This window comes from Uranotaenia lowii, chromosome 1 (assembly GCF_029784155.1).
Source record: "Uranotaenia lowii strain MFRU-FL chromosome 1, ASM2978415v1, whole genome shotgun sequence".
Lineage (NCBI taxonomy): Eukaryota > Metazoa > Arthropoda > Insecta > Diptera > Culicidae > Uranotaenia > Uranotaenia lowii.
In genome coordinates, this window is record NC_073691.1 from 14,369,019 (window position 1) to 14,441,107 (window position 72,089).

The 72,089-nt window shown below is 34.6% G+C and overlaps 3 protein-coding genes and 1 pseudogene across 6 annotated transcripts in view; 1 reads left to right on the forward strand and 3 right to left on the reverse strand.

The window, feature by feature from the left end:
- Nucleotides 1-18,232: 18,232 nt before the first annotated feature.
- Nucleotides 18,233-54,912, reverse strand: LOC129738986 (fatty acid hydroxylase domain-containing protein 2-like). 4 transcript variants are annotated; one of them, XM_055730338.1, is made up of 4 exons: nt 54,305-54,912; nt 19,435-19,537; nt 18,737-19,367; nt 18,233-18,666 (listed from the first exon to the last, which is right to left on the reverse strand). In XM_055730338.1, the coding sequence occupies exons 1-4, from the start codon at nt 54,329-54,331 to the stop codon at nt 18,522-18,524; spliced, it is 906 nt and encodes a 301-aa protein (XP_055586313.1). In that variant the 5' UTR covers nt 54,332-54,912; the 3' UTR covers nt 18,233-18,521. The 4 variants fall into 4 exon arrangements, with proteins under 4 accessions (XP_055586313.1, XP_055586314.1, XP_055586312.1 ...); XM_055730339.1 differs by having other exon boundaries at nt 19,435-19,568; XM_055730337.1 differs by lacking the exon at nt 54,305-54,912 and adding an exon at nt 40,049-40,124.
- LOC129738987 (fatty acid hydroxylase domain-containing protein 2-like) lies at nt 28,158-29,312 on the reverse strand. Its single transcript, XM_055730342.1, has 3 exons — nt 29,180-29,312; nt 28,485-29,115; nt 28,158-28,299 (listed from the first exon to the last, which is right to left on the reverse strand). The coding sequence occupies exons 1-3, from the start codon at nt 29,277-29,279 to the stop codon at nt 28,158-28,160; spliced, it is 873 nt and encodes a 290-aa protein (XP_055586317.1). The 5' UTR covers nt 29,280-29,312.
- On the reverse strand, nt 35,907-36,410 carry LOC129739382 (signal peptidase complex subunit 3-like; annotated as a pseudogene).
- Nucleotides 54,913-71,842: 16,930 nt separating the features above from the next.
- LOC129757886 (UDP-glucosyltransferase 2-like) overlaps nt 71,843-72,089 on the forward strand; it is a 17,692-nt gene continuing 17,445 nt past the window's right edge. Inside the window, exon 1 of the mRNA XM_055755262.1 lies at nt 71,843-72,089. This exon is cut by the window's right edge and continues 831 nt beyond it. Coding sequence (XP_055611237.1) covers nt 71,843-72,089 — 247 coding nt within the window.

Here is a 72,089-nt window from a genome sequence, read left to right on the forward strand (position 1 = left end):
CTCAGAACATTTGCTCCAGTAAACGAAAATCGCCGAGTTCCGTAATTTTTTTTATTACCGACCCGATCAGGAGGGAAAAACAAAATTATATCAAAATGAGATATTTTGATACTTTTTTTTTGTATCTAAATGAGTTGTAATTCAGTACTCGTAGGATGTTAAAATATCTCAAATTATATCAAAAAATCTATACGATCATAGCTAAATTATATCAGTTTTTGATATGCTCCTATCAAGATTATATCTGGTTCAGATAGCATAGTTTGATATTGGACAGAACAAATTATATCAAAATTAAAACTTATCAAGATATGAGTGCTTCGAGAAAATTTTCTAGTGGAAGGTCAATGAACCACAGTATTTGATAAAACCATGCCCCATTTTTGGTTTCCCAAAAATTTGATTCAATTTTATGAATCTGTTGAGCGAAACTTGTTAATGTAAGGTTTGAGCCGTTGACTTCGATGTCCGTGTTTCAGAAAAAGTTGTACGTATATCAAAATAAGATATAATCATTTTGTTTTAGGACAATCCGAAAAAAATCTTGATCATTGAATATGAGCTCAACCCCATTCAAGTTTGTCAATCAGAATAAGATATAATTCAGTTTAGAGAAACTTTAAATCGAAAATTTAGAGTACTTAATTATAACTGAATCAGATGTAAATATCTTGGTAAGATACGTTTGAGTTATTATTTTGATATGCTCTCCTGATCGGGGAACCAGTTCTGTAATTTGGAAAAAAAATCGACAATTTTCAACCGCACTTCTTTAATTTATTCTTGAATTAACGAAGCTCGTTTACATCCGTAACTTTTCGGTGAAAAAACGCCGAGTGGAATGTGAAACAGATTCTAAACAACATAACTGTCAAAATTAAACTCTATTCCACCCCGATCAGGAGAGAAAAACAAAATTATATCAAGATGAGATATTTTGTTACTATTTTTTTTCTATCTAAATGAGTTATAATTCAGTACTCGTAGGATGTTAAAATATCTCAAATTATATCATAAAATCTATACGATCATAGCTAAATTATATCAATTTAAGATATGCTCCTTTCAAGATTATATCTCGTTCAGATAGCATAGTTTGATATTGGGCAGAACAAAACCTATCAAAATTATAATTTATCAAGCTATGAGTGCTTCGAGAAAAATTACTAGTGGAATGTCAATAAATCATATTATTTGCTTAAACCATGTTCCATTTTTGGTTTCCCAAAAATTGGATCCAATTTTATGGATCTGTTGAGCGAAATTCATTAATGTACGGTTTGGGCCGTTGACTTCGATGTCCGTGTTTCAGAAAAAGTTGTACATATATCAAAATAAGATATAATCATTTTATTTTGGGACAATCCGAAAAAATTCTTTATCATTGAAAATTATCTCAACCCCATTCAAGTCTGTCAATCAAAACAAGATATAATTCAGATTGGAGAAACTTAAAATCTAAATTTTTCAGTACGTAATTATAACTGAATCAGATGTAAATATCTTGGTGAGATACGTTTGAGTTATTATTTTGATATGCTCTCCTGATCGGGACCACTGAAACCTACGTTTTCAACAATTAATTTTTCACTGTTTTTAGTAATATTGACGTTATTAGGCAGGGGATTAAAAACAACCAGTTCTGTAATTTGGAAAACATCGACAATTTTCAACCGAACTTCTTTAATTTACTCTTGAATTAACGAAGCTCGATTACTTCCGTAACTTTTCGGTGAAAATACACCGAGTAGACTGTGAAACAGATTCTAGACAACATAATTGTCAAAATTTCACTCAGTGTTGTAAGAGAAGGGTGGAAGCTTTCTTCTCACTCTTTCTCTTTTTTTCTTAGTTGCTCACTTGAGAATTAAAACATTTTGAGTGACTTCAAGTGGTCTGATATGGGTTGATTTACGCGGAAATTGTGAAACCAAACAATGATAAGCTGCTGTTTTGTAATTTCATAGAAATATATTCAGATTCATTTTTAGAGGTGACGGATGCAACCTGGCTGGTAAAATTATCGGAATATCGGTAATATCGTTAAACATAACCGAACTACCGGTAAATTTACCGAAAAATTGAAAAATTTCGCTCATTTTTACCGAAATGCGGTACTTTTTACCGAAAGCTCGTTAATTTTTACCAACAAATCGGTAATTTATGCATAGACAATATTCACTGAAAACTGTAAAACTTTCAGTAATATTTACCGAAAACCATGAAATGTTCGATAGTTTGAGCCAATGCACAGCGCTGTGCGACTTCTCCTGAAATCACCGAACTTTTACGGCTTTCGATAGAAATTGTCAAAAAATTTACAGCTTTCGTTGAATATTACCGTCATTTCGATAATATTTTCACATGTTTATCTATGCAAAAATTACTTTTTTGTTGGTAAAAATTACCGAGCTTTCGGTGAAAATTAGCGAACTTTATCTATTTATTCGGTAACATTTACCGGTAGTTCGGTAATATTTCGACAATATTTATTGGTATTTCGGTAAACATTACAGCGATTTCGGTATGATCTACCGATTTTTCGGTGGATATTACCGAACTTTTATAGCTTTCCGCTAAATAAATCACGGTGTTTCGGTAATAATTTTAGGTTTTTCGGTAAATTTGTAAAATTTGTGAAATTTGTAAAATTTGTAAAATTTGTAAAATTTGTAAAATTTGTAAAATTTGTAAAATTTGTAAAATTTGTAAAATTTGTAAAATTTGTAAAATTTGTAAAATTTGTAAAATTGGCAAAATTTGTAAAATTTATAAAATTTGTAACATTTGTAAAATTTGTAAAATTTGTAAAATTAGTAAAATTTGTAAAATTTGTAAAATTTGTAAAATTTGTAAAATTTGAAAAATTTGTAAAATTTGTAAAATTTGTAAGATTTGATATTTTTCCACCCTCCACCTGAAATAGACTCACGCTCCTATGAAAACGTACAACTGACTCCAAGAAATGATTGATGCCAATCGGTAGCGCAAATATTGATTTGTTCATTGAACTTCATCCTGTAAAACGGAAAGAAAATAGAAGATAGATACTTACGATTTTTCAGCAGGCAGTGTTGGTAGCTCCAAGGAAAACAGTCTCTTCCGGGTTTTCTATTCCGAAAACTCGTCGATATTTATATATTTTTGTTTCTCAACTCACGCATCCACACACATTCCCAGTTGGGTAGTGGATCGCCTTCCTTTGCTTTGTCTTCTTCGTGGTTGGCTGCCGTTTTCAACTTTTCACAGAAATAACTTCCTTTCTTCCTTCCGAAGTTTTGCTCCAGCACAATCATTGGAACAAATCAAAACCACACTGGAAAATTTCCCCTTTTCCGCACCTTGGGGAGCCGTTTTGATGTTGTTGTTGTTGTCGGTTTTGACATTTAGCTAACGATAAATAGGCCATCATTTTGAATTGCTTCACTTAGCTTCACCTTTTTCTTCTTCCTTGTGTTTTCTCCCTATTTCGCTTGGTGGTTTCTGGTGTTGTTGGTGTTATTTTTTAAGGAGGTTAGGAAAAAAATTATGCCATAATGGCGGTTTCTTACCCGAACCACGAGTTTCCCCACAAGAAATTTTCACACCGTCACATAAATTTAGGCGAAATCAAGGTAAGCAGGAGGGAATTTGAATTTCCCTTTTCACTTTCCTTATCCTTTTTAAGGGGGTTTAGTTTCGCTCCCGAATTCGAATACCAAGGATCAATCCGGAATAGGACCCCCAGAATCACGCACTTAAGATAAATAACATTCCCCCCAAGCTCATCTCGAGCTAGGTGCCATCTGTTGGCAGGTGCCTCAAACCCACCCGATTTGCTTTTCCTAGGCTAAGACGCCTGAATGACTGCAATCCACATGGCGACTATGCGGTGTTCGAAAAGGCCGAAGGCGAAATTGGGTCACCTTTGTTGATGTTATTAAAATTCTGTAGCCGGAAGTGGAAAACGGAAACGAGCTCCTAGATCTAGCAGGACAGAGTTGTATTTAGAATTTTCCCATTAACAGCTGAATTCATATCGATTATCTGCAAAAAAAGAGAAAAAAGAGAAAATTGAAAAAATTGGAAATGAAAATTTTATTTTTTAAGTATACAAATCGAATTGGTGAAAATTTTGCTTCTATAGACATTCAAATTAAAAATCATATTTTTGAAAAATTTTCAAATACAGACAAATTTCGAATCTGAAATCTGAATCAAAAATCTGAATCTAAAATCTGAATCTGAAATCTGAATCTGAAATCTGAATCTGAAATCTGAATCTGAAATCTGAATCTGAAATCTGAATCTGAAATCTGAATCTGAAATCTGAATCTGAAATCTGAATCTGAAATCTGAATCTGAAATCTGAATCTGAAATCTGAATCTGAAATCTGAATCTGAAATCTGAATCTGAAATCTGAATCTGAAATCTGAATCTGAAATCTGAATCTGAAATCTGAATCTGAAATCTGAATCTGAAATCTGAATCTGAAATCTGAATCTGAAATCTGAATCTGAAATCTGAATCTGAAATCTGAATCTGAAATCTGAATCTGAAATCTGAATCTGAAATCTGAATCTGAAATCTGAATCTGAAATCTGAATCTGAAATCTGAATCTGAAATCTGAATCTGAAATCTGAATCTGAAATCTGAATCTGAAATCTGAATCTGAAATCTGAATCTGAAATCTGAATCTGAAATCTGAATCTGAAATCTGAATCTGAAATCTGAATCTGAAATCTGAATCTGAAATCTGAATCTGAAATCTGAATCTGAAATCTGAATCTGAAATCTGAATCTGAAATCTGAATCTGAAATCTGAATCTGAAATCTGAATATGAAATCTGAATCTGAAATCTGAATCTGAAATCTGAATCTGAAATCTGAATCTGAAATCTGAATCTGAAATCTGAATCTGAAATCTGAATCTGAAATCTGAATCTGAAATCTGAATCTGAAATCTGAATCTGAAATCTGAATCTGAAATCTGAATCTGAAATCTGAATCTGAAATCTGAATCTGAAATCTGAAATCTGAATCTGAAACCTGAATCTGAAATCTGAATCTGAAATCTAAATCTGAAATTTGAATCTGAAATCTGAATCTGAAATCTGAATCTGAAATCTGAATATGAATTCTGAATCTGAAATCCGAATCTGAAATCTGAATCTGAAATCTGAATCTGAAATCTGAATCTGAAATCTGAATCTGAAATCTGAATCTGAAATCTAAATTTGATTTCTACAATTGAACCTCGACTTCTGAACTGTTGATCTAAAATCAAAATATGGTTTGTTTATATTTCTGTTTTATGATTTTCAAGGAAATTACCTCTTGAGGGAACTGTAGAAATTTAGGAATTTGTTTTTCAAAAAACCGTCCCTAAGTTAAAAAGAATCAAAGAAAATAATCTACCTTCAGGGGCATCAGGTTGAAAATCTCATCTCGTGGAAGGGTCACTCACACAGAAACACATTCAGAAAGCACGCTCGGCTGGTTAGAATTGTGCTGGCAAGTCGCAATCTTTGTTGACGACGACCGGTCGTCGTCGGAAGGCTCGCACAATTTCTTCATTCATGAATATTTCAAAGATTTACAACACCCACCTCCGAGGGGTGACTCCGATTCTCCGGATTCAGTCAGTTGTCGAGGACCTGAATCAACTAGGTACGGCGAAAAGCGAGCCAAGAAGTGAACCGATGGGATTTTTTCTTGAAATTGCCCTCGTTCGCCATTGATGCCCACTTTCTGTACCAAAGACGAGGTTAAAAAGGAGAAAAAACGGAAAGAAGTAGTAGTAGTAGAAGATTGGCTTCTTCTTCTGAAGAAGAAAGTATTCACTTGAGCCCACGCATCTCCACACAGTAGGCTTTGCTTCGTTTTTCCTATGACTCTGTTTTCCAGATTCGTTTCATTCATTCAGCGTTCACTAAGAGTGGGCTTGCCTGCTTTGATGCGAGCCCTCTTTCCTTTTACATTTTAGCTGTGCTGCCCTCTTCTTGCCTAATCACAAACATACACACATACACTGTGGCTGGAGACAGACTGGTGCTGGAGCTCGGGCAGGTTGCCTACATCCAGGCGGGCGCACGTCTTCTGTTGCGTTCTCGAAGCGAGGCGTTGGAATTTCACTGCCCCCGGTCCATTTCTGTGCCTCGACGAACCCCTCTTTCTCTCACAGAGAAGCCCGAAAAAAGGGTGCTGGAAAACGGTGGTTGAAACACTGTTAATCCTGGTTTTGCTGCCCCGAAAAAAACTACACACTCATGGCAACACAATCTATTGACTAAAATCACTACACGAGAGAAAAAAAACGCTGCAACAAACAAGTGCAGCGATCCACAATACACAAAAAAAAACGGAATTTGTACACCTCAATTGGGGGTGAAAAAATAGTGGTACATACAAGAAGATGGTGATGGCGGGCGGAATGACAGGGCGAGTTTTCACCACCTTCCCTCCCTCCAGGAAAAACGCAACGCGACGCGACACGGGACCTAACGACGACGACGACGACGACCAAACCTGACGACCTGATGTCCGTTCCCGGTGGAAACTCACGACGGATTGAACGCGAAAATCCTCGGAAAACTCAATCGAGTAACCGTTGCCGTCGCGACGCCTGTCCCGACGATAACGAAGGTGACCAGACGCGTCCGTTCGTTCGTTCCTTCGGTCGGAACGAGCACGCTTCGGCGCGTCGGGGATTTGGGGCCAACCGAACGACCGGTTTTCCGTTTTTCTTTTCTCCCTACGGTTTTTCTGTGTACGGGCATTATTGGTATTGGTGTTGTTTTATTTCTGTGTTCTTATCGGTTCTTGCCTTGGTCTTCTCGGGAAATGTGCGTTAGCGTCGCCGTCATCGCATGGCTGTCATCAGAGGGACTTAGGGATGTCTACGTTTCACTTTCTTTCCATTGGAGATTGTTTTATTCAAAATAATCCCCCATGAAAAGAATATACACACATAGGACTCAGTGTAAAAAAGTATCTTGAGAGAGAAAAATTTGGAAAAACTTTCAATAAATGGAAAACCCTTCCGAAGGCGATAAAATAACTTATCGTTATCTAGTCAGCCGCTCAGGTTACTGATGACGGGGAACGGGGAAAATGGCGGGGAAGGTTACCTGAAAAGAAGAAGGGAGAATATACCTTCCTACGGATTTTGATTTAGCTATCGAGAAGTTGAGATTTTAAGAAATCGGATTGTGATATCTGGAAAATTCACCATTTTGACGATTTTATTTGTTGAGATGAGATGAAGAATGTACAGAATAAAAATAAAAGTTAAAAAATCAATAGAATATATATGTGGCCAGGCTTCGGACGGATCCTGAGGCGCGACTCAAAAGAGGCAGAGCAGTACCACTCATAGAGGAGGAACTCCCAAACTCCTGGCAGTCGAAAATAACTCTTTCTCGCTACTTCTATAGGTATACCGCCAGAATCGCTAAGAGCGCGAGTCACTCTTTGCTCCCTTAAGAGGCTCAGCGCTCCTCCCAAAGAGGCCTCCTTGGGATGAATCACTTTGCGCGTGACGATTCAGAATTGCGTTCAAGTAAAGCACATACAGACCCTGTTCATTTTTGGCAACATGCCCGAACATTTTGTGTTGCCAAAATCGAATGTTGCCAAAATTGAACGGTTTTTTTTCTGAAATTTTTCATCTCCTATTTTTACTTAAAACTCTTTTTATTATCATTAACGTTATTTTAAGTCAAATTCCGACCATTTGTAGAATTTTAATAAAAAAAATTTTCTCATATTTTTTATGCATTTTGCACTTTTTTGTTTTGTTTATATCTTTGTTTTCTTTTGTCATTTTTGATGTTTTTGTTGTTTTTCGTTATTTTTAAGTTGATTTTGTAATTTTAGGTCTTTTGGTTTGTATTAGTTTTTGATATTTTTTTAAATTTTTTATCTTTTTGTAATTTTTGAGTATTTTATAATTTTTTTGAAAATTTTTGTTTTTTTTTGTTTTTTCGAACGAGGTCTGTATTTGATTGCTTCAAGTAGCTCACAGCTGCTGGCTGGCTGATGGGGTGGCTGTGCGGCGATGTAAGCACTACAAATTTTAGACTATTTTTGAATCTTAACAACGTTTACATTGTTACTCTAATACCGTATTTGTTTTCTCCCCTCCTTCAGTGTTCCACCGTACCCGATAAAAACAAACACAAATCGTCGCCAGTGTATTGCTACCTCACTCACTCACACGCTCTCTCGCAACACTGACAAAATTTTCAGGGCAACACCGCCCGATGGCAGTGCAACACCAGGTCAAAACCAGTGCAACACTGTCCGAATAAACAAACAGTTTGACAGCACCTAGTGGTGCAAGGTGCGACACTAGTGCATCACTCGGCATAAACAAATATGGTATAAGTTTCATTCAATGTTCATGTAAAACGTTTGTCGCACCGACAACTGGAGCTTCATGCAACACTTTTCAACTTAAATGGCTTCTTAAAACTTAACATCCACAGACAATCATTCTGCTTATACATCAAAAGTTTTAAGGTTGATGGAACTGTCGTAACCTTCATTATACATTATAGTTTTATTAAAACACTTTTCACACTTTAAAATAATCCGACTGTTCGTTTAAAGATTAGTTAATAGACTGACCTTTAATCTCGCGATCTCTTTCGGTATTGAAGCTCAATCACGTTTGTTCTTCTCTTTTTTTTCACAAACGAGTTCATCAATTCATCCCGAAAGCAGAGAAAGCTCTCTTTACTTTCGCTTTTCCTCTTCTCAAACGTTCGTACACTGCTAAAATGGCAATGGCATTTAATTCCATGATTCTTCTTAGAGGAATTAATTTCAATTTTATCATTATATACTATTGATCTCTACAGGAACATCAAATTAACGTAGTCAGAAAAATTATTGGTTTCCCCAGTTATTTTTAAATTTACAAAGCATGCGGTTTTCATCCTAAAAAAGGGGTAAATTGCAACAAACTTTGTTTTTAATGAAAAATCAATTGCAGTAAATTTTGGTTTGGTTCGAAAAAAAAAATTGTCAAAAATTATTTTATAGAAATAGCATAAAGGTGCTGCATACATTTAGGGGTTAAAATTATTAAAAATCAACTAGCTTAAATCATAAATGTTAATTTTATGATAGTTGAATTGTTGAAACTATCAAATGCGTGATGCAAAACAATTATTTCAAAAATGATTTTAAAGAAAAAGGAAAAAGGTGCTGCATACAATTAGGGGTAAAAAAATACTAAAAATCAACTAGCTTAAGGGGGGGGGGGGGGGGGGGGGGTAGGGTCTAACGGGTATAAAAAAAACACAATTTTCACGATTTTTTTCTAGAGCTATCGTTCAAACAAATGTATTCAAATTTTTTGCATTATACAAAGCATTGTAAAAAGAACATTTAGTAATTTTTTCGTAGAAAAATATTGAAAAATGAGCCGGTGACGGAGCACTTTCGAGGATGCCTTTTAGAAAACAGGATTTGCGGTGGACACTGTATCTCAGCACAGAATCATCTGAAGCCAAAAAATCAGAGCAATATATTTTTAATAGATGTTTTTCTGGACCCCAACGTTTTTATTTACCTTGAAAAAATTTTTATGAAATTTTTGTGGCTGTTTGAAGTAAAAACTACGATTTTTCACGAAAAAATCCGCCATTTTTCACCTGTAAAATCTCCCCAAAGTAAAAAAAAACAAAAAAGAAAAACGTTGGGGTCTGGTTTTTTATGTGTAGAAAATATGTTCCAAATTTGAAAAGAATCGGATAAGTAGTTTTCAAATGACGATGTCCACGGACTTTAAAAATGTGCATTCGAGAAAAACGCGTTTGAAGTTTCTGCTCTTGCTTTCTTGCAGTATTAGATAGGAGGAGATAAAGGCCTATAACTTCTATAGTTTTACTTCAATTGACTTGAAAATATGACACAACATTCTTGAAATGTTTAACAATAAGAAAATAAAAAAATAAAAAAATCGATTTTTTGAAAGCGTTAGACCCTACCCCCCTTAAATCATAAAAGTTCATGTTATGATAGATAAAATTTTTGAAAATAACAAACGCGTGATGCAATACAATCATATCTCAGCATATTGAATCGAGATTTAGAAGGTCATTTGCATTTCGATGATTTTTTGCCCAGACTGGTAACTGAATTATAAAAATATTTATTTTAAAAACAATTTGGTGATAATATAATAAAAATACAGTGTAAGTATTGGAAAATAAAAACAGTATTAAGTTTTTAGATGATATCATTTAGCAAATCTGTCAAACTGGGTAAAGTTTTTTACAGCATCGAAAAATATAAAAAATTGTACATCTATTGTCAATTTTTCTAATTTTCTATGATAATCAAAAACTTTAAAAATCTATCTCACGATGTAAGAAACTTAGACGTCATCATTTTGTTATCATTAAATGTTAACTTTATTACATTAAATTTAAATAAATACCCTGCTGCTGCATGATGCCCCGTTTGACGGTTATTGATGCTACCCGAACTGTTTAGGCACCGGAACACTTTCGGAACTTATTTCAGAACGCGGCGATTTAACTTTTAAACTTAAAAAACACCAACTTTATTTCGGTTTGATTCGGGGGGTTTTATTAGGCGAGTAGTGTACACGACGGATGATTGGTTTGAACTGTCCAGTCAGCTGTGTTGTGTAAAAAGTGGAGAATATGGTAGAAAAGAATACAACAAAACTTCCCTAATTGCATACAATTCACACAACTTAATTTTATATATGTGTTAATTCTCATGTTTCTGAAAGCTTCTATTCGAGCAGTGAACAGAGCTTATTATCCATCCGAAAGTCTTTTTAGATCACTTTCGGATGGATCTGACATTTGCGATGTTTTTAGTTGTCCTACTACCACTAGTGAGCGGTGTGAAATGTGCGAGATTACACTCAAACACGAACAAAATATCTTAAATTTCTTTACAAACTTGAGGCTCGTTGCGCAATCCCTTCTTGTGCTATCGGACCCCAATTTTGCATGTTAAATTTTCATAACAATCTGCTTATTTGGGCCACTCTACTTGATAAACTAGTCAGCGAGAACACGTTCTAGCTCTTGCTATTCATATTAAATCATTTCCAAATGACACCGCCGGCGCAAACCAAAACAAACGAACACGGGCCAGTCAGATTTCCAGCACATAACGTTTGCCTCATAAGCGTTCTCCTAGGGAGCTACTCCCGTAGAGCGCTCATTTCTCTTTTCAGAGCAGAGTGAGAGGCAAAAAGAACTCCCTAGGAGCATTGCATCTTCGAGGCAGATGGTCACTCTTTCTCATTCCTTCTTGCCGCTGAAAGAGAGGGAGCAAATTTTAGCTCCGTGGGTGTTTGCTCTCAAATGAATCCGAAGCCTACATGTGGCAAAACTGAATAGAAGCTTCAAAGTTAAAAAAAATTACTTCAGTCATTGCTACATTCTTGGAAAGACGGACGTGTCTCGAGACGGTCACAAGAGACGGTCTCCTATTTTACTCAAGACACACCGAGACTCTCTCATTTTTCCAACAATAACAACAGACAACAGAATTCGTCTCAAAACTAAAGTCACAGTTCAAGTGCCTACTGTTGACTAGGCTTTAAAGCTTGATTCTTATTTATGATTAAGATTTATCGTCAATTCATGACACACGGAGAAAAAAGACCACAGCTGTTCTAATTATTTCAGCTGGTTATACAAATCATCAAAGCGTAGTTTATGAACATAATAGACTCAACTACAAACTAATGATCGACTTTACGCAATTAACTATGAATATAATTAATTCAACTGTAATGGTATAATTGATTAAACTGTAAATATAATAAATTCAACTACATCTGTATGATTGATTTTAGTTATTCAACTATAAATATAATAGATTAAACTGTAGATTTCTCTATACATTTCACTAAAGATATGATAGATTCTACTGTAGTGGTATTATTGATTCATCTGTAAACATGATAGATTCAATTACAAATGTATGATTGATTCTAGGTATTGAACTATAAATATAGTAAATTAAACTATATTTTTATGATTGATTGTGCACTTGAATAATTTCTAGTCGCAGAAGAATTATCCGAGTGATTGGTTAAGTTGTTTTCCGTAACGCATGGTTTTATCCTCAAGAAGCATTTTTCTTAGCATGCTTCCAACGATACTGCTCATTTGAAACGTATGGTACGTGTTGGTCCTCTTTTCTTCTGTTCCTGTGTTCCAGTTGTCTTAGCGTTCTTTGTTCCATGCAGGCCCAACCGGTTTATGTTTTCGATCATTTTGATGTTTTAATACATTTATGTGTCTTTGAATTACGGTTGAATTATTGAAAATCAACATTGAGTGCATAAAATATGAAAATTCTAAGTGGAAAACAGTTAATTAGAGCGCATTAATTATTCAAATCAATAGTTAAACGTAAATATTCACTTATTTAGCAAAAAAAAAAAAAACATGGCATATAAAAGACAATCCTAGTTTTTTTTTCAGTTGCATGTAATCAATATACGTGTTCAACTTTGTATGGAAGAACAAATTTTTGCATATGAAATCATCCATCCTGGAAATTCAAATCAAGCTTATTTGAGTTTGTCTTTGATTAGATATTGATTTTAGCTATTCTTAACCTTCATTTTTTGCCAACTTGAGAAGATGCAAACTGTGTGGTGCTAATATATGTTATATTGTTATAACACTCACAGAGCTGAAGAACTGGCATCACCTCTCTCCTGACAGCCTCAGTCAGTGATATCTATACCCCCGCCAGGAGCACACGTAGCAGATGGACATCCCGGACCCTGAGCTTAGCGCTGGTGATCAGGTGATTCCTCCGGACTAGACTCAAAACTGTGATTTCATAATTCTTTTCGTCATTTCAAAGCAATTTCAGATTTAGAAATAAAAAAGAGAGCTGTGTATGATCGAATAGATTTCAAAACCTGGCTCGCGAACGTTTTGGCATAATTTTTTATATAGAATGGACAAAATACTTTACATAACTCTTCATTAGGCGTAAGAAAAATTTACAGATAGGGAAAACGTATTTTAAGTTCTGAATGTGTATAAAAACATAAAAATACAGGTGGTTCACGATTCCGCACAAGCTATGATTTGCAAATTGGTTGCGTTTGTGTGACTTATTGATGTTTCATAAAAAATTCCTTTTCCACGTGAAAGATCATGACAAAACTAAGATCATTAGCGTATGAGCATATTTTTGATATGAACTTTAGGTTCCCCATCGATGCAATTAGCGGGTGTATTTTTAATTATGAAAGTAAATTTTTTAACTTTTTTTAGCTTGATAAATAAAAGAAGCATATGATGCGTATTTAAGTCAACAACATATAGAAACATATGCTCACGCAAAGCGACGACGATGACAGTTGGTTTGAGATTTTTATCTCAACACACATCTGAGATATAAAAAGTGGCCCACGTTTCCCCATGGCCCACGATACCCCACTCTCCCCTACTTGTGTGGATATTATTTGTAACTACCTAGATTAGGCAAAATAATAAATGATAGCCAAATCACCCTATCATATTTATAACTATATCAATCATATTATTATAGTTGAATCTATCATATTTATAATTAAATCAATCATATAGTTATAGTTGAATCTACTATAATTATTGTTGAATGTATGACATCAATTGTACATTATAGTTGAATCTATTATATTTATAGATGAATGCACAAAATCAATGATACAATAATATTTGAATGTATCTATAAATATAAAAATGAATTTCTGTCTGTCTGTCTGTTCCCTATAGACTCGAAAACTCCTGAAGCGATTCACGTGAAGCTTGGCAGGTGGAGGCTTCTGAGGCCTGTTACGGATGAATAAGCAACGGCTAGATCAGCCAAGGCAAGGTACTCTAAGAGTACGGAACTTCAGGGCCGGCTGGCTACTGGGTAACCAAGGACTTAACGGATAAAATACAACAAATCGGAAATTTCATGTTTCCACGTTATATTGAATGATGTTTTTATGTGGCGTGTTGTCTGTGTGTATAAGACAATGTTCTGTGCCTTGTGTGGCGTGTATTTGATTCACTAACCGTGGTGTGCTGCTGCTGTTGCTGCGTCGCGACGTCGTAGTTCCGGAAATCCAATACCGGAAGCAGGAGGACCATCGATTTAAGTGCGTATCGACGGGGAGCCGAAACGGGGTGCGTTGCTGGACTCGGTCGTTGCAGGCGTCTTTCTTCATAGGCTTTTAATAGGTCTGCCCACGAGAGTGCCCCGAATCCGGACAGACCGAGAAGGGAAGTTCTCCTTTATATTTAGAGGTCCTCAGACTCCGAGAACGTTGTTGATACTGATCCTTTACGAAAAGGCGTGAGACCACAAGGGATCTGCGGGCCGACCCGTGAGAAAGCCAACCGGCGTTATCGGGTGAATTCATTAAAGAACGACACAGACACTAAACGGAAACTATGACTTCACACACGGACGCCTGGTACAGAAGAAGCTCGAAAAACGGAAGCAAGCTTCCTTTTCGGCTTTTAAGTTTCATTTTCCAAATATTCCTCCTTTTCCTCTGATATGAACTGACAGCAGCTTGCAGAAATGTAGCCTACTGTGCACTATTGGGCATCTCCATGCAAACTGGTGGCCAAAAATATATCTCCGCAAATTGAAGTCCTAGAGGGTTCCTTTCTTAGGCAAAGTTGCTCAGAATGTCGAATACTATCAAACCCCTCCTCTCCAAGCCCAGGTCTGACGAAAAAGAAATTTGAAATGTTTTTGGCATTCTAAAAGCAGATGTTTCACTGTGTTGGATACCACACAAATGCATCAAATAAGTTACTCCTTTCCTTCCAGTGGCTCTAAATCGGATTTCTCTATTTAATTGCAAAATTTTAATAGTCGATTTAAAAATAGAATTTATTATGTTATGATTGAATCGCAACGATTTATCTCGAATGAACTAAACTAAACTGAGTACCCCTATTCGCTGATCAGTCTAACCAGACAACAAATAATGCGTTTATTTTTAGTTTACTGCCTTCCTTATCGCTTTCAATTTTCCAAAGGAATGCATCAGAGAGCAGCATATTTTCCCTATCTACTTTCTTCCACTTTCATTTGCTTTCTTTTACATGTTTCTTCCAGAACCCATCCAATCGACTTATCGGACGTTCCAAAACAAAATAACGATGAACGGTTGCTTCCGTTTTGCGGTGAGCTACCTACGCGCGCTTCAAGTTCATCCGTCTGTCCGTTTGTTAGTCAACCAACAACACCCCCTTTTTTGTGTTGATAAAGTCGACAAATTCGACGTTGGCGACCGTGGAAAGTCAAAAATAAGAAGACGCGTGCCATGTGGTGAATGATTCTACCTTCAGAGAGACAAAAGAAAAAAAAAAGGAAATCAAACTGACAGGTCCAACGGGCCAGACATGCCGCAGCCGCGGCCGCCCGCCGCTCGATTTGATGCGCACGCGTTATGTTTAGTGATGTCGGCAGAAGAACCAGCAGCTGATTTGTCGGCGTTATTCTGTTTTATTTTTTTTTCATAAATTATTTCAGTTGGTGATTACTTCGATAAAAGGGAGAAGATTTCGGTTCAATTTGACCGTGAAAATCCTTCGTTTGTTTTGATATTTGATCCTGATCCGGCTTTCCTTTTTCGAATCTATATAACACAATTGGTTTGGATTCTTATTTTAATCAATACATTATTAAACCGACATATAATGCAGAGCAAACGAGGGAATGTGTGCTTTTTGCCCCACAGTGCCATTGGATTAATGTACCAGAAATGTCGCTAACAAAAAATTACTTGCGAATCCGGCTCAAAGGACCAATTATTTCTTTTTGTAATCTGCTCTTCAATTTTTACGGTTTTTTGGGCTCATATCTTATATTTTTTCAGTTTCAAAAATTATATTTTTAAGATTTGGTTGTTTTTAGAGATATATATTGTGGTTGATCCAGAAGTGAATTTATTGATTGTGAATCATGTCATTTCAGTATGCCTCTGCTATCTAGAAAGCCTGTTTGAGATTAAGATTGAGATTATTTATTTTATTTTATTTACATGGTGTTCCGTCTCACGTCTCACGATATGTACTCGATAAGTGTCTTAGAAAATCAGTTATTTTGAACAAAACCCAAACTGGATGATAAAATGAAAAAAATTAAGTCAACCACTTTTTTGTTGATACAATCACAAATTGATTTCGATTTCGATTCGATTTCGATTCGATTTCGATTCGATTTCGATTCGATTTCGATTCGATTTCGATTCAATTTCGATTCGATTTCGATTCGATTTCGATTCGATTTCGATTCGATTTCGATTCGATTTCGATTCGATTTCGATTCGATTTCGATTCGATTTCGATTCGATTTCGATTCGATTTCGATTCGAGTTCGATTCGATTTCGATTCGATTTTGATTCGATTTCGATTCGATTTCGATACGATTTCGATTCGATTTCGATTCGATTTCGATACGATTTCAATTGGATTTCGATTCAATTTCGATTGGATTTCGATTCGATTTCGATTCGATTTCGATTCGATTTCGATTCGATTTCGATTCGATTTCGATTCGATTTCGATTCGATTTCGATTCGATTTCGATTCGATTCGATTCGATTTCGATTCGATTTCGATTCGATTCGATTCGATTTCGATTCGATTTCGATTCGATTTCGATTCGATTTCGATTCGATTTCGATTCGATTTCGATTCGATTTCGATTCGATTTCGATTCGATTTCGATTCGATTTCGATTCGATTTCGATTCGATTTCGATTCGATTTCGATTCGATTCGATTCGATTTCGATTCGATTTCGCTTCGATTTCGATTCGATTTCGATTCGATTTCGATTCGATTTCGATTCGATTTCGGTTCGATTTCGATTCGATTTCGATTCGATTTCGATTCGAATTCGAATCGATTTCGATTCGATTCGATTTCGATTCGATTTCAATTCGATTTCGATTCGATTTCGAGTCGATTTCGATTCGATTCGATTCGATTCAATATTCTAGATTTCTCTACTCTACTCAACTCTCTTTTCGCTGCTCCACTCAACTCTACTCTACTCTGCTCTTATCTACTCAACTCTACCCTACTCTACTCAACTCTACTCTACGCTACTCAACTCTACTCAACTCTACTCTACTCTACTCTACTCTACTCTACTCTGCAATACTCTACTCTACTCGGATCTAATCTACTCAACTCTTCTCTCCGCTTTTCTACTCTATTCTTATCTATTCTGCTCTACTCTTCTCTGTAATACTCTACTCTACTCGAATTTACTCTATTCGAATCTACTCAACTCTTCTCTTCTCTACTTTACTCTATTCTAATCTACTCTGCTCTACTCTGCTCTACTCTACTCAGCAATACTCTACTCTACTCGAATCTATTCTACTCAACTCTTCTCTTCGCTTCTCTACCCTTCCTTATCTACCCTGCTCTACGCTACTCTTCTCTACTCTACTCTACACTACTCCACCACTCCATCAATCAATCGAAAACGCCTACTGCAGAGGATAGTAATTTCCTATCGAAATACCGGTATCTGATCTTTTCTCATACCGTGGTTGAATTAAAGGGAATCTTTCGATTGCTTTGATTCAGTAGAACTAGTCAACCAAGTAGGCTCACAACACATAATAGAGGGGGGAAAAATTAAAAGTATCCTAGATTTATGTATTGGAAAGCTAATTTGGAGAATTTTTTAAAAAGAAAACGAAAGTTGATTTAGACCTTGTTGCAAAAAATTTAGTAGTTTCTGCTTATCAGAATTCACATTGAATAGTTAATTTAACTAGAAATTTCTAATTCTGAAATTCTAATTAACTTACATGGGTTGGAACTTCATTTTCAAAATATGTATTAGCCGTCATAAATTCTCCTAATTGAACAAGTCCAACGATAATAGGGATTAAGTTTGATCCGAAATCGGAAAAATGAAAGCATCTAAATTTCTTTATAAACAAACGGAAACTTTTTGGGTTAGAACAAAATTGGTATTAGGTAGATTGATATCATTGATCATTAATAACTAGAGACAGTGGGACTTCTTATTATGGAGTTATGGAGAAGGGAAAAAAAGATAATCGAACGTAAAAAAAATTCGAATGGATGAGAGAAACTGAACATATTTTTACGGAGGCTTGCGACTAAGAAATTACCTAGATGGATTTCGGTACGTTTCATGAAGAAAGATTAAAATGGTTTATTCTTTTTTTTATTTGGTGCCAACTTTCTTTTTCCAACCAGGCAAAAACATTAGATATGTAAGTAGCCACAAAGTAGGCGACGCCAACTTGGATTGTCTTTTTTCGATTTTTTTTATCTGAAAGTTTTGTTTATTTATTACCGTACAAGTTTTCCGCGAACGGCCGAAAACATGTCACAACATTTTAGTGTTTTATCACTTTGATAGGGTGTTTCAATGTTTTGTCAGTTTTCTGAAGAAAAAAAAAAAACAGGTAAACCATGCGATAGTTGTCAATCTTAAATTCTCTCTCTTCGGGTGTTTAATTTTCAGGGAACTGGATCACTCTTTATCGGGAATTAGTTCACGCGCTGTCTTTGTAGTCCACAGAATCTGATCCCGCTGATATTGTTTGGACTTCCGATACCCCTGGTCAGTGCCGTGAATCCAATCCATGATGCCGAAAGTTCCGTAACACTCCGTGAACCTAGAGAGTAAAAGTGAGTAGAAATTACTTAAAAGATAAGTTCGTAAAATGGGTAAATTCAGCTACTCACTTCGCATGATGATAATCGTGCCGTTCGGGGCTGAAGAAAAACGGCAAATGATAGCCGCAATGATCCCGGATGGTTTCGATGATCATCATCGGGTACCAGAGGGCAGCCGTGGCCGGATGGCTCCGCATCAGCATGATGCCCAAACTCGGCGGGATCATGTTGTTGAGGATGTGTTCCAGCGGGTGACAGTACATGGCTGCCAGGGCGAATGGCGCTGTAAATTCGTGGTGCTTCTTGTGAAAGTGCTTATAAAGTGGCTTCAAATGCATAAACCGATGGACGTAGTAGAACCCGAGCTCGATGCCAATGACACAGGCACAGATATCCCGCAGCACAATCCATCCACTGGGAAGTATCCTCATATCCGGGGCATCGGTCTTGTCAGCCAGATGGAATCCTATCCACGCCACCGAATAGCCCAAGAAGGTCTGGTTGAACAAAATCATTAGGACTACTTTCGCTAGATGACCCCTCTGGAGAGGTTCGTTTGTTCCCGGTTGAGTTTTGTACTTTCGGATGAAGTGCGGCCTTCCGGTCAGATCCATTATCACGAACAATGATCCCACCACCCAGTAGAAGGAATGCACCCAAGTGGGTAGCGCCCAAACGTACAGGAATTCCGGATCGTCACCTGTCAAATTTTACACGGTAAAAATGAGTATTTTTTACTACAGATTTTTCAAAACGGGCCGACTCACCAATGACATCCAGCAATGCGTTCCAGCGATCCTGGATGAAATATCCGGTTTCGTTTCCCAAGCCGACGCTCGTCATCTCCATTTTGTCCAAATTGAATTCGAACTATCCGAATAGTTGAAACAATAAACGATTACTGAGGTCCAGTGGATCAAAATTCGATCAAAAAATGGATCGATCAACGAAAAAGAAAAAAAAACACCCCAAAAATTAGAGGAGGGCATCACATTCAACAAAAACTTTTTGATAGGAGGCTTCTGTTTATGATTTGATTCATGCATGGATGAATTTTACTATCGGCGACGGCGATGTGCGGTTTTTTTCCCGCGGTTTATAGCCCGATGCAATTTCGGTTTATAATCAACCGTTTCGACGACCCATCCACAAACCCAAGGTGCTAAGTAGTTAGTGTAAGGCTTAGCCTTTCAAGACATCGTATCTGTATTATGGTTTTGGTGGTTTTTGGCGGTCAAAATCGATTAGTCTCGATTTTGCCAGGGGTTTTGTGAAATTACTCTGTTTTAGGGCGTTCGATCGGTGACATTGGATTGGTCAATCAAACCCATCATACCTGTTCCAGTCGAACTCATCAAACATTGCGATTGAGAGTGATAATCAAATTATGACTGCATTTCACGTACTCAAATTGGAGCAAAAATTTCTCACGTTTTATAATAGCGCAACACAGTTGCATTTAACTGATGCATTAGATGACAATATAGAATAGTTGCAATAAAAAAAAAGTTGTACAATGTACATAAGCACAAGCACTACTAATTATGGAAAATATCGAAGTTAAGAAGAAATTAGGAGCCAGAGATCAAAAGTGTTCGAGACTAACTTCAATCTCTGTTATTAAAAATTAATGATTACATTATCTTTATCCGAAGAAATGTACGCGGTTAACTTTATATTTGATAGGTTCAAATTAAATAATTTCATGCATGGGCGTCCTGGACGTATTTCGAGAAGCGTTTGAAAAAAATCATGGTGACCAGACGTTAAAAGTTTTAGTGAAAAACGTCATTGCTGGCGATCATGACATAATAGATAGTGGATTAGGTCCAATGCTTCTAAGCCGACGGTTATAAAATCGAATCTCTGTCTGTTTTTTTTCAAATAAAAGTCACATTATTCTTGAAAGTTAAGGGAAATACTCAATTATTTTCTTCATTAGAATGCAAGAGCATTCGAGATAACTTTTGAAAAGAAGTAAAAATTTGTTTAATTAAATATGTGCAAAAACTTAAGTCAATAACAAAAATATTGAAAACAAAGGTTTTAATTCACTGATAATTGTTTCCGAAAAATAGTCAAAGCAGGTTTCATTTTGTCTATTTTTTCAAATTCCGCAAAGTTTGGGAATTTAGACAAAATTAAAAAAAAAGACAGTTCTTTAAGCTTAAGTCAAATTGTTTTGCAATCTTCAACAAAGTTGTTAAATGAGTTTAAATCTGCCTTATTAAATACTCAATGGCCTTCGTGAATATGTCAGAAATAGTTGTAACCTTATCTGTACAAATTTTTGTAAGGAAAATGTAGAATTAGATATTTTTAAAGTGTTATATTTCTGAAACATAAAAACCTAGTCAAGATCTCAACACTTGATTGAATGAAGAATTATAAATACATTCAAGATCTGTTAATAGTTTTCATACGGGTTTATCAAGTTTACCAGTTATCAAAGACCGATTTTAGTCAAAATTGTTTTGATATCAAAATCAAACGCAATACTATTTTGTATCGGAATCTGAAACAAGTTCATATTTATTTATGTCAAGTCTTATAAAAAGGTCAGGTTACAATAGTGATTGATATATCGGATTATCCATCCGTATTATTGGCAACACTTTCCTAATGATTCCGTATCTGTTCAAATGGCAACAATTCCAGTGAACACTACGAATTCACTCTTCGTCGATTCTAGAACAATAGGTCGATTCACGCACTGCCATGGCCTCACTGTTTTTCACATTTCGCGATTCCTGTTTCGATTCCTTATTTTCCAATTATACACGCTGAGGAAGCATAGCAAACATTTGGGTCCTCATTTAATTCTCATTCACACGTTTTTAGCAAAAGTTCTCAGCTCAATTTTGGGATTTGGAAAATTAGATGTTTTAAGTACCAAATAATGAAAAATCAATCATTTTGTTTGTTAATCCAGCTGGATTAAATGGACTTAAAATTAAAAGTCAAACCACATTGACTGGACACTCGATTTTGATTTTTGGCGCTGCTAGAAATTAAACGAGAATGTCGATACCAGTAAAATTTTCATGCTCGAATTGCTGCCGCGCAATGTCGACGATAGGAGGCTTCTAGCCAAAAACTGAGAGGAATTTTGTTCTAAGTGTCATGTCAGTGTGATTAGTGGTTAAACTATCTGATGTTATTTTTATTCCTCGAAAATATCATATCATAAATATTTATAATAGTTCAGCCTTTTCTTTCGAAATGTTTACCGGAGAATTTTCCTATATTGGATATTTCTGTCCCTGATTAGTGTTGTCGAACAAGTATGAGAATTTGTTTACAGCTTCTGGTCAAAATAACACAAGAAATTTCCGGTCAATCGATTCAGCACATTCGAATTTTTTAGAAGTTTCCACACTTGGAGATTCGATGGGATTTTTTATTTCAAGTAGACGCTTTCCCAGAATATTCAATGCAAAGCGTTGAAGAGGGGTTTTGAAAACATGTTGAAACATTTTAATAAACAAACCCTCTTTTCGAATTTTTTACGAATTTTCAACTTTCTGTTCATTTTCAAAAAGATAAACAAGTTTCCAATCGCTAGTCCCTTTTCGTCGCGTGGGTCTTTGCCGATTTCCATCCGAAATTTGTTGTTCGTTGTTCGTTGCTTATGTTTTTTGTAGTCACAGGCTCGCAAGGCCCGCAGCTAACCCCACTATCTCGCAGGAGGACCGTCGTGATGTTGCTGTTTTGGGTCCCGAACACCACCAGGACGTTGTTGCACTCCGCACGCCGCCCCTAACATGGATAACAGACGCGTACGAAGCCCCCTAACTCATTCTGCATGCGACCAAAGCATCCACCGGGGTTGGGTACCCGATCTCCGCTAAGGTTGCTCGCACCCCAGCTAGTACCACGGGGAGGTAGAGAATCGGAGTTGCAGACAAGAGGTGATATGACCACTACCCGAAGGTTGGGTGTATGGGGTCTCGAGTTGCACATTGTCTACTTCACTAGCCCAAAAAGATAAACATGAGAAACCAATAAATGCGCTTAATTTAATTCACAAAATCGAACTTGGTTTTTTGTTATCATCAAACTGAGTTTTTAGTTGAATTTCTTAACCGTGCAGCTACACGGAAAATTTTGCCGCACCCCATTTCTCGTTCGTAAAATTTTGTAAACAGGACGTGCGAACTGTCACCACAAACGGAAGAATACGTCATCGTGAATCGACCAGAGGACTGAACCAGCTGTCAAATCGCATACAAACGCACCGTACCAAATTTTTGGTACCAGAACGTCAGTGTGGTTCCCGAAATTAAACACTTCACCCCATAACAGACTCGAAATAGGGTAACATTTTTGTTGCCAAACGCATCTGTTGTTGTCATACTGCAGATTTAGAATGAATTTTTACAAGGATTATGCTGAAAACTCTGCATTTTGTGCCCAACCATAATTTATTAATGTTACCAAAGATCCCTTTGATTGACATTCTTGAGCCGCAGATATCATTTTAAGGATTATTAAAAATTGCCTCTGGTTGAAATTTTTGCAATGAGGACGCCATGTTGCCGCTATACGTGTTTCACTCGTTTCATTTTTCTTCTTCCTGCGGGTTTCTTGACTGAAAACTTGGTACGGGAATTTTTGTTTTCTTCAGCCCCTTGGAATCGACCCATATTGGTCGACGTTCTTTCTCACTAGAATATTTCCTGAGACAGATTGTGGTACACGGTAAATTTAGATTATTCAGACACTGAATAATTTCGGTTCAGCGGTCGCACCATGTATGAAGGTGGAAACAACTTGAGTTGGAATCCATCAAAATTCTTAGTTGTTTTCATCTATTGCTTTCCTATTGACCTCCAAAGCCTGGAACTTAGCGAAGACGCATACGTTTTCGAACAAAATAGATGATAACAACTCAGAGAGTTCCAAAAACCATTGTTGATTGTTTGGATGCGATGGTCGGAAACAGTTGACGAAATAATCAAGGCGAGTACAACTTTTGATTACATTTTCTTCTAGAAGTTAAGTGGTTTCGAAAGAATAAATACAAAATCAAACAATTTTGTCTTTTCTTCCAGCAATCTCTACGGAAGGCATCATTCACAACTGTAAGTATAATTTTCTCATAATTTTGAAGTGTAAATCATTTTCACCTATGGTGTTTTCTTTTTTCTTGTCTTTTCAGATCAGCTCAAATAAGACAGAGTGTGCTGGAAGGTGAGTGTGCCAAGTGGGACAGCACGAAGTTCCTCCGGCTGGATGCGGTCAAATGGCCCGGTGGCACTAACTTTTTTTGTGGTAAAAATAAAACCAACCGAATAAAAATGCACGCATCCATCTTCTAAATACACCGTACAATCGTCTTTTTCTTTTTGAAATCAGAAATTCCGTTCAAAACCGCTTTGAAATTTCATACATTTTTGATTTTTTTTTCATTCAGTCGATCCATGAAAAAGCCTAATCCACCCTGAACAAAAACAACTCAGAATTCGCGAAACCCCCTACAATTCATTTCTGAGTTTTACCGTTCTAATCAAAATTTGAGTTTTCCCGGTTTTGGCTCATTTTGAATTATTTTCCTTCAAATCTGAGTCAACTTCGAAAGTTTACTTGAGCAAAATCTTCAAACTAGATTTATGTCTATATACCATGTCCTCATGTCAATGCAGGTAAACCCTTCTTCGTATTCTCCAACTCGTGTTTGTAGCCCAGACTACGATAATTCTTCTGTCCAGTTTGATTTGTCTATGCAGCAGGAAACTCGTGGAATTCCGGAACCGCATCGTCCACTTTTTATTCCAAGGATTTTCGAAGCTAAATATAGACACGTCGATGCAGATAAAATGTACTTTACCGATGGATCACTTATAGAGGAATCAACAGGATTTGGAGTATTCAACGAAATCTTTAGCGTATCTTACAGTCTCCAGTCACCATGTTCTGTGTACATCGCAGAGTTAGCTGCTATTCACTGTGCTCTGGATAATATCGCCACACGACCTGTTGAACACAACTATATAATAACTGATATTCACAGCTCTGTTGAAGCAATCGGCTCTATAAGAGCAGGAAAATTCACGCCGTACTTCCTCAAAAAGATTCGCTATATATTGACAACTTTACCAAGACGTTGCTTTTCCATCACCTTTGTTTGGGTCCCTAACATTGCTCGATAGTAGGCAATGAGAGGGCAGATTCCCTTGCAAAGGTGGGTGCGATGGAAGGCAACATTTATCAGCGTCAAATTGTATTCGACGAATTCTATTTCTTGGCTCGGAAAAACTCTCTTGTAAACTGGCAGCACAGATGGGACGAGGATGAGTTGGGTTGGTGGCTCCATTCGATTATCCCAAAGGTAAGCCTTAAACCCTGGTTTAACAGATTGGACCTGAGTCGAGATTTTATTCGTATATTTTCCCGTCTCATGTCCAATCAATATTCCTTGAATGCGGTACTCTATCGTATAAACATTACTGGCAGCAATTTATGTGGTTGCGGCATAGGTTACCACGACATCGAGCATATTGTTTGGTCGTGTGAGGACCACCTTGTCGCCAGAGCTAATTTCATAGATTCCCTTCGGGCCCGAGGAAAGCCACCCAACGTTCCAGTGAGAGATGTGTTAGCTGTGATGGACTTGGACTATATGTTCGAAATATATCTTTTCCTTAAAACTATTGATCTTCATCTATAATTCTTTTTATTTTCATATTTCCCTATCTATATTCTTTTTTCTTCCAAAAGTGAACTAGATATAAGCACACAATTGTAATCAAACAACACGAGTTTGGCTCCTTAAAGCCTAAAGGTATGAGCCGTTTCAAATAAAGAATTTACAAAAAAAAACAATCTGAGTCAAGGAGAGTTAGAGGGTAGGGTAAACACCTCAACCATTCCAAACACCTCAGTGACAGAGCCATAGCTCTAATGGGATCGCCAATACCTAACTACGTAGTCTGCTATTCATTAACGGGGGGAGGTCTAGTGATTCAATAACGTTCGGTGGGTGATGTTGCAAAAAGTCCGGCCCGTTCCAGATCCAGTGAGAAAAACAATCGGTTCCCTGAGATTTTTGTTTTGTTTATTGTGAGATTGGGATCGACTAAAATTTATAATAAATCGCTTACCTGTCCCCGTCTCCACCAAATTCGATGCTTTTCCGATTTGCAGGGACCGATTTTTCGGAAAACTGGACTCAGTTTCGTAGAAGAAAAAATTTCTTAACAGGCGTCAAGTTGCACCACTTTCAAAATGGCGATACACACAATTATTAATAATTTTTCGGTTTATACTCGAAAACTATCAAAATGGTTGAAATTGTCGATGGAAAAATTCTTAAAAAATAACCGTATAAGTAGTTTTTAGGCAAAAGGCTCAAAAAACTTATTTTTGAAGCAAAACTGGTTATAAAAAAATGAGCGTGTAGCCCAAAGTTAACCTCTTGAAAGAGAACTCACAAAAAGTGAGGTGGAAGTAGGCGATGCCTTGATGGCAGCACTCGCGTTTTTTCGTCGTCCGCGGGAATTTGTTTATATATCGCTATAAATAATGAAAATTTTTGAAAAATCTCATTTCAAAGCTATCATCACATAGTTTGAAGATGTTTAGTACCAAATTCTGAACCTGGTTTATAAATTTATTTTTCGGCATATCGGTGAATAGTAGTTCTGAAAATTGATAAAGGTGGATAGAGAAGTGAGAAGAAAATTTTACAGATGTTGAAAAGAGATTTTCTTCTCACTTCTCTATCCATCTTTATCAATTTTCAGAACTACTATTCACCGATATGCCGAAAAATAAATTTACAAAATTAATTAACGGTGGTTAACTTATCTTAAGAACCTGGTTTATGAATCTGGTTTCTAAACCCTAATCCTGATTTCAAACTTTTTCTCAATCTGAATTCTGTCTCAGTATGTTGATTTTAATAAATTTACATAAATTATACTCCAAAACGGTTAAAAAACGACGTTCAATAATTCTTCTAATCAGTGCCTTCCCGATGTGTTTTTCTGTACGGCTGCGCTCTTTGGTCGACACCCGGCTCTCTGAATGGAAAGCTGCTGTTATTGTTGACTTGCCCAAAGTCGCCATTTGCTGTTTTGAAAAGCTTTAAAAAAGGAGGAATAAAAAAAGATCCAGAAAATACTCATTTTTAATATCATATCATCATAACAATGTTGCGGTGGCGGGACCAACAAACGGCAAACCGGGCACAAAACAACGGAACGGTGCGACTGACTTTTGCCATCGAAATGTTTCAAACTGTTTCAGTTCGAAAGTCGCATTTCTCGACACTCACTAGTGGTCGAGGGGTTAGCATTCCGAACTCACGTGTAGGAGGGCGCGGGATCAAATCTCTTTTTGTCAAATTTTCGATATCCTCCGTTATTAGCGCAGACTGCTGCTGAGCAACTTTTTTTTGGAGCCAACATTTGTAAGCATGATATGTACTATTAGACTGAGTCGATTTGGGGTTATTTTTGAATTTCTCAAACCCTGGGGTCTAAAAAGCTTCGTCTTGGTCCAAAACTCATCCATGATTTTTTGTAGAATTTTTAAGTAACGTTTACATGAGTAAATTTGAACTTTTAGGTTTGTACGGGAAAATTGACTATTTTGTACTGAAAAATCAACATTATTTTTGTTTCTTCGGTGGAACCCAGCCAGCTGACAGTTTTTGTGCCAATTTATAAAATTCCAAAGGGAAATTTTCCGCTTAACAACTTTGTCGAAGACTTTAACTTCGAATATTATTAAACAAAAAAGTTATTAGCTGGTTAACAGAGGTATGTTTTTTTCGCATTGATAAACAATAAATTCATGTGTATCGTGTAAAATGTGTATCGTCTACAATCGTGCATCGAGCCAAAAAACGAGCTGGACTATCGACTTACAAGAAGGTAGTGACTCCAAATCGCGATGATAAACAAAATACGATGGCCCCAGCGCGATAACGGAGGTTGTACACGACGATGCAGACGAACTGCGTGGTAATGGACGACGAAACCTACGTCAAAGCCGACTACCAGCAGCTTCCGGGACAGGAGTTTTATACGGCAAAAGGAAGGGGAAAGGTAGCAGATATTTTCAAACACATGAAACTGTCAAAGTTCGCGAAGAAATATCTGGTTTGGCAAGCCATCTGTACTTGTGGCCTGAAAAGCAGCATTTTCATAGCTTCCGGGACTGTCAACCAAGAAAATTACGTGAAAAAGTGTTTGAATAAACGTCTGCTGCCTTTCCTGAAGATCGCATCACCCTTTACATACTCACACAGCGCTCAGTACATTATTCGACAATATCCTTTTCCACCTCCTAGGAACAGTAGAGTCTGATTTGTGGGCGTAAATATCAGTTTTCTTTTTCACATCAACTTGAAGAATCGAGAACAAAAATCTAGTAAAATTGAAATTTATTCTGGTTGAAGAAAATTCATACAAAAGATCACGTTTCCAAATATATTCTATCACGAATTTAATACTTTTCTTATTTAAAAGAAAAAACAATAGACTCATTTATCCGGAACGAGCTCCCGTGCCGATTTGGTCGTCCAGAGCACATGGTGCCGCTGATGCTGTTTGCTCTTGCGATACTGCCGATCCGTAGCATGCAGCCAATCCATGATCCCATAAATACCGTAACATTCGGTGAATCTGGACGGAAATAGGAATGTAATCGATTAATTTCAGCATTCCGGATTGATCGTAGCTATTCAGAGTGTATCGAACGTTTGGCCGACTACACGTCTAATTCGAAGTATCTATTTAGTACTAGTTATCAGCCTGATAGAGGAAACAATTGATACACTCTGGATCGAATCCAAGAGTTCAACACTCACTTGGCATGGTGATAATCGTGAAACTCCGGACTGAAGAAGAACGGCAAATGGTAGCCGCAGTGATCGCGGAGCGTGTTCATCACCATAACCGGATACCAGAGGGCAGCCGTAAAGACGTGGCTTTTCATCAGCACGATTCCGACGCTTGGAACGATCACATTGAACAGGACGTACTCCGGTGGGGTACAGTGGAGGGCCTCCAAGGCAAAAGGGGCCGTCCACTCGTGATGCCGCTTGTGGATGTGCCGGTAGATTGGTCCAAGGTGCACGATCCGATGGGCATAGTAGAATACCGGTTCGATCAGAATTATGCAAACGATCAAGTCCCGCAACACCACGAAGCCACTCGGAAGGATCCGGATGTTTTCCAAACTACTGGTATCGATCAGGCGGAATCCGATGAAAGCCGCCGGAATTCCCATACAGAACTGGTTGAACAAAACCGAAAACACAACGCTGGACAGCGCCTTCGTGGGAAGTGGTTCGTTCCTTCCGGGTTGCGTCTTGTACTTCCGGAGAAAGGCCGGCTTTCCGGTAACATCCATCAGCACAAACAGAGACCCAATGCTCCAATACAGGGCGTAGTTCCACAACGGCAAAGCCCAAACGTACAGGAACTGGGGATCGTCACCTGGAAAAGTTGTTTCCAATCAATGCCACACGCCTAAAGTTATGCAAACGGCAACACGACTAACCTATCACATCCAAAAGCGAGTTCCAGCCGTCCTGAATTGGATGATAATCTTTGCTCAAGGTGGTACGATTTTCATCTTCACAGAAGCCCTCGAAATCCATGGCCAATGGAAACCTTGTCCTTTTGAGTGCGATTGATCCGGCTAGTGAAGGGCTACTAACCCCCGAAATTTTAGAGATCTTCTTTTTCCCTGAGCGGCACCAGCACCAGAAATCCGAGTCGTGGGATCTTCGTGAAGAGACAAAAAAAAAACAAAACGTCTGAAGCGACAAAGAACCAAGGTTAGTCGCTTTTATGCACCGGCACAGGTCTTTCATCACAAACATCATGATTGGAGGCTTCTTTTCTATTATCATCATAAACAATTCGTTCAGTGGGTTGTAATCTGATTGTGACACATCATAAATCCGAACCAACCCAACCCAACCCTGAAGGAAGGTGCTAAGTGAAGTTAATTTTCTATTTTTTATTTCAATCCGGATATTATGAGTTACAACCTGCTTATGCAGTCGGATGCATAATATGTGGCATACGTGTATGCAAATTTGCTCCGGGGACAAGAAATCGTCTTGAATTGATTTTTTTTTACAACCACGGCACGGCGACGGAGTTTTAAAAGGAAGGATGTCTGGTTGTAAATCAAGGTTTTATTCATAAATCGAGATTCGAAATTTCTATTCCGAGAACTGACATTTGAAGTCAAAAAATTATCGTAATTTCGATTCAATGAAAAGTTTTGAGTAATTTTGAAGGTCAAGCTTCAGTAAATAGAAAATGTTATCAAAAATAGCCTTGATTTGGAAAAAGAGTGATTCATAGTGTGCCTTAAAGATGTCGCTCAAAAATTTATGTTGATTTACTTCATCATTGGGCGCTTTCTAATCTTTTACATCAATAGGTAGCTTCACTGTAAATTTCATCAATTCCCAACCATGCATGCAAAAATTACACTAGTTTACAAAATTTAAAAAAAAATCGTGAACTTGATTAACTGATCAACATTTTTAATGTAAAATCGGGCGCTGAATCCGAAAATGAAATTCAAAAAATTCTCAGTAGAACCGTTTTTCAGTTATGCTTCAAATATGAAATTTCAAAAAAATTAAAAAAAATCTTGTATTTAGATTAAAATATCTCGGACGGAATAACAGTAATTTGAAATTCCTCTTTTGCATATTGAAGGTGAATAAGTTTTCTACCGATCATCTGAACACTGTTTTTGCGTTCGACCAATAGTATTGCTGATATTAGTGACTTTATAAAAATAAAAATTATAAAAAAACGCATTTTTTTAGAGAAAATTTTGTTTCAACGAAAGTATTAGACTCGATGGTAGCATTTAAAAAATCTGAATTTCTTTTGCGCTTAATTGTTAATTTAAAACAAAGATTTCAAGTGGTTATTTATCAAAATCGGTTGAAAACTGAAGAAGTTATGGCTACTCTGCCCGAACTGAAATTTTTGGAGTTTTTAATAATTTAACGAACCGCAGTACACTTATCATAGTATAGGAAGAATGAAACATGATAAATCTCAATCGCTCCAAGTCAAAATTATTTATTAGCTTACCAGAAGGTCACATGCCAAGTTTCAGGAAGATCTGACCATTGGGAGGGGTTGCTTGAGTCTCAAACGTGAATAAAATTTTGAGGTATTTTGCCAGGAAGGAACGAAAAATACTGGTTTTTCATCAATAACTTTTTTCATCACTAGATGATTATTTTTTAAGGTTGATTTTCTTAAAGCCTAAGTTGAGACAAATATTTCACCCGAAGACTGTAACTTGATTGGATTTGAAACAGAAAAGTTATTGCGGTTCAAAGATTGTATTTTGGTCGAAAATTTTCGTATAAAACGCAATGCGTAAAAAGTACTCATTGCGTGTTGGACAAAATTTGCGGCCTATGAACCGCAATAACTTTTCTGTTTCAAATCCAATCGAGTTACAGTCTTCGGATGAAATATTTGTCTCAACTTAGGCTTTAAGAAAATCAACCATAAAAAACAATCAGCTAGTGATGAAAAAAGTTATTGATGAAAAACCAGTATTTTTCGTTCCTTCCGGGCAAAATACCTCAAAATTTTATTCACGTTTGAGACTCAAGCAACCCCTCCCAATGGTCAGATCTTCCTGAAACTTGGCATGTGACCTTCTGGTAAGCTAATAAATAATTTTGACTTGGAGCGATTGAGATTTATCATGTTTCATTCTTCCTATACTATGATAAGTGTACTGCGGTTCGTTAAATTATTAAAAACTCCAAAAATTTCAGTTCGGGCAGAGTAGCCATAACTTCTTCAGTTTTCAACCGATTTTGATAAATAACCACTTGAAATCTTTGTTTTAAATTAACAATTAAGCGCAAAAGAAATTCAGATTTTTTAAATGCTACCATCGAGTCTAAAACTTTCGTTGAAACAAAATTTTCTCTAAAAAAATGCGTTTTTTATAATTTTTTTTCTCATAAAGTCATTAATATCAACAATACTGTTGGTCAAACGCAAAATCAGTGTTCAGATGATCGGTAGAAAACTTATTCACCTTCAATATGCAAAAGAGGGATTTCAAATTACTGTTATGCCGTCCGAGATATTAAAATCTAAGTACATGAACTTTTTTATTTTTTTCGAAATTTCATATTTGGAGCATAACTCAGAAACGGTTCTACTGAGATTTTTTTGAATTTCGTTTTCGGACCTTCAGTTTACTGAGTTCAAAAATGCTGTAAACTAGTGTTATTAACAAAACAAGTATTGCATTTTTTTTCGAATACATACACTATTTACGGAATTATTTTCTCAGCTTCAATACCACAATTGGAAGGAGTTATCACGTGGAATCCCCATATTTTTCACGAAAAGTTGCAGGTCATGTCATAGAATAATCGAACAATCCATTTGGATCATCGCTGGACAAACCGATTTTGGGATCCGATTCGGCGTGCGGCATCATGGCGGCACTCCTGGAAAAAGGTGATATGAAATGTTGCCGCTAGGGTTTTAACATAACTTTCTTTGTCCATCAGAAAACCATCTGTCAAATTGCGTAAAAATCGATAGCACAGATTGCGATCTATGGAACTGCTCACTATTTGCTATTTACTTGGTGTCAGGCAATACTTTTTGGCTGCCGAAAAAGGATTTACTGCGTAGTTAAGGGATCTGCATTCAGTTATACCCAATAACCAAAGACTTTTTACCATATCAAGGGTTCCACTCCGTTGCTTCGTTTGAACTTTGTTAGCATCCTAGAGTGGCTCCTTATACTTCTAAACCATTTGAGCCAAAAAAAATTCAGAAACACCCAACAGTTCATGAGTTATCAAGTCGACAATGAAGATTTCTGAGGCGATTGTGCAAAATTATTTTTACCATGTCTTTTATGTCTTTTTGCATCGTGAATATCTCAAACACACGTTAACTTACAAATATGAAAAAATAGGCAAGATATTCCTTTTCATAACCAACACAACGCTGCTTATATTTTGCATATCCGAGCTCTAGTAACCTATTTATCATCAAAATGAAGTGCCCGGATACTAAATGATCATAGCTTTAGAAGATTGGGTTAGGATAAGGTTGCCAGAATTTTTCCAGCACGTAGAAGGGCCGGATGAATCCAGGCAATTTTATCTAAAAACCTGGCAAAATCCTGGGCATTTGATTCCGAAATTTCGACTAAAAATCCTGACAATATCCGAGCAAATTTTGTCAAAACCCGGGAATTACTCAACACAAATCAAGGAGAAAGCAAATTTTATTTTTCATCAGCAGTTTCTAAATCGTATTTTAGGCTTCCAAAAAACATTTCATGATTATTTTAGTAAAACTTGCTCAAAAATTTCGTTTTGGATGCATAAATCAAAGTTTTTGCAACACAATTTGTTTTTTTTTACTGTTTTGTCAAATAAAGTGAATAAATCCGAGCAAAATCCGGGCATTTTTCAGTGAATACTTTTGTCAAATTTTGTGTTAAATATCCGGGCAAACCCGGATAAAACCGAGCCATCAGGCAACCTTAGGTTAGGACAGTGGTCGGCAACCTTTTGAGTCGGAACAGCCAAAAACTTCAAATTGTCATAATTTCAGAGTTGGAAAGAGCCACATTTAAGATTTATTGTTTTTGTTTTTAATTTTAAAAAATCGTAATATATGGATGATCAGTAAACATTAGTTATGCGAAAATAGCTTTCAACACTTTGAGGTACCACTCCATGGCCTTTTTACCGTAAAGGCAAGATGCCAAATCCGGAAAAAAAAGTACGGAAAAACCGTGTTTCTTGAGGAAAGGCAGCAGACACTCTTTCACGTAAATTTCTTGGTTGACAGTCCCGGAAGCTATGAAAATGCTTCTATTCAAGCCACAGATACAGATGGCTTGCCAAACCAGATATTTCTTCGCGAACTTTGGCAGTTTCATGTGCTTGAAAATATCTGCAACCTTTCCCCTTCTTTTTGCCGTATAATACTCCTGCCCCGGAAGCTGCTTGTAGTCGGCTTTGACGTAGGTTTCGTCGTCCATTACCACGCAGTCAAACTTCGTCAGCATCGTCGTGTACAGCCTCCGGGATCGCGCTTTGGCCGTCGTATTTTGTTTATCATCGCGATTTGGAGTCACTACCTTCTTGTAAGTCGATAGTCCGGCTCGTTTTTTGGCTCGATGCACGGTTGTAGACGATACACCCAGCTTATTTGCGGCATCTCGGAGAGAGAGGTTAGGGTTTCGCTTGAAACTACCGGCAACTCTCTTTGTCGTCTCAGTGGCTTCCGGTTTTCGATTTCCCCCCGATCCAGACTTCCTGGCTGTCTAAAATCGTTCCCCATGCACATACAATTACATTTGTAACGGTTGATTTGGCAACTTTTGGAGATTTTGCCAGCTTTACGTGCGAGTAGCTCGGATTTTCGCGATGCGCGAGCAAAATTTTGATACGCTGCTCTTCTGCCTTGGACGGCATTTTGACAACTGAAGAGTGAATTCCAAAATCAAAATAGGAGGAACATTCTACACACACACACCCTCAAAATGAGGGGTGTTCAGGTTTTTTGAATGCAAAATTGAAATAAATACGTCAAGTTGATATTGACCAAATTTTGACCGTATCACCCTTTAAAGTGAAAGATATAAACATATTTACATAAGCAGAATATTTAAAATTATATTTCGATCGCCGATGGGATATATTCTCGCTTAAGTTTATGGCATATCGGCAAATTCTAATTCTAATTACAGGCAGAAATGAAAAATGATACGTGGAAAGGTCAAAGCAAGAGCGCTTTGGGTGAAGATACGAATACATGGTGAAAATGTGAGCTAAGTGTCGTAACCTGGTGATTTCGTTTAAGTAACAATTGCTTAGCCAATTCAAGATAAATCTCTTTGTTTGATTTAATGGCAGCAGTGAAAACTGCTGTACCATTATCGCAACGTTCTGCTTCGTCCTGGTGTCCGAACAAGGTGACCTCGACCAGCTTGCGGGCGACCACCGTCTTCAAAGCTGTCGGTTTTGGTTCGATTTTCGAACCGCTGCTTCGACCCGGCGCTTCCTTCTTCTTGGTTGTGGTGATGGTGGTTGGATTATCCCTTTTGGCAGAGGGACCCGGGGCTTCCTTCATCGTCTGCGTCTCCATATTTATTCAATTTATCACTGGTTATAAACAACCGTCACAAGAATATCTTCCAAGGTGTGCTCTGACATGAACTATCGAAGAGATGTCCGTGATAGTGAACACCATCTCAGAGCCCCTTCGAAACCAACCAACTTTTGAAGAATTTTATACCCGAAATCAAACTTTTCTTCAAAATCACACTTAAATCAATGTTTGTTTTGTGATGAATTGTTCGTTTAGGTAAATCCTATATTAACAGGGTTGTAAATTACTAACATTTACATAGTTATTCAAGCAAACGAAAGAGATATAGCCATAAATCTGTGTGATTTTAGTGGGTTTTCGAATGACTTCTACTTCATAGTCTTATTGTGCTATGTTTAATTTCAGTTTTATTTTCTTCATTATTAATCGCCTATCTCTACACTAAGGGCTTTGTGTTATCGACAGCTTTAAACTATTTGTGTGATTCTTAGCCCAGCTGTTGTTTAAATTTTCGATTTTCCAAAAATCCCGAAGGGGGGAATAAAAAAAATTCAAAGTATTTTATTAAAAAAAAAAAAGGTTAATCAAAGATATTGTATTCTATCAAGATACCCGGCTGAATAGTTTTTCGAACAAGTAGTCTGGGACATCATCTCTTTGTTTACGGTGCTGCCACCAGCGAAAAAGTCTTCAAGCTTTCAACTTGCATTCAAGCTTGCAAACACATAGGTTTAACATTTGACCGACAAAACAACCAAGGTGTGTGTATATATAAAAGGTGACATCGTATGTCGAATTCCCGAATCATGTTGGTTTTACAACTGTGGACTTAATGGAGTTTGTTTGAAAATAGATCTCTTTAGTTTAAGGCCGATATTCATAGAATCACAGATTCAAAAAGGCATACAGTAAGACAAGCGGCTATCAGAGCAAAACAAACCAATTTAGAAATATTATCATGTTTTTAAAGCAGTCATTGGTCATAGCATAGTCCGCAGAATTTGTGGGACTAAAATTAACTAAAATAAAAATTCATATTGAAAGGTTCTGTTACTTCAAATTTCGTTTTATTTCGAACATTTTCTACTTTCAATTAAACATGCATGTGCTTTGTAATATTTTTTTTAAGTTATTTAGACCGGCGTCGGCTTGTAGGTTTCCGAGAACTTGAATGAATGATGTTCGTGAGCAAAAACATTCGGAAGCAGTACTGCATTTGGAACGATGTTCTAGGAAAGGGTCGTCGTCGCGTTCTGGTGGCCCCTGAAAAACAAAATCAATTTTTCAGATTGAAATCTAAAAATCTTTTAAAAGTTCAAAACTCACTTCAAACCATTGCCATCGTCCCAGAAGTAGTGCTTGGTGATCATGTTCTTGAAGTCCAGCAGAGCGTATTCGCCTTGCAGGATGATTTTGTCCCACAGGTCCACCTGATTGAGCTCGTTCTGTTCCGTCTGGTATTCGACTGTCAGATACAGGAATTGCTGCTTCACACTCCTGTTGAACAATGTATTCAGATCGGCATTGAGATCGAACGTCAGGAACGTCGCGCTGAAGTCCGGAACGTTGCTGCCAGATTTAATCGAAACTCGAATCACTCCCACACGAAGAAACGAATCACAACACAAAGCTTTCATCGATTGTGGTGTAAACAAAAACTCCAAGCATGCTGTTAAAATTTTCGAACTTATGGTTAAAGTCTTAATCGTCAATATTATTTTGGCGCTAGTGTTTTGTCCCCAAAATTTCTCAGAAGCCGATAGTACCTGGATTAATGCTTGTTTACAAATATATTGCATGCAAGGTTTTGTCCAACTTGTTCCAATTTATTGCGAATTTGGATTATAACTTTTATTATAATTCCAAGTGACAAACGAAGGATTTCAAATTTGTTTTGGCCTAACTCTTATTCAAAAATGAAAAAAAAGTCCGTAACTGAAACCTCCTTCAAAATTTGTGTTATTTTACAAGTTGAAAATTTGGAATTTCAAAAAATAGGTAATTCTGGGAAAATCGGGCATTTTTCCTCGATATCCGGGCAACCGCACCGGACCTGACATCTTCCATTTTTTCTTTGAAAATCTGGTCAAGCCTGGTTAAAACTGGGCAATCTGGAAAGCTATTGAGGTAACTATTCAAATAAATAGGATAGGATTGAGGTGGTTTTTCCAATATTTTGTAAATATTTTTCGAAATGTTTGATGAATTCTAATATGTTTTTGGAAATTTCAACTGATTTATTTCAATAAGATTCAAAACAGGGATTGCGAGTACTTAAACTATAAAATTTGAAAAGGGTTACGTTGTTTGATAACAAAAAAATGATACACTTTGATTTTCTTGTTAGAATCAGCTCAACTGTTGTGTTCGATTGATTCAAAGATATACATACGTTTTGGAAATAAATAATTTTATTTAAGCTTTTGTTGTTTTAAAACAAAAGTTATTCTTTGCATTTACGGTTGATGGCAAATTTAATCTTTATCTCTGCTTCAAAATAAGTAGGCGATGAACGATTGACAGCGGACGTGTTTTTTTTCACGGAACTCACAATTTTGATAATTTTAGTTTTTTATGTGACAGCGTCTTAAGAAATTGATAGAAGTGACATCAATCGGTGACCGGATGTTCCCAGCGCAAGGAAATATTGCTCGCATAAAGATAGATTTTTATAGAGACAAGTGCAAACTATGCCTGTACAGAGTTCGAAGTATATCACCGTCGGGAGCAATCGTGTTTTTTTCTATTCCCGTCGCGCGTTGGCGTTGTTTCGTATGGTGATAGTCGGAAATATAATAAAAATTTCATCTGTGTTTGGTGATAAGTGGAAAATGCAAAATGTAAAGGAAAGCTAGATTTTGTTTAAGTTAATAAGTACAGATTTACACATTTTGCTCGGTTCGCGATTCGAAACAAAAGCAAAAAAAAATGTTTCATTTGTTTGAAAAAATCGTCGCTTTAAAAATTGTTGTTATTGATGTTGGAAGAAAAGGGGGAAAATACGTGAGAAACTAATGAAACCTGAGAAAATGTGACCCCTGATTGATTAGTGCAAAGCGAACCGGACTGGTGCTGGCGGAATATGTGTTAACGCCCACTTTGAAATGCATTGTAACATACGAGGGAAGGGGGCGAAAGCAGCAAGAGGGCAGAATATCGGTGAGAGCGTTCCATTTGTTTTCTTCTTAGTAGTTTTTCTCTATCCTCCAACAAAATAATTTCATACTCGTAGATCGTAGCAATCCCAATCTTTATAGTTGTAGGTACATATATTCAAAATTCATCTGCTTCTTCTAGAAAAGAAATTCTAAAATTGTCGTTCTCTTCATAAAAATGTCTTTTCTTCTTGGCTGATTCCGAAAAAGTAAAGAGAAAGAAACAATGACAAATGTAAGAGAAGAAAAAAGTATAGTTCACCTATTCACCACTAGACGTCTTTGACGTTTGTTGTCGGTGAGACTTTTCAAAACGACTTATTGTTGGCACCGTCTTTCTCCCATGTTAGTTTGTTTCCCGATATTGAGCATGGTAATTAGATTAGAATTATATTTGTAATACTGAAAACTATTTATAACAGCAATATTCAATATTGCTAAATAAAATACTTCAAATCTTGCTCACAACCGTGCATGCAATTAAATGTGAAAAAAAACATATAGTTGAGTATTGAAGGCATAATTGGACATTTTGAAAAATGAAGCTAGAAAGTTACGTGTTTGTAAACAATCGGATGTGTTGATATGATGAAATAGGTTATAGTTGTACATTCGAAAATGTCATACTTATTGATTTAGATTAATAAGGTTTAATCGATTACCTGAGCCAAGATATCGCAATGTTGTTAGAACTTGTAAATGTACCGGAATTGTTATGGTTCTTTCATCCTTTAACGAGATATCGTTCAATGGTAGATCCAATAAGTAATAAACTTCTCAGCCAAACATTTAGGCATTCGAAAGAGTTTTTCGAAATTTCCATCCGAAATATCAAATGGATTACTAATATCTCTCAAATAACGACGATGCCGAAGTAGTTCGATTTTTTCTTGGCGTTTATACCATTTATTTTTTGCATAATAATATGATACAATCATTTGCTCCATTATTTTCAAGTTTTAATTGGTATTAACGTTTAATTTAACAGAAATCCTCACTGAAAAGAAATATCTTTTTGAATTTCGGAAGCAAAAATGCCGAAGAAATTAAAAATCTCGTTTTCTATTTCAAACGTCAAAAAAAGTCTTCTTTGAATTGACCGGAATGTCAATCTAAGGAAATTTCGCAACGAAAAAAATCCGAAGAGATTGAAAATCATGTTTTCTTTTTTGAACGTCAAAAAATGTCTTCTTTAAATTCACCGGAATTCCAAGATAAGAAAATTTTAAAAATGTCTTCAATAATTTCTTTTCTTTCAAGACATTTTTTGCCCGGAATTCGGCTGCAGGTTTCCTTTCGGTCATTTCTTTTAGTGGTTAATCGCAGCAATCGCTGACTTTTTAAATTTGCTACCGGTCGGAGGGATTTTGTTTTGGCAAGTCCCGTTATGAGTTTTCGTGGTTTTCGAGGTTTCGTGTACAGGTGCCGTGTGCGTGTGTGTTGCCGAATATTTTTCTGTTCTTTGAATCGTTGTAGGGTTCGTACAGTGGATTAATTGATAATTTCGATTGATTTAGTGTTAGAACACTCTAATGTTCCGAGGAGCAGAAGAGTGTTCAGTGGCGTGTGGGTGCATGTTGTGCCTCACGGATTCTCCAGCCAATCAATGGCATTTTTTTCTTCTATTATTGATAACGTTACGGTGTACCCATCCCATTTAAATGCATTTTTCCAAATTAGTTATTGTGGTATGTGAACGGCCCCTAACGTATTTTTTCTCCAACCAACATTTGGTTAAATGCATTTTTTTTTCAAATACTTCATCTAGATTGTCCCAGTTAGTTTTCAAGGTCTCACGTTTTTCTCAAAATATTCTGCTTTTAAGAAAAGATGGATTTGGCCGGTAAACAGAATTGAGGTTAAAGCTGCGGTAAGAATTAAGCTGTATATTGGTAAGATAAGGTAAAACGTAAGATTTGGGATGCATAAAAAGGTAAGATTGCATAATTCAATGATTGTTGTTTTATTGTATAAAAATATTAGAACAACCAATCACTTGACAACTGGGCAGGTATCTAAACGTATGCGTAATACCTGTCTTAGATTATTAACATTAAAAATGTCATTAATCTTATAACGGTTGCGTAAGTGATTGACTTGTTCATCCAAATGATACTTACATTCACACATATCTCATTCATTCCATAACAGTTCACACGAAGCCATGGGGTTGGGCATGTGGTGATTTGCATTGAAGATCTGCCGAACTAGTTATCTAAAGAATGCAATTCAGCGCATGTGTTGACGAAACTGCGGTGAATCCGTGCATCCATGGTGGATTATCTACATACATACATACACAAGTGCAAACTATGCCTGTACGAGGGACAGATTTAATGTGCGATAATTAATATTGTTTTTTTAACGCCATCTGTGAAGAATGGCTATTTTTTTTTTTCAAAAGTGAGCAGATTCCACATCTGCGTGGATCGAGGCAGAAAATGGTGAATGAGCGAGTGGTGTCTTTGGAAAGAAGTAGAAAGGCTGTCAGGAAGAAACTCATAATTCGTTCTATTATAACGAAGAGAGCAGCTAAAATTATGAAATTTCAGCGATTTATGATTTATGAAATGGAAAATCATCCCGGATTACATGTAACGGGAAAATTGTTGTCGCTTGCTAAGTTTTCGATGAACTTTCTCTAGAATAAACAGGAGAAGGTATGTTTTCTTTTACATGGAAGAATAAATTACTTTTTTTCTTTTTTTCTCAGGGCTTTTAAACCAAGTAGATTCATTCATCCCGAAAGAGGGAATTACTTTCATTGTACAGTCAAGGAAAGTAGAGTGGATATGCGGTTTTGATTCAGTGAAGAAATTAGTGGAAAGATTTCAAAGTGGAGACGTTCTGCCGAATTAGCATGGTACATCCCAGGGAGTGTTTGGATGGCGGATGAAGGTCTCGGTAAATGACGATTTACATATTTACGATCTATTAGCTATAAAATTTAAAACATTTTAACTCTATTGAAGGGGGTTCGTGGGGGTTTGGATAGGTCTTCAAACGAACGAAAGACTTATGAACAATGGATTGTGGAATGAAGCAAGCCGGAGTATCTCGGCAAATATGGAATCATATGGATACTACGGTTCTTTTTCAAAATTCCAAATTTGTTTCGAACAGTTGGAAGAGAGTTTGGTGAGTCAAACCTATCCCAAACCAGTGGTAACGGACCCCTTGGTAGCACTGCAAATATCCGAGATGTCACTGAAGGGGCCTAACGTGCTGACAGCATTGAACGCACTCGTATAGATGACAGTTCTCAAATTGAGACGGTGAAAGAGGGAGAAAAGAAAGCTGCAATTTAAGCGGGAAGGCTAGAAGCAATAACGTAGACAAAAGTAAACAAACAATAATAATTCTAAAAAGTTGAGTTCTAGTGGTGTTCGAATCATAGCTTGATTCTAAGTAAGGCTCTATTAGAAAAGATCTACTTCAAATTTACGTGTTTAGGTGAGATTTGAGTGTGAGAAGCAATTTAGTTTGAAATTTAACTTAAAGTTACTTAATCTAGGTAAATAACTTAACCAAATTAGTAAGCTAGTGCCGGTGGAGTTGCTTATGCAAGCTAAGTACTAAGTTATCCGGAAGTGCGCAACTGTACCATTTGGAGTAAGCATCATCGAGCAGGTGAGAAAGTAGTTGAGAACCTTTAGAATTTATTGTGAAATTGTACAATTAATTAAAGGTGAAGCGTCATAGCGAGTGCAAAGGCTGGAATCTAGACAGGAGGAAAGAAAGAGAAAGGTCACTAAACGTAAGCTGAAAGAGATATCCTAATATTTTCAAATTACCATCATTAGAATTGTTATCGTAGGATTTTAAAACGTACCACAAACTTCGAACGGATTAAAGGAGCGTTTACGAATTCGGAACCAAATCTTTCTCTGTTACCAGCGATCCGCGAGTAACGAAAATCAATACGAGATATTAACCAAACAGTAGCGCTACAAAGTACTCCATACAAGAGTTTAGAGAATTTGGGGAGCTTTTAGGAACAGGCATATAATTAAAAGGGAATTAGCTCCTAATGTTATTTTTTAATAATTATAATTATTGGGCAAAATTTTGTCATGAAAAGGTACTTGCAAGACACGCCGACGGAAATACATTCGATTTTTTTAAAACAAAATTTCGAAAAATGTGCAAACAGCTCTCACATAAGAGCAGACATTCCAGAAGTGCATTTTTCATAAATGAAATACCATTCTTTAATAAATCTATAAATAATCTAAATCATTTTAAATCTTCTTCCAGTACGAAAAAACAACTCAAACACTCCATTGATTCCAGAAAATACCATCAAATTTGTTACTTTGGCTAACAGAAAACAGGATAAAATTCCCGTTTTTTCAACCAGGTTTTTTCCTTGTCAGAATGCTTTCCAAAACAGAACTTTTGTAAATTTTGCTTACAAATATCTCCAACAATTTTTTTGAATGACAGTTTTTGTGAAAATATCACATTTTCATTCAAAAACTTTTAAAATACTTAGGTGTGTTTTCAATCGCAAGAAAAACACCAGTTTTTGAAACTCAATTTCTCGCTTGGTAGCTATCGATATTATTTCAAAAAATATTGAAAACACTAGAAGAAGACCTAAAAGTTGATTCTACTTACTTTTTAAAAGATCTCTGAAGTAAAAAGCCGTAGTAAAATGAGTTTTAAATTCATCGAAAATTTACACCATTTTTTTCACCTTTTTTCCTAACTACAAAACGTCAAACATTTACCTGGCATCGCGGATTGTTGGTGAGTTAAACATGGGCAATATTTGAACGTGTGATCGAGACCTCCCCGTACCGACTCGGGTCAGAAGACCTATCAGCGATTGGTGGCTTCTCATACATACTCCTCTATGCTGGTGCTCCAAAAACAAAAACAAAAAGCAAAATATTGTAAAATTAGGCTTCAAAATATGCTTTTTCGCCATTTCGTCCTTGTTCCTACAGCGAATGCGATTTTAAAATTCTCTTCTGGACCTATGAACATCCGTGTGCTTTACATCAAAACGTTGAATAGAGGGTCATTAAGACTTGTTTTGGAACTTGAAAGTATCAATAAGAACTTTAATTTACGGCTGTGTGGTGTTCATAAACCTCCATAAATGACTGAAGTCATTTTTAAGACTACTTGGAACATGAAGATTGCCCACGTTTTCCTTGGACCCAAAATACCTAAATCTCCCATAGCACTGACGCTGTCCATAATGACCTGAGGTTTGAAAGATTATATAATCCATTGATCGAGAGTAAACTTTTTCGGTTCCAAAGTGCTAATACTGGTAAAGAGATTTTATTCGTCGCCATGAAATTGCTATCCAACACACAATCAAATGAAACATCGTTCACTTATCCGGAACCACTTCCCGTGCCGATTTAGTGCTCCACAAGAACCGGTGCCTCAGATACTGTTTGCTTTTTCGGTACTGCCGGTCGGTTCCGTGTAGCCTATCCAGGTATCCGAACGTTCCGAAACATTCCGTAAACCTACGAAAACATCAGATTTTAGTGACTGGGAAAGTTTTTGGAACTGCAGAGGATGAACTCACTTGGCGTGATGATAATCGTGAAATTCCGAACTCGGAAAAAACGGGAAGTGGTACCCGCAGTGATCCCGGATCGTGTTGATGATCACCAGCGGAAACCAGAGGGCCGCAGTCGCCAGATGGCTCTTCATAAGGTGAATTCCGATAATTGGTGGGATCATATTGCTGAAGATATGCTCTAGTGGGTGGCAGTACATAGCTGCCCAGGCAAAGGGAGCCGTCCACTCGTGGTGTTTCTTGTGAATGTGTCTGTACAGGGGTTTCAAATGAAGAATCCGATGGACGTAGTAGAACCCGATCTCGGCAAAGAACAACGAGATGGCCAAATCACGCACTACTACGAAGGAACTGGGAAGCACTCGAACATCCGGAAGATTATTTTTGCCAGCGGTGTGATACCCGATGTAGGTCAAAGGAATCCCGATCACGGTTTGATTGAACAAAATGGTCTTCATGACCTTCCAAAGACCATCCCATTTGAGGGGCTCGTTCATACCCGGTTGAGTTTTGTACTTCCTCAAAAACCTCGGCCTATTGGTTATATCCATCAGCACGAAAAAGGCTCCGAAAACCCAGAAGAACCCATTGACCCAGGTCGTTAAAGCCCAAACGTACAGAAACTCCGGATCATCACCAATCGTGTCCAGAAGAGTGTTCCATCGATCCTGAACTACACTGCCGGAAGTGTTCCAAATCACGTAGTCGCCTAACGCGTCCATCGTTGCAGAACCTCAGCCAAACAGCGTTTGAACTCGACTGATTAAACTTAGGTAACATTTTCCGCCAGATATCTAACGGTGAAAACCGCGAAGATCCCGTCAAACAAGCCAAAGTTAGATAAGTGTTTTGGATAAGCTCTGAGTTAACAAATTTCACTCGCGCGCCCTACATTTATCATTTTTTCCAAGTCTCCTATCAATGTCTTCTGGAGTCGTATCGATCCCCGGTGACACCCAGAGCTTCACCAAGTTTGAGTTGGAGAAACTAAAATTTTTATAGACAAACTTGATTTTCGTCTAAAAACTATGGGTGTAGAACTGGATACGCGATAAGATAGCAACGGCTGTCTGTCAGTGCCTGGTTGCTGATATCGGTTAAGCCGCCCGGAACGCATGGAGCTTATCCGTGAACATCAATTACGGAGGTAACTGGGGTACATATAAGGAATGCCCTTCGATGTAGCATGTGGAATTCTATTTTTGTCGTTCAAGTCGACCAGACCCGGAATTTCCCACATCATTCCCATATTGTTTCTAAATATCATCAAAATGCTGTGCATTTTTCCAGACAAAAATCTTTCGGTTTTGGCATGAAAAAGGTGCGCTCTAGGCAAATTGTGCGCTCTAGGCAAATTGATACCGTATATTTCAGAACTTAGAAAATTTTGTGAAATTTGACAATTTTGTCATTTTAAGGATTTTTGGCGATTTTGACAGTTTTGACAATTTTCACAATTTTGACAATTTTCACAATTTAGACATTTTGACAGTTTTTTACAATATTGAATTTTTTTTTAATTTTTGATATTTTTGTTATTTTTGCCATTTTTGTCATTTTTGTCATTTTTGTCATTTTTGTCATTTTTGTCATTTTTGACATTATTGTCATTTTTGTCATTTTTGTCATTTTTGTCATTTTGGTCATTTTGGTCATTTTGGTCATTTTGGTCATTTTTGTCATTTTTGTCATTTTTGTCATTTTTGTCATTTTTGTCATTTTTGTCATTTTTGTCATTTTTGTCATTTTTGTCATTTTTGTCATTTTTGTCATTTTTGTCATTTTTGTCATTTTTGTCATTTTTGTCATTTTTGTCATTTTTGTCATTTTTGTCATTTTTGTCATTTTTGTCATTTTTGTCATTTTTGTCATTTTTGTCATTTTTGTCATTTTTGTCATTTTTGTCATTTTTGTCATTTTTGTCATTTTTGTCATTTTTGTCATTTTTGTCATTTTTGTCCTTTTTGTCATTTTTGTCATTTTTGTCATTTTTGTCATTTTTGTCATTTTTGTCATTTTTGTCATTTTTGTCATTTTTGTCATTTTTGTCATTTTTGTCATTTTTGTCATTTTTGTCATTTTTGTCATTTTTGTCATTTTTGTCATTTTTGTCATTTTTGTCATTTTTGTCATTTTTGTCATTTTTGTCATTTTTGTCATTTTTGTCATTTTGGTCATTTTTGTCATTTTTGTCATTTTTGTCATTTTTGTCATTTTTGTCATTTTTGTCATTTTTGTCATTTTTGTCATTTTTGTCATTTTTGTCATTTTTGTCATTTTTGTCATTTTTGTCATTTTTGTCATTTTTGTCATTTTTGTCATTTTTGTCATTTTTGTCATTTTTGTCATTTTTGTCATTTTTGTCATTTTTGTCATTTTTGTCATTTTTGTCATTTTTGTCATTTTTGTCATTTTTGTCATTTTTGTCATTTTTGTCATTTTTGTCATTTTTGTCATTTTTGTCATTTTTGTCATTTTTGTCATTTTTGTCATTTTTGTCATTTTTGTCATTTTTGTCATTTTTGTCATTTTTGTCATTTTTGTCATTTTTGTCATTTTTGTCATTTTTGTCATTTTTGTCATTTTTGTCATTTTTGTCATTTTTGTCATTTTTGTCATTTTTGTCATTTTTGTCATTTTTGTCATTTTTGTCATTTTTGTCATTTTTGTCATTTTTGTCATTTTTGTCATTTTTGTCATTTTTGACATTTTTGTCATTTTTGTCATTTTTGTCATTTTTGTCATTTTTGTCATTTTTGTCATTTTTGTCATTTTTGTCATTTTTGTCATTTTTGTCATTTTTGTCATTTTTGTCATTTTTGTCATTTTTGTCATTTTTGTCATTTTTGTCATTTTTGTCATTTTTGTCATTTTTGTCATTTTTGTCATTTTTGTCATTTTTATCATTTATGTCATTTTCGTCATTTATGTCATTTTCGTCATTTTTGTCCTTTTTGAAATTTTCGACATTGTTGACAATTTTGACATTTTTGAAATTTTTAACATTTTCGATATTTTTAACGTTTTAGATATTTTTAACATTTTTGACATTTTTAACATTTTTGACATTTTTGACATTTTTGACAACCTTGACAATTTTGACAATTTTGACATTATTAAAATTTTTGACAATTTTAAAAATTTTAAAAATTTTGAAAATTTCGACAGTTTTGATAATTTTGATAATTTTGACTATTTTGACAAGTTTGACAATTTTGACAATTTTGACAATTTTGTCAATTTAAACAATATGACAAATTTGACAATTTTGACAGTTTTGACAATTTTGACAATTTTTACAATTTTGACAATTTTAACAATTTTGGCAATTTTGACAGTTTTGACAATTTTGACAATTTTGTCAATTTGGACCATTTTGCAATTTTGACAATTTTGACAATTTTGACAATTTTGACAATTTTGACAATTTTGACAAACTTGACAATTTTGACAATTTTGACAATATTAAAATTTTTGACAATTTTGACAATTTTGACAATTTTGCCTAATTTTACGATTATGACAATTTTGACAATTTTGACAGTTTTGACAATTTGGACCATTTTGCAATTTTGACAATTTTGACAATTTTGACAATTTTGACAATTTTGCCAAATTTTACGATTTTGACAATTTTGACAATTTTGACAATTTTGACAATTTTGACAATTTTGACAATTTTGACAATTTTGACAGTTTTGACAATTTTGACAATTTTGACAATTTTGACAATTTTGACAATTTTGACAATTTTGACAATTTTGACAATTTTGACAATTTTGACAATTTTGACAATTTTGACAATTTTGACAATTTTGACAATTTTGACAATTTTGACAATCTTGACAATCTTGACAATTTTGACAATTTTGACAATTTTGACAATTTTGACAATTTTGACAATTTTGACAATTTTGACAATTTTGACAATTTTGACAATTTTGACAATTTTGACAATTTTGACAATTTTGACAATTTTGACAATTTTGACAATTTTGACAATTTTGACAATTTTGACAATTTTGACAATTTTGACAATTTTGACAATTTTGACAATTTTGACAATTTTGACAATTTTGATAATTTTGACAATTTTGACAATTTTGACAATTTTGACAATTTTGACAATTTTGACAATTTTGACAATTTTGACAATTTTGACAATTTTTAAAATTTTGACAATTTTGACAATTTTGACAATTTAGACCGTTTTGACAATTTTGACAGTATTGACAATTTTGACAGTTTTGACAGTTTTGACAGTTCGGACAATTTCGACAATTTTGACAATTTTGACCATTTTGCAATTTTGACAATTTTGTCAATTTTGACAATTTTGACAATTTTGACAATTTTGAAAATTTTGACAATTTTGACAATTTGGGCAATTTTGACAATTTTAACAATTTCGACAATTTTAATAATTTTGACAATTTGGAAAATTTTGACAATTTTGTCAATTTTGTCAATTTTGTCAATTTTGACAATTTTGACAATTTTGACAATTTTGACAATTTTGACAATTTTGACAATTTTGACAATTTTGACAATTTTGACTATTTTGACAATTTTGACAATTTTGACAATTTCGACAATTTTGACAATTTTGACAATTTTGACAATTTTGACAATTTTGACAATTTTGACAATTTTGACAATTTTGACAATTTTGACAATTTTGACAATTTTGACAATTTTGACAATTTTGACAATTTTGACAATTTTGACAATTTTGACAATTTTGACAATTTTGACAATTTTGACAATTTTGACAATTTTGACAATTTTGACAATTTTGACAATTTTGACAATTTTGACAATTTTGACAATTTGGACAATTTTAACAATTTTGACAATTCCGACAATTTGGACAATTTTGACAATTTTGATAATTTTGACAATTTTGACAATTTTGACAATTTTGACAATTTTGACAATTTTGACAATTTTGACAATTTTGACAATTATTACAATTTTGACATTTTCGACATTATAAACAATTTTTGCAATTTCGACAATTTTGGCAATTTCGACAATTTTGACAAAATTGACAATTTTGACAAATCTGACAATTTTTACTGTTTTGACAGTTTTGACAGTTTTGACAATTTTGACAATTTTGACAATTTTGACAATTTTGACAATTTTGACAATTTTGACAATTTTGACAATTTTGACAATTTTGACAATTTTGACAATTTTGACAATTTTGACAATTTTGACAATTTTGACAATTTTGACAATTTTGACAATTTTGACAATTTTGACAATTTTGACAATTTTGACAATTTTGACAATTTTGACAATTTAGAAATTTCCGACAATTTTAACAATTTTGACAATTTTGACAATTTTGACAATTTTAACAATTTAGAAATTTTCGACAATTTTAACAATTCTGACAATTTTGACAATTTTGACAATTTTGACAATTGTGACATTTTGGACTATTTTGACAGTTTTGACCGTTTTAACCGACTGTTTTGAAAATTTTGTTAATTTCGAAAATTTTGACAATTTTGACAGTTTTGACAATTTTGACAATTTTGACAATTTTGACAATTTTGACAGTTTTGACAATTTTGACAATTTTGACAATTTTGACAATTTTGACAATTTTGACAATTTTGACAATTTTGACAATTTTGACAATTTTGACAATTTTGACAATTTTGACAATTTTGACAATTTTGACAATTTTGACAATTTTGACAATTTTGACAATTTTGACAATTTTGACAATTTTGACAATTTTGACAATTTTGACAATTTTGACAATTTTGACAATTTTGACAATTTTGACAATTTTGACAATTTTGACAATTTTGACAATTTTGACAATTTTGACAATTTTGACAATTTTGACAATTTTGACAATTTTGACAATTTTGACAATTTTGGCAATTTTGACAATTTTCGACAATTTTGACAATTTTGACAATTTTGCTAATTATGACAATTTTGACAATTTTGACAAGTTTGGCAATTTTCACAATTTCGAAAAATTTGGGCATTTTTGACAATTTTAGACAATTTTGACAATTTGGAAAATTTTGACAATTTCGACAAATTCAAAATTCAAAATTCAAAATTCAAAATTCAAAATTCAAAATTCAAAATTCAAAATTCAAAATTCAAAATTCAAAATTCAAAATTCAAAATTCAAAATTCAAAATTCAAAATTCAAAATTCAAAATTCAAAATTCAAAATTCAAAATTCAAAATTCAAAATTCAAAATTTAAAATTTAATATTCAAAATTCAAAATTCAAAATTCAAAATTCAAAATTCAAAATTCAAAATTCAAAATTCAAACTACAAAATTCAAAATTCAAAATTCAAAATTCAAAATTCAAAATTCAAAATTCAAAATTCAAAATTCAAAATTCAAAATTCAAACTTCAAAATTCAAAATTCAAAATTCAAAATTCAAAATTCAAAATTCAAAATTCAAAATTCAAAATTCAAAATTCAAAATTCAAAATTCAAAATTCAAAATTCAAAATTCAAAATTCAAAATTCAAAATTCAAAATTCAAAATTCTAAATTCAAAATTCTAAATTCAAAATTCAAAATTCTAAATTCAAAATTCTAAACTCAAAATTCTAAATTCAAAATTCAAAATTCAAAATTCAAAACTCAAAATTCAAAATTCAACTTAAATTATCTGCTTTTTTTCAGTATTTGTCACACTCCAAACTGTTTTTTTAAAAGAAACCCTACATTTGGTTAACTTTAACCTGTTTGTTCGAGTTATAGATTCTGTAAATCTTTCCCTGAATTCCCTCTACAGGTAGACATGCTATTCCTGACTGAAAACTATACAGGGTGACAATAAAGAGCCAGTACTTTTTTCAAAAATACTTCAACAATATCGAACTTTACAATTTTTTTCAAATCGGATCAATCAAATAGTAATTACATTTATTGGATTCATTGGTATCTTAGCTATCAGGCTGAACCGAAAAAAAAAATACAAAAATGGCTCTAATGACATTTTTCCAGTAAGTGGATCATGCCTTCGACGCTCCTCGCTTCTACAACTCTTCACAGTGTTTTCTTCACCAACGCCATATTTTTCACAACTGAGCCACTTTACTTCCAGAAATTGCTCAAGGAGGGTCAGCAGAAACATTTTACAGCCAAAAAAAAATATCAAAATTTTCCGTGAAAAAGATCAAACTTTTGTCTCTGGAAGGATAGTGGTCCTGGGCTGATTTTTTGAGGGTAACTTCAAGAACATGACAGCTAACAACTCAGCACTCAGCTCAGTCCAGATGGATTCACAGCTTCAGTAGGCTTGGTGCTTGACGCATTCCACAAAATCGACTATTGTCATTGTAAAAATGTTGTTTTTTTGGCTTTTGGAGTTTTAGGGTCAAAAATACTAGCGTGCCAAACTCACAGGTCTATACCTAAAGGAACATCCCATGGAATCCACTTTGTTGGAAAAACTATCAGCTTTAGATTTGGTACCGGAGATGATCTAAAATCGGTGCTGATAGGGTCTAGAACAGTGGTTTTCAAACTTTTTCGCTCCTCTGTCTCGATATTTCAGAGCTCACCGCCCCCTTAAGGGTATTTTGGAACAAATTTGTTCCAAAATGCAGCAAAAAATGAAAACTTTGAGCCCTTCCACGGCCCCCTTGTAGGGGGCGCTTGGGACCACTCTGAAAACGACTGGTCTAGAACGATATTTACGGAGAAAGTGTTAGCGAGGATCGTCGGAGGCATTTGCAACTGACTGAAGGAATGAGTTGAGGTCGTGAGAGGGAATTTTTTATCTGTTGAATTCAATTTAGCATTTAGCATTTAGAATTTAGCAACGAGGTATTTTGGTTTGGAAATGAGATACGGTTGATTCATTTCACTTAAAGATATAGCGATTACAATCTTGTCGCTTATCTTATGTGATTCTCAACTCTGAATCATTCCTTAAATACTATCATTTTCTGTGTTAACCACCCAGAATAAACTGCCAACACTGCAGGAAAACTCACAACTACAAGCTGTGTTGGCTAAGTTAGGCGTGTATGATGACAACATTTGTATTTTGTATCATTGATCATCATCAACTGTCAACCGCTATTGTTCTCGATCAGCGAATTGACAAAATATAACGAAACCAAAACAATGTTGTCGTGATTTTACGAATCTCAATTCAGAGATTCACTTCTACACGTCTGTCGCTCACAAGAATAGATCAATGGCTGACTTTGTTTTGTTTGTTTGCCTAGTGTTGCCAAAATAGTAAACGTCTCCATAGTTATTTATTTCATTTTATTTATCTTCAGTGTTGCCGAATACAACTATTATTTTTTATTTTATTTTTTTTTTTATTTGATTTATTTTCTGCATATCCTTCATCTCATTCCTACATTCCTACATTCATTCCTCTACTCTATTCTCAATAGAATCTTTAATTTACAGCCTTTTGATTTTCTGAATTACAAAATTTTATATCCCAAATATCCCTCATCTTAATTCTACACTCCATTGTCTGCAAAAGTTTTTCTAATCCTATTTTTTTTTTGCATATTCTTTATCCCATCTGGAAATATTTTCCACAAAAGCCTTCACAATTTGTGCTTTTCCTGTCGCTCTGCTTTGTTTACCTGAGCCGGAACAATCTGCAAAAAAAAAAACATTTTCAGCAAAAGCTTTCTCAAACTGTGCTTTTCTTGTAACTCTGTCTGTGTTTACCAGAGCCAGAATATTTGGAAAGTATTCTAAGAAACAGCCTACCCAGCAAGAAGGCTTAATCAAAACAAACAATCAACAACAGTAGCCTTTAAAATCCGTATCAAAATAACAAATCAGAAGCAGTAGCCTTAAAAATCTGCTTCTTAAGCCAATTCTGTCTTTTTCCACCAGAAGGCCAAATAAAAAAAAACAATCAGCAACAGCAGCTTTAAAAATCTTCCTTACCCACCTCCGATTTTTTTTTTCACCAGAAATATCTGCTCTTCTAACGCCAATTCCGTCTTATTCCACCGGAAGGCCAAATGAAAACAATCAGCAGAAGCAGCCTTAAATATCTGCGCTTCTAACGGCAATTCCGTCTTATTCCACCGGAAGGCCAAATGAAAACAATCAGAAAACCAAAACAATGTTGTCGTGATTTTACGAATCTCAATTCAGAGATTCACTTCTACACGTCTGTCGCTCACAAGAATAGATCAATGACGGATTTTGTTTTGTTTGTTTGCCTAGTGTTGCCAAAATAGTAAACGTCGCCATAGTTGTTTATTTCATTTTATTTCAGTGTTGCCGAATACAACTATTATTTTTTATTTTATTTTTTATTAAATTTGATTTATTTTCTCATTCATTTCATCCCTACAAATGTGCTTTAGTTTTCTGGAATCGGCAGCTATCCGGAACGGGTCACTCCGGACCCGAAATCGGAGTTTCAGGAGGATAAGAAAAAACGTAAGTCTAAATACGATCTAATCTTGACATCTTTTTCGTTTGTGTGTTGTTGCCAAGATTCCACAGGATGTTGCTGTTATTCATGTTTTTCAATTTGATAATTCACTAAACAGAGTTAGGATTTTGAAGCCTTTTTTAAAAAAGTACGGAAACTTTATTGTCACCCTGTACATATTGTAAACAAATCCCAAGGCTACAGATAAGTCCAAAAACTATAAAAAAGCTCCCAATGCCAAAAATGGATACCTGCGTCCAATGTCCATAGACTATCGAATGAACCGAACGGAATACAAATTTTAGTCTCAGTTACTACCGGATTGTCACCGGCTATGTAGGTTCAAACGCTAAACCAAATCCCAACAGAAGTCTAAGGTTATCAAACATAATCGAAGCAGGCTTGCGGGAAGCCGTACATTGTACGGCCGTAGATAGAATGATACAGCAAGGAACCGAAAAAAAATCAAAACAAATAATGTTATTCCACGCACATCGTTGACCAAATAAAAAAAAAATGCGAAGTGCACAAACCGAAAATCAGATCCAAATAACTAAATTACTCTGCAAGCGATAAAAAAACAACAGCCAGCTGGAAGAGAAGTAGAAAGAGAAAAAAAAACTTATATCTGTCCCCTGTTTTGGTACGATGCTCAACAGGGCATACTTTGATAAGCGAAGTGCTAACATGTCTGTCGTATGTTGAATTTATGCAGGTATCTCTGTAAACATTGATAGTGCGCTGTTGAAAAAAAAAAGCGGGGAAGCAATTGATGTTTATAATCTTTCCCCGATTTCGTCCTTCACGCGAGTAAGCCAAAATTCCCACGCCTGCTTCAGCTTGTCGCTGCGTCGACAAAATGAAAATTACCGAAGTCGGTAAAATTTCTTACCGATTTTTTTTTCCAATAAAACAAATATTTCTCGCGTGAGCTTTCATTACGTCGTATGAAACAAAATGTAAACAAAGAGTTTTATTACAAAATACAAAAACTGACATAAACTAGTCGCATCTTCGTTCGATTTAGAATATTTGTAGCCTTGACAACATATTCTCTATGTGAAATACAAATTTTTTAGTTGTTTTAATAACTCAAGATTTTTCATACGACGTAATGTAAACTCACGCGAAGTTAGAAGATTAAATTTGTAAATAATATTCGCAAGAGACTGAAACAACTGTCAAATCACATACAAACGGACCGTTGTCAGTTTGGAAATTTGCTTCTTGTTGGTCGGCTCCATAGCTGTCATTTTTAAAATTAAACTCGACAGATGTTTGTTTACAAAAAAAAAACTAATTCTATTTCAAAGGAGGCGTAAAATTACCCATGGAAAGTGATAAGGAAAGAAAACCAATCACATTTGTCGCTGGAGGAAAATAGCGAAGTTAGACGTCGACTTACCGGACACTTCCCATCGGGGTTGGCCATGAAAGTTGGTATCGATTACTGGATGCACTTCGGTCGATTGGAACCGGTGACGTTTTGTCGAAGATTCCGTTGCGCTAGTCATCAGAAAAAAAAATAACAACGACGAACATCTAGCTCGCGCAACTTTTCGTCTCGGCTTTCCGTTAGCACGATTCGTTTTGAAATCGGACGTAAACAAAATCACGTTCGTTTTCATTATCACCGGCACATTTCGTTTGCTGAATTGCAAATTTTAGCTGGGTGCCATTTTTGCCCCATTTGTAACTCTATGACGCAACAACAACAACACTGACTGGCTAGCTTGTAACCCACTGTAATCCAATTTCCCAAAGAAGGCGGCGACAATCTTTCGCGCTGCCTCACAAGTTACCGGTCGATCGACCTTTGGCGTGAAACTTTTTTGTTTTCAAATTTCGCGCGATAACTGATTGCTTTGATTCGTTCCCGTCAAAACTTTTAGGATTGCTTCGATTCAATCGGAATTATTCACACATTACAAAAAAAATCACTCAAAACATAAGCAAATTTCGCGCCATATGATTCATCACCCGATTTGATTCGTTGCAAATCCTCACCCGGTCAATTCCACGCGGATACTGAACGAATTGCGCCTGAACTAGCTAGCTGGCACGTTGCAGAACCAAAGACAACGTCCGCAGCCGGCGACTCGGCGGCTGCACAACAGGGAATGAACGAGCAGAATAAGTAATGAATGAACGGGTTTTCGCGCTGGGATTTTGCATTTTTACTCGGATTTGTCGTTAGCACAGGTTAGCACAAGCTTACACCGCAAATGCTCTTCAAGAATGTGTGCAAAGGGGAAAATTCAGGGGTCAACTGGAATCCAACCCGGGCGAAAACACACAGTTTGGGTAATAGACAAAAGAAAAGAAAACCAAAAAAAGGTAAATAAATACTTCTGGAACGTAAGGAAAAAAGTAAACATAAAAAAAGAGCCAATGAAAAAAAGCGGAACATAATTTGGCGGATGGCAATGGAAGTGACACAGTGGAGCAGAGAGCTGATGAATCAAATCACTCAGAGCATAACGGAAAGCATTATCATCGTTGTGGTTGACTCTTTCTTTTCGGATCCGATTTTTTGGGGTGACTCCGTATTAAGACGAAATTTTAATACAATGGAACCCGTTGATTGGACTTAAGAATGGTTGAGCGGTTTCGTGATATGGATCCCGCTGGGACGAAATTACACGGAGCCATTCAAAAATACAAAAAAAAGGAGGAGAGATCTCTTGAACATGAATCAAAAAGACAGAAATAGTTTGCTATCAAAGATGAACGATAGGATGAACGATAAATGATAAACAATAACCGATGTAAAAAATCACATTATCAAACGTAATGGGAAGTATTAGAGAAACAAGAGATATCAAAGAAGGAAAGAACAAAAGCCGTAAATATCATGAATTTTTCGAAAAAGATTCGTCGATTCATCGGCAGGACTTGAACATGCAATTTCCGCTTCAGTACGACGGCGCGTAAGCCAATTACACCATGGTAACGGATGATTTGGCAACTTTTAGCGATTTTGCCAGCTTTGCGTGCGAGTAGCTCGGATTTTCGCGATGCGCGAGCAAAATTTTGATACGCTGCTCTTCTTCCTTGGACGGCATTTTGACAACTGAAGAGTGAATTCCAAAATCAAAATAGGAACAACATTCTACACACACACTCACACACCTTCAAAATGAGGGGTGTTCAGGTTTTTTAAATGCAAAATTGAAAGAAAAACGTCAAGTTGATATTGACCAAATTTTGACCGTATCACCCTTTAGAAACAGTGCGTCGATCGATTTTCTACGGATTTCCAGCGTGTCCAAATCTACCAGCATGCACAAGACTAGATACTCCGGCATTTCTGCTAGCCCCCCAAGGTTTCTCAAAGCGTATTGCAAGAACTTCTTCTGAACTCTCTCTAGTCTGTTGTTATGTATGTTGTAGTACGGTCGCCACACAATGCCGGCATATTCAATGACGGTCCCAACTAATCCAGTGCAGATAGAGACAATCGTTGAGGGATTATCCAGCTCGTGACAGATTCTACTAACCATTCCGAACATAGAATTTGCCTTTGCTACAACTTTTTCGATGTGTTTTGAAAAAGTTAACTCCGCGTCCAATTCCACTCCTAAGGTCGAGTTCACAGTGCGCGCGATGCGAAGTGCGAAGCGAATTTCTAATTCGCGCGAAAAACCGCTTCTCATTGAAAAACGTTGAAAAAAACATCGACCGGCCACAGTGCAAGCGAATTTTCGTGCGAAGACCTCACGAATTCATCCTGTTCATCTGGACATCCACTGAAAATATTCTCTCGGACATTTTTTTTTATCCCAAATGATTATATTGATCTAAATATCTTTTTTAAAAGTATTTATTTATCATTGCCGTTCCTGTGTCGGTTATGAAAAATGCACGGTTTTTTAGCGCGCATTTTCGCAAAAAACGCGGTTTCAGTCTTTTCAATTGAAACTAATTCTAACTGGCAATAAACGACCGGTGGCATAAAAGCCCCACAATATGTGTATAGGGTGAAAGGGCTGAACGGATAGAAGTTCGAATTTGTTGTCCGACGCCATCTTGAAATCCAATATGGCCCCTTCCACTCAACTTTAAAACGCTGGAAGTGACTGAAAACCACATGAAACTCCCACAATATGGGTATTGGATGAAAGAGCTCAATAAGTAGAAATCGAATTTGGTTGCCCTCTTGACATAAAAGATGGCGGTTTCCGCTCTATTCAAAATGCAGTAAATAATTGAAAATCGCATTATCCATCCACAATATAAGAAATGAGTAAAAGGGATAAAAAAGTAGATGAAAAATCACTGACAAAAATTTAACAAAAATTTTGAGAAAACTGCAAAAAAGCACTGAAAGAAATAAACAAAAATATGACAAGTGTTATAAAAATAAAGTAATATTGACAAAAATATAACAAAACTGTGAAAAAATATGAATAACTAATACTAAAATTTAAAATATGACAAACAAAATAGAGACAAATGACAAAACTTTGAATATAACACGACAAATGTGGTAAAAAAATTATGCCAAAAATATGACAAATATTACAAAATTAGACACAAAAATGAGAAAAAAAATCACAAAAATGGCAAAACTGTGACAAGTGAGAAAAAATATAAGACAAAATTATAATCAAAATTTTACAATAAAATGACCTGACAGAACTGAAATAAAGACAAATAGTTGACAACAAATTTACAAAAATGACAAAATAATAACAAAAAATTTACAATAAAATCACAAAAATCTGACAAACGTATATAAAACTATAAAAAAATATTGCAAAGGTGGTAAAAATATGGCAAAAATTTGACATTAAAATGAAAAAAATAAGACAAATGGGCTAGAATATGACAAAGTAATGAAAAAAATACGACAAAAGTTTGACAAAATAATGGCAAAAATCTGACAAAATTATAAAGAATGAGATAAAAATATAACAAAATACTTTCAAATATATGTAAGAAAAATGACAAAATGATGACAAATACGACATTTAAATTACTAAATTTTAACAACAAAATGACAAATCCCAACATATAATGACGAATATGTTACAAATATATGGCAAATATGATAAAAAAAATGACAAATATGACAAAATCTAGACAAATCTATGGGCTTGTGATATGTGTAACTCAGTTGGCAAGTTAGTTCCCTTCTAAGCCAATGTCCGTGAGTTCAAATACAAGAGTAATCATCGAATACAGTTGTACCGGATAAATTCAGTATGAAGAGACGATGGCAAAACGGCTATATATAATCGAACGGAAAAAAGACAAAACTATAAAAAGAAACTTACAATCAAATGATCAAAAAATCTGACAGAACTATGACAAAAATACGACAAATGAAAACATGACCAAATTATGACAAAAATTAAAATAAAATGACAAAAATCTTACAGTACTATAACAACCATTGTCAATTGTTTGTCATAATTTTGTTTTTTTTTATCATAGTTTTGTTACATTTTTATCATATTTTTTTAATACCTTTGTTACATATATTGTTACACATGTTGTTATAATATTGTAAATTTTTTTTTTATAATTTTGTTGTATTTTTGTCATAGTTTTGGTAGATTTTTTTTCTTGCGATTTTCAGTCATTTAAAACATTTTAAAGTTGAGTGGAAGCCGCCGTATTGGATTTTAAGATGGCGTTTCATAGCGTCAGTCTGCAAAATTCGACTTTTACTTATTGATTCCTTTTACCTAATACCCAAGGGTGTTAGGATGAAGCCGCGATCTTGGATTTGGGCGTCAAAAATCTATTCTCCGACGTCCTCATAAAGTCCAGGCACCGAGTGTTCAGGTCCTAAGATTCCTTTTCATAATTCCTGCGGTCCTAGAACGCGCAAGGTTTTTTTCCGCGGTTTTCCGGAATTAACGTGGTTTTTCGGAATTAACGCTGATTAGTTTTTTTGCGCGGTACGTATACCTCGCTCACGGTTTTGATTCTGCAAATTAATTTGCAAAGAGTTTTTCACATGTGATTAATTTTTTTTAAAACACCGAAGGTTTTTCTCAGTGTTGAACCGCTTCGCAATTCGCGTGCACTGTGGCCGACCTTCAAAAACGAACTTGCGAAATTCATCCGGTGAATGAATATTTCGCTTCGCAGTTCGCTTCGCGTTCACTGTGTTCGTACCCTAAGTCTTTTACTGAGCTTTGCCGAGCAATGATTAAATCGTTTTCGGCATAAACCAGTGCGAACATATCAGTCAGCACTTCAGGAAATTCGTTCATAACAGCGATGAAAAGAAGGGGTCCCAAGTGACTCCCTTGTGGAACACCACTGTTGACCGAGAAAGTACTAGATCTCACGCCCTCCAGTTTGACGTATTGCGTTCTTCCGATCAGGTACGAACGAATCCATTGGAGACAGGATCCAGTTATTCCATTCTTGCATAATACCGAAAGTAGAGCGTTTATATTGATTGCGTCAAAGGCTTTGGACATGTCAGTGTTGTAGTATCCAAGAAAAGGATCTGCTTCTAACTAAACCGTTAGCTCTTGTTGATAGTTTGAAGTAGAATGTTTATTGTTGTTCCCTATAACATCGAGTGTTGCTTTGATGAACAAAATGGAAACTAGACAACCTTTGAATAAGTGACGATACTACATTTACTTCCTTCTTTTTTTTTGACTATATTTTATTACTGTTAGGCGTTCAACGATTCTCCATAAGAAAAAAAACTTAAACTTGATAACTCGTACGTCCCGAAAATCAAACTGCCTGAACTATCTTCTTTGACATAGTTTTTTTTCTACATTAATCTATGGTGTAAGCTTTTCTCTCTCAAGATCACTGTCAGCATTACAGATCTCAAAACCTTTCTTCTTCTCAAGTTATCCTTCGATTTTCCATTATTTCATTACCACCAAAGTTTTACCTTTTTCACATTGTCAGATTTTTTTTTTCAAATAACTGATGCATTGCTAGCGTATCATGTTGTTTGTTGTCCTGGTTTAAGTGGTACGAATATACACATCAATTTTTAATTCTATCAAATATATCCCAGCCTTTGTTCACTACAACATTTCTCCTCATATAGATCAGCACATATAGTTTTTTTTTTTTGCTACCTTGACTTTCCAACTTTTTTCTCACCAATAGATTTGTTATATCAGCAAATATTTCTTCAAACTGTATAGATGTGTTATTCATTCCTCATACTTGCAAGGTGTCACATAAATGAAACCCATGCCTAAAATACAATTTCAATTTTTTTATCTTATTCCGAACATCTATCGCTTATATCAGATTCTTTCACATGTTTGGGTACTGTACTTCTTAAATCGCCTTCACTCACTTTATGTTACGAATGCTTTGTGTATTCTCATTTTGCCAAAATCTACAATTTTACTTCATTATTTCACAATGGTATTCATCATTTGAACCACTCAAAGTTATCTTGAAAAGCCGAAGTTCAACACGCATCATAAATCGAACCACGTGACCACACAACTGCACGTCTCCTATTAGCTGAGCACAACCAACCAAATCAAAGTAGGTAAACAAATTTTGTTTTGTATTGCCTCACTTTTTTTTTACCACTTCCTGTCAGTAACTAATACCGTCCAACTTTTCATCATTTTCCTCCTGGGAACTCCATTTCCCATCAATAGGCGCTTCATTTTAGCGACTCAATACTCATGCACAGAATGGAATCAGACTTTCATTAAACAGCATTTAAGTTACTGATCCTTGCTACTATTTTCTGCCCTTTCGCAGAACGAAACCAGACTTCAATCTCCGCATTTAAGCGACTGGTTCATTTCAACCTGCCCTTCGGCAGAATGGAATCAGACTTCAACTGCGCATTTAAGCGCCTGATCCATTTCTACATCTTTCTAACCTGCCCTTTGGCAGAATGGCATCAGACTTCCAATGTGCATTTAAGCACCTGATCCATTTCTACTACTATTCCTGCATTTTAGCAGAACGCAACCAGACATACAAGTTCGCATTTAAGCGACTGGTTCGTTTCTATTCCTTATGTCTCCTTTCTTGAAATTTTCAAGAATTCAGTACTTATACATTTTCTTTTTTTTCTGTTTAAATTACTCACCAAATGGATTCGCCATTTTTCTCCTCGTCGCCAAATGTAGTATCCAAGAAAAGGATCTGCTTCTAACTAAACCGTTAGCTCTTGTTGATAGTTTGAAGTAGAATGTTTATTGTTGTTCCCTATAACATCGAGTGTTGCTTTGATGAACAAAATGGAAACTAGACAACCTTTGAATAAGTGACGATACTACAAGTGTATATTGCGACAACTTGAAAACCTTGCATCATCCACTGCGAAGTTTTCGATACAAACTCTGTTAGGTTCGTTACGGTTGAGCGTTTCTTGAGAAAACCATGTTGAACATCCGAAGTCCTCGTTTCAATCCAATCTTATCGCATACAATACTCTCAAAAAGTTTGGGTATTGCAGAGAGAATTGCAACACCACGATAGTTTTCTACGGTGAGCCTGGAACCGTTCTTGTGTATCGGTATCACATGCGAGATTTTCCAAAACTTCGGAAATAAACCGGCACGAATCGATGAAGTGAAGAGAAATTATAAGGGCTCTTCGATTCCACTCACACATTTTTTTTAAAATGAGTTTGGTATTTCATCAGGGCCACAACTTTTCGATTCGTCGAGCATTAAAATCTTTCGTCGTATATCAGATGCCGCTATGGTGAATTCGGGTAAGATTTCTAAAGGGTGATACGGTCAAAATTTGGTCAATATCATCTTGACATATTTCTTTCAGTTGTCAAAATGCCGTCCAAGGAAGAAGAGCAGCGTATCAGCGCACGCAAAGCTGGCAAAATCAACCGAGACAAATGTAATTGAAGTGTTTGGGGAACGTTTGTCGACAGCCAGGAATTCTGGATCGGGGGAAAATCGAAAACCGGAAGCCGCTGTGACGACAAAGAGAGTTGCCGGTAGTTTCAAGCGAAACCCTAACCTCTCTCTCCGAGATGCCGCAAATAAGCTGGGTGTATCGCCTACAACCGTGCATCGAGCCAAAAAACGAGCCGGACTATCGACTTACAAGAAGGTAGTGACTCCAAATCGTGATGCTAAACAAATTACGACGGCCAAAGCGCGATCCCGGAGGCTGTACACGACGATGCTGACGAAGTTTGACTGCGTGGTAATGGACGACGAAACCTACGTCAAAGCCGACTACAAGCAGCTTCCGGGACAGGAGTTTTATACGGCAAAGGGAAGGGGAAATGTATTTTCAAGCACATGAAATTTTTCATAGCTTCCGGGACTGTCAACAAAAAATTTACTTGAAAGAGTGTTTGAATAAACGTCTGCTGCCTTTCCTGAAGATACACGTGCTCCGTACTGTTTTGGCAGGATTTGGCATCTTGCCGTTACGGTAAAAAGGCCATGGAGTGGTATGCCGCCAACAACGTGCAGGTGGTTCCCAAGGACAAGAACTCTCCCAATACGCCAGAGCTCCGCCCAATTGAGAAATACTGGGCTATTGTCAAGCGGAACCTAAAGAAGACCAAAAACACTGCTAAGGACGAGCAGCAGTTCAAGGCAAACTGGCTTTCTGCGGCGAAAAAGGTGGACAAGGTGGCTGTACAAAATCTGATGGCAGAGGTTAAGCGTAAGGCCCGGCAATTTGGATTCGGAAAAGCGGAAGCCTAACTGAATATTTTTCCTGAATTTTATACTAATAAAACTTGAAAAAGAAATTTAATTTGATTTTTTAAATAAACGATTTCACCGATTTACACACGTTTTCTCTTGACCAAATTTTGACCGTATCACCCTTTACTCGACATGGACTCATTAATGATAACGCAGTTTGGCTCCAAACGAAGCTGTTTGATTTGCTTAATCGTTCAACATTATTGTTGTACACCAAAAAAAAAAAAAATTTCGAAGAGAAGTTCTACTTGAAAAATATTTTTACTTTCAAAATTTTGTTGGAGAAAAAATAAATAAATAAAATTTGAACATCAATTGGAAAAAAAGGAAATTTAATAAGTAAATCGTTGAATTTCTTTGCGTGTAAGTACAACGATGAATCGTTTCGAGCGCGGGGCCATAAACCTAACGAGGTGTTAAATAATCGTTTTTTCGCTTGTATCCTTCCATCTCAATGGAAGGGCTTTTTAAGCTTCCAGTTGACCTGATGTAGGTAACGATATTGTACTTTCTTCTTGCTACGGTCTCTCTGCAATCGGCCGAGCTGTCGGAAATCACGTGCTCTAATTTCCCGGATCAGTCCGTCCATTCATTGAACGTTCCTTTACACGTGAATGGATTTATTTTCTGAATTGTTGCCGATCCTACATAGAGCACAGATGTTGTCTTAAGAGCTGACATCAGATTTGCCTCTTAAGAACATCTGATTTTGGAGTTTTGTACGAGGAAATCCCGATAGAATGTCTAGACAACTTATCAAATGCGAAAACATCACTTTCACTTAAAGTTAAAAATAAAAATAAAAAAAAACTAAAACCGTACAGTGACGCAAACAAAGGCTGAACAAAACTTGAAATTTATTCAATGACCAGCCCTTAAAAAACTCGTTCAGTACGATGATACTGACAGATGCAATCAACCGGTATCTAAAACGACGCATCCTACAAATTAGCATATACGCATAATAGGGCGGCTAAATACAACCTATCAAAAAGTAGAAATAGCATACAAGCTTGATTTTTCAAACAGAACTGAAGGTTCATCATCATTGGCGGTTTCGGTTTGATATGTTTTTAATATCAAACAATCTGTCGAAGGGAAAATTTAGTATTCAAAACGCCCGGCAGCACGTGGTTTATAGATTTCTTAGCATCTTGATTGGAGGGTATTTAGGTAATATATGATTTATGATTATGGCGCTTTGAGGATGATTCGAGCCCTTGAATTTGGGAAACCTCATATGTAGTTAAAAAAGAACAATACCACGGTTTAATTAAAAATTCACATAACACGTGTTAGGTAATCAATCATTTTTTGAATTACCTTGATTAAATTTCATCTAATTTTTCTTACAATATTTTTCCAAATATTATTTATAACACGAGTTTTACCAAAACATAAAGCGAAAAGGTTAGAAACAACACTTAACATTAAGTTAAAACTAATCTTTAACTTTTCTGAAGATCTAAAGCTTTCAGGCAGACTCAATTTTTCAACATGTCAAAAATTAAGTTCTAAAATTATCAAAATAGGACCTAGACAGGTTCGAATCTAATAATAAAATTTTACTGAAAATCTAATGGAAATGCTATCTAAAATTTAAAATATTTCCATACTTAACTTCAAGAATTCTTAACCTTTAAATAATTTGAAAAAACTGTTAGGTTTTTCAATCAAAAACTGTACCTTTGATTTGAAAAAAAAAATCAGAAAAAACATCACCGAAGGGTGATTTGGATCATTAATTTTTTCAATTATTTTAAATCAGTTTGAGAGTAGAATCAACTATGAAGATATAAAGAAAACTTCGACATACAATGTTTAAAAAAAAAAATCTAATTATAAAATTAAGATAAAGATCTGGAATCAGAAATATTGAGATAATAATCAATGGTTTTTGAATTGGGGTTAAAAATTCCGAATAACAACGATGGAAAAATTATCACATTATTACATTATCGGATGCCCTCAGTTAAAAAAAACCCTAACTATTTTACCTACTGCTGGTTAAAATTGGTCACACCGTTTAATCTTTCTGATAGATGCACGTTCGACTTGATCGCTAACAGGGTATCTAACTGGCACTACACTTCTCGAAACACTGATCTAGTTGGGCTTTTTGGCAGCTTCTCGATGGTCGGTCGCCCGCCAGTCTTCGCCAGACTAAATTGAACCGAAAACTTGCATGACAACGATAGGCTCTCATAACAATCAGTGAAGCCGAGTTTTTACAGCTCATAATTGCCGATTCGTGGGCTAAGTAGGCGAACACGAAAGATGAAAAGAAACAAAGCAATCCTAGCAGATCGAAAATCTGCTTTCGGCCTAAGGTTTCCATCCCCTCCACATTCATCCGCGTGAAAATCCCTCTAGGACGCACTTTCAAACGAATTTTTTCGACCCTTCCATTGCCACGAAAATTTTATTCTTCAAAATCATTTTTATTTAAAAAAATAAAAAATAATAAATTTTTAAAAATATTAAAAACTTGGAATATGAGACTTTTTTAACAATTCTGACATTTTGTCACAATTGAAATTTTTGCAATTTTTGTCATTTTTGTCATTTTTGTCATTTTTGTCATTTTTGTCATTTTTGTCATTTTTGTCATTTTTGTCATTTTTGTCATTTTTGTCATTTTTGTCATTTTTGTCATTTTTGTCATTTTTGTCATTTTTGTCATTTTTGTCATTTTTGTCATTTTTGTCATTTTTGTCATTTTTATAATTTTTGTCATTTTTGTCATTTTTGTCATTTTTATAATTTTTGTCATTTTTGTCATATTTGTCATTTTTGTCATTTTTGTCATTTTTGTCATTTTTGTCATTTTTGTCATTTTTGTCATTTTTGTCATTTTTGTCATTTTTGTCATTTTTGTCATTTTTGTCATTTTTGTCATTTTTGTCATTTTTGTCATTTTTGTCATTTTTGTCATTTTTGTCATTTTTGTCATTTTTGTCATTTTTGTCATTTTTGTCATTTTTGTCATTTTTGTCATTTTTGTCATTTTTGTCATTTTTGTCATTTTTGTCATTTTTGTCATTTTTGTCATTTTTGTCATTTTTGTCATTTTTGTCATTTTTGTCATTTTTGTCATTTTTGTCATTTTTGTCATTTTTGTCATTTTTGTCATTTTTGTCATTTTTGTCATTTTTGTCATTTTTGTCATTTTTGTCATTTTTGTCATTTTTGTCATTTTTGTCATTTTTGTCATTTTTGTCATTTTTGTCATTTTTGTCATTTTTGTCATTTTTGTCATTTTTGTCATTTTTGTCATTTTTGTCATTTTTGTCATTTTTGTCATTTTTGTCATTTTTGTCATTTTTGTCATTTTTGTCATTTTTGTCATTTTTGTCATTTTTGTCATTTTTGTCATTTTTGTCATTTTTGTCATTTTTGTCATTTTTGTCAGTTTTGTCAGTTTTGTCATTTTTGTCATTTTTGTCATTTTTGTCATTTTTGTTATTTTTGTCATTTTTGTCATTTTTGTCATTTTTGTCATTTTTGTCATTTTTGTAATTTTTGTCATTTTTGTCATAAATGACAAATTTTGTCATTTTTGTCATTTTTGTCATTTTTGTCATTTTTGTCATTTTTGTCATTTTTGTCATTTTTGTCATTTTTGTCATTTTTGTCATTTTTGTCATTTTTGTCATTTTTGTCATTTTTGTCATTTTTGTCATTTTTGTCATATTTGTCATTTTTGACATTTTTGACATTTTTTGACATTTTTGACATATATGACTTTTTAAACATTTTGGACAATTTTACATTTTTGACATATTTGACTTTTTTGACATTTTTGACATTTTTGACATTTTTGACATTTTTGACATTTTTGACATTTTTGACATTTTTTAAATTTTTGACATTTTTGACATTTTTGACATTTTTGACATTTTTGACATTTTTGTCATTTTTGTCATTTTTGACATTTTTGTCGTTTTCGACATTCTTGACATTTCGACATTTTTGACATTTTTGACATTTTTGTCATTTTTGAAATTTTTTCATTTTTGACATTTTTGACATTTTTGACATTTTATGATGTTTTTGACATTTCTGACATTTTTGACATGTTTGACTTTTTTGACATTTTTGTCATTTTTGTCATTTTTGTCATTTTTGACATTTTTGTCGTTTTCGACATTTTTGACATTTCGACATTTTTGACATTTTTGACATTTTTGTCATTTTTGAAATTTTTTCATTTTTGACATTTTTGACATTTTTGACATTTTTGTCGTTTTCGACATTTTTGACATTTCGACATTTTTGACATTTTTGACATTTTTGTCATTTTTGAAATTTTTTCATTTTTGACATTTTTGACATTTTTGACATTTTATGATGTTTTTGACATTTCTGACATTTTTGACATGTTTGACTTTTTTGACATTTTTGTCATTTTTGTCATTTTTGTCATTTTTGTCATTTTTGACATTTTTGTCGTTTTCGACATTTTTGACATTTAGACATTTTTGACATTTTATGATGTTTTTGACATTTCTGACATTTTTTACATGTTTGACTTTTTTGACATTTTTGTCATTTTTGTCATTTTTGACATTTTTGTCGTTTTCGACATTTTTGACATTTCGACATTTTTGACATTTTTGACATTTTTGTCATTTTTGAAATTTTTTCATTTTTGACATTTTTGACATTTTATGATGTTTTTGACATTTCTGACATTTTTGACATGTTTGACTTATTTGACATTTTTGTCATTTTTGTCATTTTTGTCATTTTTGTCATTTTTGTCATTTTTGTCATTTTTGTCATTTTTGTCATTTTTGTCATTTTTGTCATTTTTGTCATTTTTGTCATTTTTGTCATTTTTGTCATTTTTGTCATTTTTGTCATTTTTGTCATTTTTGTCATTTTTGTCATTTTTGTCATTTGTGTCATTTTTGTCATTTTTGTAATTTTTGTCATTTTTGTCATTTTTGTCATTTTTGTCATTTTTGTCATTTTTGTCATTTTTGTCATTTTTGTCATTTTTGTCATTTTTGTCATTTTTGTCATTTTTGTCATTTTTGTCATTTTTGTCATTTTTGTCATTTTTGTCATTTTTGTCATTTTTGTCATTTTTGTCATTTTTGTCATTTTTGTCATTTTTGTCATTTTTGTCAATTTTGTCATTTTTGTCATTTTTGTCATTTTTGTCATTTTTGTCATTTTTGTCATTTTTGTCATTTTTGTCATTTTTGTCATTTTTGTCATTTGTGTCATTTTTGTCATTTTTGTAATTTTTGTCATTTTTGTCATTTTTGTCATTTTTGTCATTTTTGTCATTTTTGTCATTTTTGTCATTTTTGTCATTTTTGTCATTTTTGTCATTTTTGTCATTTTTGTCATTTTTGTCATTTTTGTCATTTTTGTCATTTTTGACATTTTTGACATTTTTTGACATTTTTGACATATATGACTTTTTAAACATTTTGGACAATTTTACATTTTTGACATATTTGACTTTTTTGACATTTTTGACATTTTTGACATTTTTGACATTTTTGACATTTTTGACATTTTTGACATTTTTGACATTTTTGACATTTTTGACATTTTTGACATTTTTGACATTTTTGACATTTTTGTCATTTTTGTCATTTTTGACATTTTTGTCGTTTTCGACATTCTTGACATTTCGACATTTTTGACATTTTTGACATTTTTGTCATTTTTGAAATTTTTTCATTTTTGACATTTTTGACATTTTTGACATTTTATGATGTTTTTGACATTTCTGACATTTTTGACATGTTTGACTTTTTTGACATTTTTGTCATTTTTGTCATTTTTGTCATTTTTGACATTTTTGTCGTTTTCGACATTTTTGACATTTCGACATTTTTGACATTTTTGACATTTTTGTCATTTTTGAAATTTTTTCATTTTTGACATTTTTGACATTTTTGACATTTTTGTCGTTTTCGACATTTTTGACATTTCGACATTTTTGACATTTTTGACATTTTTGTCATTTTTGAAATTTTTTCATTTTTGACATTTTTGACATTTTTGACATTTTATGATGTTTTTGACATTTCTGACATTTTTGACATGTTTGACTTTTTTGACATTTTTGTCATTTTTGTCATTTTTGTCATTTTTGTCATTTTTGACATTTTTGTCGTTTTCGACATTTTTGACATTTAGACATTTTTGACATTTTATGATGTTTTTGACATTTCTGACATTTTTTACATGTTTGACTTTTTTGACATTTTTGTCATTTTTGTCATTTTTGACATTTTTGTCGTTTTCGACATTTTTGACATTTCGACATTTTTGACATTTTTGACATTTTTGTCATTTTTGAAATTTTTTCATTTTTGACATTTTTGACATTTTATGATGTTTTTGACATTTCTGACATTTTTGACATGTTTGACTTATTTGACATTTTTGTCATTTTTGTCATTTTTGTCATTTTTGTCATTTTTGTCATTTTTGTCATTTTTGTCATTTTTGTCATTTTTGTCATTTTTGTCATTTTTGTCATTTTTGTCATTTTTGTCATTTTTGTCATTTTTGTCATTTTTGTCATTTTTGTCATTTTTGTCATTTTTGTCATTTTTGTCATTTTTGTCATTTTTGTCATTTGTGTCATTTTTGTCATTTTTGTAATTTTTGTCATTTTTGTCATTTTTGTCATTTTTGTCATTTTTGTCATTTTTGTCATTTTTGTCATTTTTGTCATTTTTGTCATTTTTGTCATTTTTGTCATTTTTGTCATTTTTGTCATTTTTGTCATTTTTGTCATTTTTGTCATTTTTGTCATTTTTGTCATTTTTGTCATTTTTGTCATTTTTGTCATTTTTGTCATTTTTGTCAATTTTGTCATTTTTGTCATTTTTGTCATTTTTGTCATTTTTGTCATTTTTGTCATTTTTGTCATTTTTGTCATTTTTGTCATTTTTGTCATTTTTGTCATTTGTGTCATTTTTGTCATTTTTGTAATTTTTGTCATTTTTGTCATTTTTGTCATTTTTGTCATTTTTGTCATTTTTGTCATTTTTGTCATTTTTGTCATTTTTGTCATTTTTGTCATTTTTGTCATTTTTGTCATTTTTGTCATTTTTGTCATTTTTGTCATTTTTGTCATTTTTGTCATTTTTGTCATTTTTGTCATTTTTGTCATTTTTGTCATTTTTGTCATTTTTGTCATTTTTGTCATTTTTGTCATTTTTGTCATTTTTGTCATTTTTGTCATTTTTGTCATTTTTGTCATTTTTGTCATTTTTGTCATTTTTGTCATTTTTGTCATTTTTGTCATTTTTGTCATTTTTTGTCATTTTTGTCATTTTTGTCATTTTTGTCATTTTTGTCATTTTTGTCATTTTTGTCATTTTTGTCATTTTTGTCATTTTTGTCATTTTTGTCATTTTTGTCATTTTTGTCATTTTTGTCATTTTTGTCATTTTTGTCATTTTTGTCATTTTTGTCATTTTTGTCATTTTTGTCATTTTTGTCATTTTTGTCATTTTTGTCATTTTTGTCATTTTTGTCATTTTTGTCATTTTTGTCATTTTTGTCATTTTTGTCATTTTTGTCATTTTTGTCATTTTTGTCATTTTTGTCATTTTTGTCATTTTTGTCATTTTTGTCATTTTTGTCATTTTTGTCATTTTTGTCATTTTTGTCATTTTTGTCATTTTTGTCATTTTTGTCATTTTTGTCATTTTTGTCATTTTTGTCATTTTTGTCATTTTTGTCATTTTTGTCATTTTTGTCATTTTTGTCATTTTTGTCATTTTTGTCATTTTTGTCATTTTTGTCATTTTTGTCATTTTTGTCATTTTTGTCATTTTTGTCATTTTTGTCATTTTTGTCATTTTTGTCATTTTTGTCATTTTTGTCATTTTTGTCATTTTTGTCATTTTTGTCATTTTTGTCATTTTTGTCATTTTTGTCATTTTTGTCATTTTTGTCATTTTTGTCATTTTTGTCATTTTTGTCATTTTTGACATTTTTGTAATTTTTGTCATTTTTGTCATTTTTGTCATTTTTATCATTTTTGTCATATTTGACATTTTTGTCATTTTTGACATTTTTGTTATTTATGACATTTTTGACATTTTTGACATTTTTTGATATTTTTGACAGTTTTGACATTTTTGAAATTTTTGACATTTTTGACATTTTTGACATTTTTGACATTGTTGACATTTTTGTCATGTTTGACATTTTTGACATTTTTTGCATTTTTGACATTTTTGACATTTTTGACATTTTTGACATTTTTGACATTTTTGACATTTTTGACATTTTTGACATTTTTGACATTTTTGACATTTTTGACATTTTTGACATTTTTGACATTTTTGACATTTTTGTCATTTTTGACATTTTTGAAATTTTTGACATTTTTGACATTTTTGACATTTTTGTCATTTTTGACATTTTTGACATTTTTGACATTTTTGACATTTTTGTCATTTTTGACATTTTTGACATTTTTGACATTTTTGACATTTTTGACATTTTTGACATTTTTGTCATTTTTGACATTTTTGACATTTTTGACATTTTTGACATTTTTGACATTTTTGACATTTTTGACATTTTTGACATTTTTGATATTTTTGACATTTTTGACATTTTTAACATTTTTGATATTTTTGACATTTTTGACATTTTTGACATTCCTGACATTTTTGACATTTTTGACATTTTTGACATTTTTGACATTTTTGACATTTTTGACATTTTTGACATTGTTGAAATTTTTTATATTTTCGACATTTTTGACATTTTTCACATTTTTGACATAATTGACATTTTTGATATGACATTTTTGACATTTAAGAAAACTAAGTAAAGAAAGGGAAGTTATGAAAAAATAGGTTTAAGGAAGTTGAGAAGAAAATTGGGAAGGAGTGTTTTAATAAAAACAGACAGCAGTAAAGGGTTCACTGCTTCCGATTTCCAACTTTTCGACCGAGTGGGTCCTAGGAGCGAATTTTTTTTTTTGACGAATTCTTATTGAGCTGGCTGGCCGGCAGGCTGTGAATGACATTGAGCGCCGCTCCGCCCCGATTCGACCAAACTTAGATTAGATATTTCAATTTGTTAGTTGATGCGTAAAGAAATGCGCCCTCCCATTAATGGGGGAATCGCGCTCACGAAGATTCAAATCATTCGACAAGCATCTTTCGCCGAGTGCGCGCCAACGGTTCAGTTTTTTTTTCTGCTTGGTGTAATCGAATGACTGCTCTCGCTCGTCGGTTGAATCATAATTATTTTAATCGCTTGGGACCACATTTTGATAAATCAATCACAACGGAATGTTAAGAGGAGGATCGCTAGGATGGATAGTTGGTTTGGTTCTAGTAAGCTCGTCGATTTTAGTTGGCCACTTGGCTGAGGGTGCCCGGATCCTGGCCATCTTTCCTTCGCCGGCCAAAAGCCACCAGATTGTGTTCCGAGCTGTGGTCCGAGGGCTGCTGGAAAAGGGTCACCAGGTGCTGATGATGACGACGGATCCTTTCGAGACGGACAATCCGAATGTGACGCAGATCAGCTGGGACTTTG

Excerpts from the sequence above, each read along its gene's own strand:
- LOC129738987 (XM_055730342.1), bottom strand. The coding sequence starts at position 29,279 with ATGGATTTCGAGGGCTTCTGTGAAGATGAAAATCGTACCACCTTGAGC. Across the intron at positions 29,116-29,179 it reads CTCGCTTTTGGATGTGATAG|GTGACGATCCCCAGTTCCTG; the intron begins GTTAGTCGTGTT and ends CAACTTTTCCAG. Across the intron at positions 28,300-28,484 it reads CACGATTATCACCATGCCAA|ATTCACCGAATGTTACGGTA; the intron begins GTGAGTGTTGAA and ends ATTTCCGTCCAG.
- LOC129738986 (XM_055730337.1), bottom strand. The coding sequence starts at position 40,120 with ATGCAAATCACCACATGCCCAACCCCATGGCTTCGTGTGAACTGTTAT. Across the intron at positions 19,538-40,048 it reads TGAATGAGATATGTGTGAAT|TTCGAATTCAATTTGGACAA; the intron begins GTAAGTATCATT and ends CTATTCGGATAG. Across the intron at positions 19,368-19,434 it reads CGCATTGCTGGATGTCATTG|GTGACGATCCGGAATTCCTG; the intron begins GTGAGTCGGCCC and ends AAAATTTGACAG.